Source organism: Glycine soja, chromosome 20, assembly GCF_004193775.1.
Source record: "Glycine soja cultivar W05 chromosome 20, ASM419377v2, whole genome shotgun sequence".
Lineage (NCBI taxonomy): Eukaryota > Viridiplantae > Streptophyta > Magnoliopsida > Fabales > Fabaceae > Glycine > Glycine soja.
Window position 1 is genome coordinate 28173901 of NC_041021.1, and position 72089 is coordinate 28245989.

Genomic DNA, 72089 nt, shown 5'->3' on the forward strand with positions numbered 1-72089 from the left:
AGTCATCCACAATGCTCAAGAAATACCTTGCTCCAGAATGCGAGGGAGTCTTGGTTGGACCCCAAAAATCAGCATGAACATAATCAAGAGTACCTTTTGTTCATTATTGTCCAGCATTGAATTTGGCTCTACAGGCTTTGCCATAGACACAATGTTCACAGAACTTTAATCTTTCCATTCTGTCCTTACATAACAGCTCCTGTTTTGCCAATTCAATCAATCCCTTCTCACTTACATGGCCCAACCTCATGTGCCATAACTCTATTTTTGATAAAAACTCTTCCGGTTGCAGTGGCTGCAGAGCCAATTACAACTTCACCATCAACAGAATAGAGGCCATTCCCTATAATTCCCCTCATGACAACCATGGAGTCTTTAACTACATTCAGTATTCCTTTTTCACCCTTGAACACATACCCTCTTTTATCAAATTCACCAAGAGAGATTAAATTTCTCTTCAACTCAGGTACATATCTGACCTCTGTGAGAATTCTTTCAGCCCCATCATGAAACTTGAACCTTATAGATCCAATTCCTTCAATTTTGCAAGGCTTGTTATCTCCAAGGAGTACTAACCCATCTGCTTGATCAGAAAATTGTTCAAACCATGATCTGTTTGGTGTCATATGCCATGAACACCCTGAATCCATTATCCATTTAGTTTCTGGATTCTTTTCAGAAACCATAAGTGTCTCTGCAGATTCATAGCCATCATCTTGAACAATTGCAGCATTTCCTGAGTCCTTCTTCCTATTGTTACTGCCACCATTTTTCTGCCTTTCAGGACAAACTTTCCTTGTATGACCCTCCTTTTTACAGTGATAACATCTGATTTTGAAGATGTTTCCTTCACCATTCTTCTGATTTTCTGGCTTTTGCTTCTTCTTATCAAATTTACTATCTTTCTTGAAGGTCTTGCCTCTTGCCGTCAGCCCTTCACCACTTGCAGAGGACTTCTTTTCCTTTCTTTCATTCCATTCCTTTGAATTCAGAGCAGCCTGCACTTCATCAAGAGAAACAGAATCTCTTCCAAACAATAAAGTCTCTTTGAAATGAGAGTAACTCTTAGGCAAAGAGCACAACAATAACAAAGCTTGATCCTCATCATCAATAGTGACATCAATATTTTCAAGATCTAGAATCAGTTTATTAAACAAATCCAATTGTTCTCCTACTGATCTATCTTCATGCATTTTAAACGAATACAAAGACTACATTAGGTAAAGACGATTAACTAAAGATTTGGTCATGTACAAACCTTTAAGCTTTGACCAAACCCCAGCAGCAGTTGTTTCCTTAGAGACTTGCCTCAGCACCTTGTCTCCGAGACTGAGGATAATTGCACTGTGTGCCTTCTGCAGTAGTGCTTTCTTATCCCCATCAGCCATCATCTTTTCAAGTTTGGCTTCTCCATCAAGTGCTTCCACCAGGCCCTGCTGAACAAGAAGAGCTCTCATCTTCATTCGCCATAGCCCAAAATCATTTTGCCTTGTGAATTTTTCAACCTCATACATGGCCGAGCCCATTTCTTGAATCGAACTCAAAATCGCTCCACGCTCACCGCACCAATTTGTTGTGCCAAGATCAGATTATAATTCACAAAAGAATGAGTTTCTTGTATGAACAAGAATAAGCAAAATGCAGGAAAAAGGATGAACAGAAAAACTGCACTGTGCTGGCTCGAGATAGAATCAGAAGGGAAATCAAACAACCTAAGAGGTATGGATATGTTGATCTAATAGCATTTGCTCTGGTAGCTGCTAGTGAAGTTTTGGAGGAAGATCCAAAAACTGTTAAAGTTGTCTTAGCTAGTAAGGAGAAATAAAAATGGCTAAGTGCCATGAATGAAGAGATTAAGTCTCATTAACAATAATTTTACCTAGTGAGAGTGACCTGACTTGCTAGTGTGTGATTTGTCTTGTCATGTACTGTTAGGCGCCCAATGAGATTTTTCACTAACATGGTACCACATTGTATATAGGATTGAGTCTTAATGTAGATGCTGCATAACGCTTGTATATTGATCGATATTGATTGACTTGGTGATATTGTGTTTTGACCCTTGAGTATGTGAATATTGTGAAAATGAATGAGATGTGTTGTGTTGGGATGTGATGTTGGGCGACAAAATGGTGAAATGATGTAAGTTATATTTAAGTAAGCTTTATTTTTTTTATATGATATTTATACCGACATGTTATCTTGTTTGTCTCCATTAGTTAGGAATGTGATAACTCACTCCCTGTGTATTGTTTGTGTTTGGATCCTGTGATGATCTTTGTGACACCCTGTACCCCATACATATATGTACTCATAATAAAATAAATAAGAAATCAAACTTAATTAAAAAAATTTAAAACACATTTGAATATAAGCATTTCAAGAGGGTAGAAGGCTCACATTCACCTTTCTAACATAATAATAAAAATTGTCCAAATAAATAATAAATTCACTTCTGCTCAAAACAAGATCGTCTAAAACTTCATACAATTAATATAGAACCTATACCCTAATGTCACATCCTCTCAGAGCATTGTGTTCCCGTGTCTTCTAGCATCAGGTTCTTCATAATCATCCACCTATTCATCTGCTCTCACGAACATAAGCTTCAAGATCATCACAGGATCCAAACACAAATAGCACACCGGGAGTGAGTTATCACATTCCTAACTAATGAAGAGTAACGAGACAACATGTAGGTATAAATATCATAAAAACAAAATAAAACTTACTTAAACATACCTCACATCATTTCACCACTTTGTCACCCAACATCACATCATAACACAACACGTCTCATTCATTTTCACAACATTCACAACTCAAGGATCAACACACAATATCACCAAGTCAATCAATATCGATCAATACACAAGCATTATGCAACATATACACTAAGACTCAATCCTATATGCAATGTGGTACCATATCAGTGAAAAACCTCGTCGGGCGCCTTGGAGTACATGACAAGACAAACCACACATTAGCAAGTCAGGTCACTCTCACTAGGTAAGATCATAGGGAGACCTGTCAGGGTCACAGTGTTTTGCGAGAATGCTCCAACCATATGGGATTAACATAGGCTTAAAGAAGCACTCAAACCGGGTGACCCCCAAGGCCTACACTCCGAAGATTCCATCAGGGCCTCTCCCTCCTGATTCAGGTCCAACCCAGAAAACATTTTAGCACACAGACTCTATCTATGAACTGTACAAAACACACAACTCCTCAGTTGTTCTCAAAATAGTTTTAACTCATCACCCTTTAAGGGTCTTAGCATTAACTCATCGCCCTTAAAGGGTCTTAGCATTAACTTTTCATTGTTGAGCATGCTTGAATTATTATTTGTGCTTTCTTTTGCATGAGCAAATGAGACTTGATAATAATGCTTGTATGTGTCTTGCATCCTTAATGTTTGTTATACCATAAATCCACTGTTGAGTCATGAGTTATAAGACTAGCCATCTCTATAATTCATGAAGTGCGGTAGGATGTCATGGGAAGCCGTTAGGTGATACAAGGGGTCTTGAAAACTTGATGTGTGTATTAACGTTGTCAAAAACCTTGAACTTGCAGGTGTGTTGCAAATGAGTGTGTTTAATCAATGTGTTAACATGTGTTGACTAATTCTTTTTTTTTTTCTTCTTTGTGTGTGACCATAAGCGTGATTGTTGAAGCTTGTGATTCCTTAAAATACACCCTTAGTGACTGTTCAATTCTTTATTCTTATGTGTATGTTATATACTTGTTATAGGAACCTTATAATTCTATGCATGCTTGTAGTATGGTGTTCTGCCTTAATTACATAGATAGTATGGTTGTTTGTGATTTCTTGTTCTTAGTGATGTTGATACTCTATATTTCGATGACTCATATCGAGATATATTTCATAAATAATAATTTTTTTTATCGTACCTTCTGATTCTAGTTCAACCTATTCTTTGTGTTGCATGCTTAAGTCAAGTAATTTGATTATACTTGCAAACTTGAGTATAATTCATTCTTTGTGTTATAAGCCTACATCAAACATTTGGATTATTGATGTTTCTATCACAATCAAGCGATTGTTGATTTCTCCATATGTGTGTACACTGTGATCATGTTTTCGTTTCTAGAATTCATTTGAAATGTATGTTGTTAATTCTGAATGAGTGGCCCTTCTTGATTTAAAAAAATTATCGTCTCCTAATCAATTGAGTGTTCATCTTGTTACGGGTTTCTCATCTTTCAATCATGTCTTGTTAAACTGCTTGATAATATGTCTTGTTGTTACTTATATTACTAATAGAGAGAGACTTTGCCCTTGTCAATCACGTTAAGATGTTTCGAGAGGAAATACTTGAGTAGGCATGATCCTTGTTACCTGTAGACGAAAGTCAAACTTAGTAAGTCATGTACTTGTGTTCCTTGAGGATATGCTTAGTTACCACTTATGGACGAGATTGAGAATCTTATATGTGTAATACCCATAAAAAATTGTAATCCTAGTTCCTAGGAGATGTCTAGTATAGAGTTGTTTAAGAATATAGAGTAGTTCAAAAAGTTGTGAAGAATAGTTAAGAGGTTTAGTGTGAAACCTTAAGAAGAGTGTAAGGTAGTTAGTAGGATTTTAATTGTTAAGCATGGAAGGGTTCGAGAGTGAGTGTTCTTGCGTAAGGTAGGTGACCTAAAGTATTAGTGATGATAGTTGTATGATTAGCGAGATAAATCTTAGTTCTCTTTACCTTAATATGGGAAAAGTTTGAGGATGCTCTGATAACTACCTAGTACCTATCGTGGCCTCTACATGTACCTGGCCATATCTTAACAAGATCAATGCCTGTGTGTTCGTGGAATGCGTGACAGGATCTCCCACCCTGAGTTAGCTCTTGTTGTGGTTTCGATGATTAGTGTTTAGTATGTTTCCAGCTAAGTTGAATTATGGGGTGTATCTTAAGGTTGTTATAGGCCCTTGGGAATCATGTTTCGTGCTAAGAGTTTTGTATGCATTTTAGTTAGATGATGATGACCCTTAGAGTATGCTATGTCTAAATGAGAGATAACTTTAAATCCTTTTTGGGCAAAAGTTGTTTTGAGATGAAAAAGAAACCTAAGATTAAGATGAGATGCCCTTAACTAGTAGTCGAACCAGAAAGTTATTTTAGGATTCCTTGAATTAACCTTAACCCTTGTAAATATGACTTGAGTAAGTTTAAGTTTTCTGGTGAAATTTCTGTAGGGAGTAGACCTTAAGTTTGAACAAGTTTACAGAAGTAAGAAGTGATCTGTTTTGCTTATTCAGTTAGCACCCAGTTAATATCAGGAGGAAACCTTAAAGTGGAATCGTTACAATTTCTTGAACCTAAGTGAGAGTTATGAGTCAAGTATACAAAAGTGAGGAAGATCGTGTTAAAGGAAGAGGCTTAGACCCGAGGTAGGCAAATCATGTATTCTCGATAGCCATTTGTGGACTAGGATTGGTAGAATGTTGAAGTCTTGAAACATATACTTTCTTTTTTTTAATCATCTCGTGTTTGAGAAAAAGTCTGTCTTGTGGTTAATCATGTTTCCTTGTATCTGTTAGTTCGTTTCAGATTATCATCAGTGTCTCTTATGATATTATCCTACTCCAAATAGTATGTCATTCACATTCTATTATTGTTGAGATGTCACTCTCGTGAAAATACCTAACTTATGAAATACTATCATTCAATAAATGAGGATCTTCGGATTTAGTTGCTAAGTGCATAGGAGTCTTGTGATCGAAGTCACGGTAATGGGCTTCAACTAGGCACATCGCTTGGTATTGAGGACCAGATGTGTAATCTCCTTCTTCTCGATCTTTTGGCAAAGTTTTGGGGACAAAACTTCTTTTAAGGGGGGTGGAATTGTAACATCCCATTTTTCATAAATTAATTTAAAAAGGATTGTTATTTGTAAATAAATAGAGTTTTAGAAAAATGATAAGTTTTTTTATAATCAAATAAATAAGGAGAAATAACTTTATTAATTAAAATAATGGTTTGAGAGAAAATAAAAAAGATATTTTATTTATTCATTTGATAGGGAATAAAATAGAGTTTGTTTTTATAAAATGATAAAAATAAATAAATAGAGTAAATGATAAGTTGTAGGTACCCTAGCTATAAATAGCATGCATTAGGTCAGTTTTCATACTGACGATGCCTCCTCTTTCTCTCAATTTCATTTTCTCATCTCCTTCTCTCAAAACCCTCTCATTTTCTCACATATCATCAAACTTGTTTCAGAAAAATGACGATCTCAGACTCATTCACCGTTAGATCTTCGTGAAATTTGAGCACCAAGTTCGCAACTCAATTCCAAACATTCTCACCGTTTGGAATTTTGAAAGTATTTCAGATTTGCCTATTTCATAAAAATGACGATCTCAGACTCATTCACTGTTGGATCGTCGTGAAATTTGAGCACCAAGTTCGCAACTCAATTCCAAACATTCTCATCGTTGAGAATTTTGAAAATATTTTAGATCTGCCTGTTTTAGAAGAATGATGATCTCAAACTCATTCACCGTTGGATCATCGTGAAATTTGAGCACCCGATTCACAACTCATTTCTGAACATTCACACCGTTGGGAATTTTGAAAATATTTCGAATCCTATAGAAAACCCCTTTTTATCGCAACTTTTTATTTTCCCGCAAAAACCCAAAATTGTCACAGTAAAACTACGAACCAGGACTCATTAATCGTTGGATTGTTGTGAAATTTTGATATGTAGTTCGCGATTCAATTTTGCACAGCTTCACCATTGGAATTTTCGAAATAATATTCAAGGAGAGAGAAAACAGAATCACACAAAGACAATACAAAATGGAGGCTTCAATCTCTTCTCCTTTTCTTTGACGTTTGGGAATCCTATTAGAGCATTCAGAGGAAAAATTGGAGGAATCTCAAGAAACCGCTAGAGATGCCGCTATTGCTGTCACAATGCACATGTGAGCTCGCTTAGAGGTTAGAGGTAAGGGATGAGCTTATCGCAATTGGGGTTAGAATGAACATGTGTAGGGATCCTTAGAGGATTAAATTGGGGTTTATTTTGGAATGTTTATTGAATTATAATTTTTCCTTTAAGATTATAAATACAATATTGTTATGTTTTACGTACCAATTGATGTTCTTATGAGAATTGAGTGATAAATTTGAGTGTTCTTGATGCTTTTATGTTTTGACCTATGATTTTGATATAATTGTGTGAAATTATTTGAAGGGTTTTACTCCCCATGTTGTGATAAACCATTTGTATGAATTATTATATTGATACTATGAAATTGTGATTCAAATTGTGAGTATGTGATAAATTGAACCTGTGATTAAAGGTAAAATACATGTGTGTTGAGTTGTGAGCTACGAACTGTGCAATCACAGAATTGTAAGACCCTTTAAGGGTGACGAGTATTGTGATGGGATAAATTATGGGAACCCGACGAGTTAAAATGATTCTGAAAACAATTGAGTTGTTATGTATATTGCATAGTTCATAGGTAAAGTGTATATAATTCATGAGGTGTAATAACCTATTAAATTGTGATTGAGATCGAGTGTATGTGATAAATTGAGTATGTATGCGATTGAGACATATGTGTACATTGAGTTGTGAACTATGAATTGTACAATCACACGACTATAAGACCCTTTTAAGGGTGACGAGTTAATACTAAGACCCTTTAAGGGCGACGAGTTAGTGCTAAGACCCTTAAAGGGCGACGAATTAAAACTATTTTGAGAACAACTGACAAGTCGTGTGTTTTGTACAGTTCAAAGATTGAGTTTGTGTGCAAAAATGTTTTCTAGGTTGGACCTGAATCAGGAGGGAGAGGCCCTGGCGGACTCTTCGGAGTGTAGGCCTTGGGGGTAAATACACCCGATTTGAGTGCTCCTTTAAGCCTATGTTGATCCCATATGATTGGAGTATTCTCGTAAAATAGCGTGACCCTGACTGGTCTCCCTATGATTTTACCTAGTGAGAGTGACCTGACTTGCTAGTGTGTGGTTTGTCTTGTCATGTACTGTTAGGCGCCCAACGAGATTTTTCACTAACATGGTATCACATTGCATATAGGATTGAGTCTTAGTGTAGATGTTGCATAACGCTTGTGTATTGATCTATATTGATTGACTTGGTGATATTGTGTTTTGACCCTTGAGTACGTGAATGTTGTGAAAATGAATGAGATGTGTTGTGTTGTGATGTGATGTTGGGCGACAAAATGGTGAAATGATGTGAGCTATATTTAAGTAAGTTTTTTTTTGTTTATATGATATTTATACCTACATGTTATCTTGTTTCTCTCCATTAGTTAGGAATATGATAACTCACTCCCTGTGTGTTGTTTGTGTTTGGATCTTGTGATGATCTTGAACTTTGTGTTTGGGGGAGCAGATGACTAGGTGAATTGCTTTAAGGAACCTTGTGCTAAAGGACGTCGGGACACAATGCTATGATAGGATGTGACATTGGGGTATAGGTTTCTATATTAATTGTATGAAGTCTTAGACGACCTTGTTTGTGCCGGGATGACTTTATTATTTATTTGAACAAGTTTGAATATGATGTAAAAGAAAGTGAATGTGAACCTTTTACCCTGTTGAAATGATTTTTTTAAAATGTTTTAAAATTTTTTAATTAATAATAATTTTCTTTTCCTTTTATTAGTACATATATGTATGAGGTAGAGGGTGTCATAGTGTCCAAAGAACATGACCGGTCATTGGAATTTTTTTATTCAATTCATGGATCCAAGAATGAAGAGTGCAAGTCAAAATATTTCCTTTTGATGTAATGCTTCGATAATTTTCACTTCTTAGATGAATCATAATTATAATGATAGTGTGTGATATGCATGTTGTAGCTAATTAAACACACTTTAAACATCAAAATAATGAGATAATCACAGCGTAAAACAAGAACAACATATCAAATCCACTCAAAAAACAAGATTAGTTCATCCAACAAGATTGAATCAAAATAATAAATAAAACAACAAAAAATACTTGAAACAGGTCGCATGCCACAATTTGAGGAACCACCGAAAAGGATGACCTTCTTCAGTGTATGACAATTTGAGTGGTTTCTTGCACTCAAGATCCATTTTTTGTCAAGATCCAACAGTAGAGAGAGTTAGGATCTCCACGATGGAACAATGGGTCTTGCACAAGAACCCTCAAGATCCCAAAAGATGTGACTTGCTTAACGGTAAGGTTGTCAAACTCACGATTCTACGTAAACTCGTGAAGGCCTCATAAACTCGACTCGTGGAATCGACTCATAAACTCATAAGAGTTTACTCAATATACACATGAGGTTAGATTTGAGTTTCCTCACAAAGATGCAACAATAGTATCTCCATGTTTCTATTATCTAAATCTGAATTTAATTCCGTCCAAAACCTGGAAGCCATACTCCAATACTAAAAGACATTTTGCCACTCAACAGCTTCCACATGGCATCATGGCATCACCCCACATGTCACGTGTTGATGGAGCCGTGGACATCTTATCCCATCTATCCTCGACACAAACAATCATTACCCCCACAATCCACAAAGAGAAAAAGGTGTGTGAGAAGCTCAATCATGATCGTAGATCAGGACACTCAACTAACCTTTTTCATTCATATTTAAAAACTTTTAGCCAAGGTATCCAACTCCAACAGTTTTTCTACTTTCATTTACGTCTACACTTCACTTTCTTTTTTTTTCTTTCTCTGCCACCCCATCTCACCAGAAACACAAACAAAACCCTTTCATTCATTACTCCATCTCCCTTCTAACAAAGAAACATAATAACTTTTTCAATTCATTTATTCTAATATTCTAATCCTTGCCTCTTCATTTCACAATTGACATAGTTGTTTTATTCATTTATTATTTACTTGACTTTATTTTTTACTTCTAATCCGGACACAAGCATAATCATTTTTATCTCACACGACGCCCTCGTTCCAATAGTGATCGCGACACTATGCTTAGCATGAAGCTTCACATAATCGGTGCCACCGTCATCCATCGTCGCTGGCATGCCACGTCATAGAACTAATTTTGCCACAATGATATAAATATATTCTTTCTCTTCTTCATGCATCCTTTTCTGTTGCATGTCCGCCATTTTCGACCAATCTCACTAGTGAAACCCTCGTTCACGGACTTCGCCGTGCCGCCTCTCCCAGCCGCCGTCGTGACATACTATTACGGTGTTGTCTATGGTGTGGAGTAGAATCGCCGACACAGTAACAAAACTATGATTGTAAAGAGTTTACTCCGAGCCTACCAAAAAAACGATTCTATGTGCGATTCAACTCATAAGGGATCTACAAGCTTGTAAAATTGTGTGATTTTACGATTTAAAACTATAGTTTGATAACCACACTTAACAGATTTGGGAGGGAAGCAACAAGAAAAAGATGCAAAAGAAGAATAAAGCACTAGAATGAATCAAAATAAAACAAGAACAACAGATCAAATCCACTCAAAAAACAAGATTAGTTCATCTAAAAAGATTGAATCAAAATAATAAATAAAACAACAGAAAAATACCCAAAACGGGTTGCATTCCATAATCTGAGGAACCACTAGAAAGGATGACCTTGTTCAGTATATGGATTCGTTGCATCGACGAAGGTGTGTCGATTTGGTAGCAATGTTGCATCATGCTTCACCCTGGGGAAGAGTAAGGGGAGGCACAAATGACGAGCAAAAGGAGAGAGGAAGGGAAGGGGAGGGAAGAGAAAAAAAAAGGAAAGGGAGAGGGGAAGAGGAATGGTCCGCAAAGAGAGGAAGAGAAAAAATAGAAAGGGAAGAGGGGAAGAGGAAAGGTCACCCCAAGAGGGGAAGAGAAAAAAGGGAAGGGGAGAGGGGAAGCCAACAGTCTGATTGGGGAAAAAGGTGAGGATAAGGGTGAAGAAAAAAAATTAAAAAGTAAAATTGAACGTTGAAATGAACGTTGGAGCACTGAGCATTAGGGTTCAAAAAAATTGTTGTTTCCTTTCAGTCTATTTACAATGGACTATATTTTAAAAAAATATATATTTTGCAACCTATAAATTGAGCACATGTTGTTCATATTGTGCACACCAATTCTCCTTATCATCCTTTATTTCTCAATCTCTTATTTGCAATCTCAATCTCTTGTTTTAGTTTCATTATTAATAGATCCAAATCAATATAATTTCCTCATTTGAACAAAAATTCTCAAAATCCTGCTTCATTTTTACCTTACTCGCCACCATCACCACCAATGAATTTTATGCAAAATAATGAAACCCCTTCCATTGAAAATTCTCAAAATCCTCCTCCATTTTTCCCCTACTTGTCATCACCACCACCAATGAATTTTATGCAAAATAACCAAACCCTTCCACTGAAAATTAAATTCCTCTCAAACTTTTCCTTCAATGCTACAAACACAATTCTTACATGTTTGTAAGCCTCTCAATAGTTCTAGTGGTACACAAACTCCTTCCAATGATGACAATGAAACACAATTTCCACAATTTTATACTCAAATTGGGCTAGAAAACATCACATTGGAATGAGGAGAGTATTCTACAAAAAAAAGTCACAAGTTTTCTTTTCTATTGAAGAGGATACACATCTTATTGGTTCATGACTTAATGTTTCAATGGATCCAATTGTTGGTGATGGTCAAGCAAGAAATCATTTTTGGATGAGAGTAACAAAAAATTACAACAACTTTCTAGGGGAACTACACGAAAGAGCAATGAATCAATTAAAATCACGATGGCAAAAAAATAATATGGGCGTGCAAAAGTTCAAGGGTCATTACAAGCAAGCAATATCATTGAAGAAAAGTGGTTACACGGATAATGATGTCATGCTTCATGCATATGCCATTTGGAAGGAAGACGAAGGAAGCAATTTTGGTTTGGAGCATGCTTGGAGACTTATGAAATATTGACTGAAATGGTTAGACCAGTTTACTAAAAATGACTCTAAAAGGACGAAGAATTCCACATCTGGGCATATTCATCGTCATCTAATCTAGAAACACTAGTAGAAGATTATGAAGATGACACATCGTTTCCAATTGTCCATCTAACGGGTCAAAAGACAACCAAAAGGAAGAGCAAGGGGAAAGGAGTAGGAACATCTACCAATCATGTGGACTTTACTGGTGTGGAGGAAGCAATGAGAGAAAGTAATGTTCTCAATGCTAGCCTAGCAATCTTAAGAGAGAAAGAATTGAAAAATGAGTACTACGAGATTCTAATGAAGGACACATCTACAATGTTTGAAAGTCAACTCCAAGACCATCATGCCTTTTGTAAAATAGTTAGGCGTAAACCAAGTATTTGGTATTAATTTATTAGGTAGTTTTAATTTGTTGTAATCATCTTTTAATTTTTATTTTTAAGAATCGTGTTTAATTTTTTTTTGATAAAAAATTTTAACCGTCTTTTTGTTTGTTCAACTTTAAAATTTTTAATTGTGTTATGAAACCAGTCGTTGCATAAGTAGTCGTTATAAAAATAGTTGTTGCAAAACTAATTGTTGGATAATTTGTTATTTAATTGTTTTATTTTCATTCATTCTTATATGTCTTCTTCAACAATTTTGTTCTTTCACTCGTTTATGCAATCAATCATTCATACAATGGATCCAAATAATGACTTAAAAAAAGTTTGAAAATAAATTGTTTATGAAACATTTGATGAAAATAGTGATGAACAAATCATGAGCTACTTACGTGCGATGCAACAACAAGGCAACAACAGTCAACAAAGAAGGCCTAGAAGAGTGATTAATCGCAATTGTGAAGATGAACATCTACGGTTGATGATTGACTACTTCTCAGAAAATTCGATATACACAGAGACTCAATTCCAATGTAGGTTTCGAATGTGGCGACAATTGTTCATTCGAATTTTCAACGCTCTTAGTAATCACGATGAGTATTTCCAAATGAGATCTATTGCTATTGGTAGAATGGGTCTCTCACCATTGCAAAAGTGCACTGCAGCTATTCGTATATTGGCATACAAATCACTTGTCGATTGTGTGGATGAGTACATTAGAATTGGTGAATGTACTACAACTCAATGCTTACAAAAATTTGTAAGAGGTGTCAATGAGATATTTGGTCTGAGTATTTGAGAAGGCCCAACAACAATGACATCAATCGCGTACTACAAATTGGAGATGCACGAGGGTTTCCAGGTATGTTAGGTTCTATTGATTGCATGCATTGAGAGTGGAAAAATTGTCTTGTTGCATTATGGGGTCAATATCATAGAGGTGATCATCACAAACTCACAATAATACTTGAAGTTGTTGCTTCACAAGACTTGTGGATTTGACATGCTTATTTTGGAATTGTAGGTTCAAACAGTGACATCAATGTGTTAAACCAATCACCTATGTTTGATGATGTTTTGCAAGGTCGAGCTCTTCCAGTACAATTTACAATTAATGGGACTCCATATAATATGTGGTACTATCTTGTATATGGTATTTATCCTGATTGGGCCATATTTGTGAAGAACAATCCAATGCCACAAGGTCCCAAAAGAAAATTATTTACAAAATGTCAAGAAGCATCGAGAAAGGATGTGAAACGAGTATTTGATGTGTTCAAATCTCAATTCGCAATTATATGTTATCCATCATATGCCTAAAACATGGATACAATAAAGGATTGAATGCTGGCATGCATTATGTTGCATAACATGATGTCAAAGAAGAACGCGATACATTTAATGGTAATGCTGATGTTGATTATGATCGCGTAAACAATAACATTTCAAATGTTAAAGTATCTCGTTATGTTCATCCCGATTTTGCTACATACTTACAAACAAGACACATTATACATACAAGAAAAATTCATCAACAACTTTAAGCAAACTTAGCGAAACATATTTGAGAACGTTATAGTCACAACAATAATGAAATTTATTTTTTCTTGGGCTCTAATGTGCTACACTTTTTTTATTATCAAATTTATGTATTTTTCATTTGTTTAATATTTTGTCATAAATAAAAATTAAATTTATGCTCATTTTTCTATTTCTTAATGTATATAATTTTTTTCTTACATGTTTTATTAATTAAATTTAATTACATAATTAAGTATATTTAATTTAATAAAAATTTAAATAAAATATTAAAAAGTGAGGTCCATGTAAGACCTACTAAAAGTTATCTAAGATCCTAAAACAAGATCTACCACTAAAGGAAAAATAAGAGATATCTTCAATCCTATATGACATTGTGAGATCCATCAAAAAATGGTCTAAAATCCTAATTTAAAATCTACCATTAAGATTGTTCTTAGGAACTCAATACAAACATAATATTTACTAATTTATCAAGGACCTAAAACATAATATCTATCAAGGACCGAAGGCAATATGCTGGCCATGTTTTTCATACTTCCGTGTTGCGCTTTTAAATTTTCAAACAAAAGGACATAAGTTTTTTAAATTTAAAGTCTAAGAACATAGAATACAAGTTCTTAATGTGAAATAAAATCAAAATCAGTAAAGATCAACATATTCATATAATCTTTAATCAAATGTACATGTGAGCCATGATTCCTTGTTAAAATAAACCTTCTCAAAATAATATCCACATAGCCATTGCTGGAAGACTTAACATAATCTAGCATGAATGTCCAGGTCAACTAACCACAATGCTATGTATTTTTCAGAAGCAAGTGCAAAACATGATCAAACTCCACTTAAAAACCGATTATTAGCAACTCAATAATGTGAAGATAGTCCGGTGCATTACTAGTAGTATATTTGTTTATTTATACTTGTATATTCTCTCAATAGGAGCCACAGTGCAGTCCAATTAAAGAGTCCAAATGTGTTCTAACATTTGAAAGAAACCACATGAACTGACATTTTTACCATGAGTGCTCGATCCTAGCAAGCTGTATTGGGGAATATCATTTTGAGTATGTTGGATGGGGAGGGGAGTCCACTTTAAGAATAGAACATAGAGCTTTTTTATTTGCAAGCTAATGAACAATCATTTGCACATTTACAGATGTAGACACAACGCAGCTGCAGCAACTAATTCTAACAAAAATGCTGCAGACGTTACTTCCTAAACTTCATTATCATCAATCAATATGCGCACGTGTGCGCATGAAGACAATTAAAGTCATTAAGCTGTACAAAACTGGACAAAAACAAAGTTAAGGTAGAAATCATCAATGTCTATTAACTAGTTATGCATACAGGTTGGAAGTGCCAAAATTCCTATGTTTACCATCAGCTGTATTGGTCAGTTGGAAGCCTCGACTAGAAAGCTGGTTGATGAGCAAAGATTCTAATTGGCATGCCAAGCTTTTTCCAGGGACAAGAAAATAAAGAAACGATGCATCATGCATTCCTTCCTTCAATCGATGTGCTCGGACACGACCCTCAAGATCATCAGTCTATTAATAGTTCATCCCAACAAGAAAGAGATCAATCAATTGACAATCATTCACAAACAAAGGACTGCATAAAATCATCATAGCATATAGGTTCCCATTATTGTGCTAAAAGGCATGACAAATAAAATGTTATGAAAAATCAAGATACAAGCACATCATGAAGAGGATAGAAAAATGTGGGTCCCATTTTATTTGATCATCCGTGTTTTTAAATGATCTCTCAAGTGAGATACTCATGTGAGAGAACCCAGATTTCATCCTAACAAGTAGAAATATGAAGCTAATTCATTGACACATGAATTACCATGGAGTATCTATTAAATACTGCTTTTAGGCCTAAAACAGTTACTTTTAGCCTTTAGGCGTCCCAACTTGGTGTTGAACCAATTATGTTATCTACCAAATTGATAGAATTGGAAACAAAATGCGTTGGCATTATTATTTATTCCTGTATTAATTAGGGATCTCTACCCCTTTGTCTTATTCAATAATCAACATTAAATATAAGTAAATTTTGTCTACGTTGTGTCATGTTTTTTTGTCTTGCTTTGTACTATCACTCCAATATAATGAAAGAAATAAAATTGTTGGAATTAGTGGTAGAATCCCTAATTAGTAACTGATTAGGCATAGAATCAGCAATTACATTTATGTGTATTTATTATAAATATATTATATATACAGATGTATGTAGATTAATTCAAATTATGAAAACATACTAAAAGTTGAGATTTACCTCTCCAACATAGAGTTTTTTATCTGGTCTGAACATCACATAGACACTTGAAGAACCTACAACTGACGGAGGTGGCTGCTCCCTTGTCCTGATTTGGAGACATTTTATCCCAGTAAGCTCTAATGCAATCTTTTTGCTTTTTTGTTCCATTATGTGGTCCTGGCATATCACAGTGACAGCACTCTCAACTTCCTCGCGTAAAACTTCCGTTTGATTAGCTCCTGATAAGAACCTCTTTGAAGGAAGATGTGTTCCATTCAAATTACTGACATTGATATAAGTAGAATACTTTTTTTCATTTGAGGATTTTTCTGCAGAAAGCAGTTCCTTTTCCTTAGCATAAACTGACTGATAAATATATTCAGCTCTTCTGATAATAAGCTCAGGAACTCCTTCTCTCCTGGCAGTTTCAAAAGCAAGACTTTCTCTACAAACTCCATCCGTTAGCTTCCAGGTAGGAATTGTTTGTCCATCAATGGATGTTGTGCCCATTGCTTTGTGCACAGTGTTGTTTATGTTTAGGTGTAAAGTAAATATTCCATGTAAGTGAGTGGATACGATACCCAAACACCCAATTCTATCAAGAGTTTCAATGATACTACCAGCAATACAAGTGCCCTTGGCTGTTTCTGTTCCTCGACAAATTTCATCAATAAGTACAAGGCTCTTTTTGGTGGTTCCACCAATGATGGATCGAAGTTCTGACATTTCCACCTGAAACAAATATTAAGAAGGATGAAATATTCAAGGCAATTAATAAAATTGTAATTTATAAAGCAATTGACAAATATTTAATTTTATGGACAATTATGTTAACTCCCCTACCTAGGGCTTGTTAATTCCATAAAGCCACAGGCAACTATTCTGATAGGTATCAGCAAAAATAATGTGACAAGAAACCAAGAGAGAAGGAAAGAAAAATTAATTTGTATTGCAGAAAGAAAGACCACCATGTCTTGGAAGTCACAAAGCAATCCTCTTTAAAATCTAAGTTCCCAAGTTCTATTGGGAAGAAGCTTTAGTTGTTGCATGCTTAATAAGCAGGTTACCCACTTGTGTACTTAATGGAATTAGTTTCGTTCAGGTTATGGCCCCGTTCTTTCCTTTTGTCCAAATTATGAACACTCTTTAGTGTCATGTGTTTGGGTGTAATCAATATTATATAATATCTCACTATGGATGAACATAATAGAAAAGAATGAACTAATAGGAAACCTGAAAGGAACTCTTTTTATCAGCTGGACTATCATATGAATTCATATGTAGCATGATGGAGTCAAAATAAGGAATATGGGCTGATTCGGCAGGAACCATGAGTCCACAAATTCCAAGTAGTGCAGCAGCACAAATTGACCGCAGTAAACTTGATTTCCCACCACCATTTGGTCCTGTCAAAAGAAATAATGATTGCATATCAACATCGTTACGCACAACACCTTCTGCTACGTGGAGCCAATAAGGTAATAAACCAACTATCTTCATCCCATGGATTTTGTTCAATGACTTCACATCCTGCAACAACAATTTAACATGTAGTCATCACATTATTGGAGATTCAAGTTTATTTACTACTCTAACACTAAGAGTCTAGCACTATCAAAGAGGCATTAAAAGATAAGAATCGAGTTCAAGCCATGAATAAGAACATAAGCATTGGAGAAGAATGGACATGGGAGGTTATTGAAATACTAGGTGGCAAAAGGTCAGTCATGTGTAGATGGATATACACTTGATATATCGGACTAATGGTACACTCGTTTGATATAAAGCCAGGCAAGGAGTTCCAACAATTTGATGTTTAAAATGCCTTCCTTCATGAGACTAGGAATATTGAACATGTTATTTCTTATTACACATATAATAATATGCTCCATAGTGTAATTGACAACAGATTCAATTATGCCTTGTTTTCTCTTCCTTTCAACAGTAACTACTTGCCCAGTTTAAGAGCTATAGGTAGGCAACGATCTGTCCTAATAAATTAAAATAACAGATTAGTACAAAATAAAAATGGAAATAATGAAACAATAGACAATAACTTCCAACATAAGCATTACTCGTTGATCAAAATATAAACAGCACTATTACGTTATTATATATTACCTCAAACCCAAGGGATTCTACAAGTGTGGGAAAGACCCATCTCCTTCTTCTCCCTTCACTGCAAGACATCAACAAACAAAATTAGTATAATACAACTTCCAAGACCGCAAGAGAACATAAATGATTTCATCATTTCAGTAAGATAAAACATTGATGTGACATTCTACAACCCCAAATTTCTCACTTGTTTACAAAAGTGTAGGTGAGACTTTTTATTGTAATATTTGTCAATTTGCAAAGCACCATCATGCAACATTTCTTCTTAGTAATAATAAGAGTCTTGAATCTTTTGACCTAGTTCATTAAGATGTGTGGGAACCAATTACTAGCTTTATATATGGCGCTTCCATCCTATGTGTCAATTGTGCACGCGTATGGACACAGTTTAATATTGTTTTCATCGCTTTGATCAGCACTTTGTGTCTAATCACTTCTATAAGTAGCAAGATGCAAACACAATCTCACCTCACTACTTCTAGTTACTTTACCTTGGCACTTTACTAGACCACCATTACCATCCTACGGTGTTTGTTCAACATATCATTCAACTACACCAGTCAATAGTGTGCCTCCACTGGCTTTCTTGGCAACTCAATATCCATCATCTAGATCTGGCCAACAATATCTAGCAGCATCATGGTCCTTTGACCCCACAACCATGGTTCCCTGACTCTGGTACTTTGCACCATACACTGCTGATCCTCACAATTTAGTCCAAAGAGTTCCTCTGAATGGTTCAGATTGCATGTTAATGGGAAACCACCAAGGTCTATCAATCGCATTTGTTGGTTCTTCACACTTGTCTTTACCTTTTGACTTTCACATTGTATTCACTTTCAATAATTTACTGCTAGTACTTTCAATCAACAAGAACCTTGTATCTGCTAAAAAATTAGGGAGGATAATGGTGTGTATTGAGTCTCACCCATCCGTTCACTAGCTTCCATAGATAGCTTATCCAAATCCCCAAACTTTAGGGATTGATTCTGCTGTCCATGTGTATATATATTATAAAAATCATGTAACACAATACATAATTCTCATTATTCTGATTCAAGTTTTCCAATAACTTAAAATCAATCACAAAACCATGTTTCAACCAAAGGCACTACAAAGCAAATAAGCGAATAGCCATTAAAAAATATCTAATCAAATTAAAATTTAATTGACAAATCGATGGCAAAGATAACAACTTGTAGCTTAAACAAAACCATACAAGGTAGTAAAAAAATCAATGAACCACAAAATAAATATCACTGCATTTTATCCATAAAAATAAACAATTACAGATGTTTACAAACCTTGCATGAGCAAATAAAGCTTTGGCAATAACAAGCAACGTGGAAGAAAAGACAAGGATGTTTATATTGTATTGCAATTCAGCAGCAAGTCCCCTTAAAATTTCCAAAACTCTTTCTTTTGCCTTGCCATTTGCTTCATGGTACCTGAAACAAATAAATTTATCAACATACATGAATAAGAAAAGAGAAAGACAAGTGTTTGACGAACAACGACAACATAGTATTGCACAGGTTTTATAAAAAACACACCTTGTTAATGCAGCCTCCACCTTTAGTGTGGTAAACCATTCCTCCCCTGCCTTTTTTCCTTTAGAATCTAAAGCATGGCTAAGCTGTTTAATTTGTTCCTCTCCAGGGCTACCAGCCCACAAATTCGGAGTAAAGCGTTTGCCTTTGAACCAAACTGCCTCATGCTCCCGAGCATAAGATATCTCTCCCTTAGGACCTCCAAGTGGGGATACAGTAGCCTTTATTCTAGAAAGAATAGGAACAAAATCTTCAGTGACCTGCAATGTTGGGACAGCATTAATGAAACATAAAGAAGTCTCTCTAAACATACTTCACATGCAAACAACTGTAGGCAAGGTTTGGATACAGAGACCTACTGCTATATGCAAGGCTTCAGCTGCTTTTTCCACAGCAGTAAATACATCATCTATGTGGATTCTTTTTATTCGGCCTTTCCATTTAGACTCTATATCCTCAAAAAATTCATGAGGAATAAGAGAGAAAGAGTTGATTTTCTGATCATTCCCACCATCCAGAGAGATTATATCACCAATCTTAGTAGATGCAACTTCACATCCAGCAACCTGAAAAATAAATAGCATTAAGGACATCTACAACCAAAAGAGAAATGACTGAAGCATTATTATTTCAATAGTGCCTGAAATTCTAAGGGAACTCCAGAAAAATGCAATATCAAAATACATTAAATCAACAGATTTAAAACTAACTGTAAATGTACTTTAAAAAAAACCCAAGGAGAATAAAAACTACAAGTTGTACAGACAAAGTTACAAAACATCATGTTACACGTTTACATTTGTGTTAGAAACTGGGCATAATTAGGACATGTAAAGTTAGCCAACTATATTTATATGATAGCAGTAAATTAGCTAGTGAATATCTATAAGAGATAGGTGCACAAGCCTAGACATTCTATTTCATTAGAATACTGCTTCATGATTTAACAGTCCTCGGAATGCATCAAGTTTAAGTGTGCATGCAGAAGGGCCAACTTGGCACTCACCAAGGTTTCAAAGTCAATTTCTAGCCCCGTTGCCACCCATGTGGGGTCAATTAAATGTTTTAATATGTCATTGAGCTCAGAGGTTTTGTTCATCAGCAAAATTTCATCAAGTACATTCTTTATTCTACAAAATTCCATATGATTGACCTCCCTCCATTCAAGTAGCTTTACAAGCTGCACAAATACAGTGAATAATCAGACAGGAAAATGCAAGTGCATAAGAAAACAACCAAATGATTAATGTCAAAAAAAGTCTAAAATGACAAAGATATTGAAAATATAGAGTAGAAAATTTTTGTCCCACTATGAATATTTGACTATATGTAAGAGATAGAAATAAGGATTAATTCAATAGGTGTACCACTGGTACTGGTTTTATTATTAATAATATATATTTTCAGCCTTCCAAAAAAAAAATTCAATAGGTGTACACTAATCTAGGACTAAAACTCGAGATATTCTATTAATTGGCAATGAACTAAAAAAAAGGAAAGAATACACGAAGGATCCTAAAATAATACTCCATCTTGTCCTTTTTATAAGAAACAAATGAGTCTATTACTTTGGTCTTAATAATAAGAAACATCGACCCATTTTAAGATGAATTACTTGCTAAATTTCTTTTAAACCCTTCATTTATTGTGAAAGATGTTCATTCATTCTCCATGCAAGTGGATGCATTTATTGACCTATTAACAAAACAAGCACATTCATAGGTGGAAAAAACATCACCCTTGGAATTATGAGTAGTGTCATTAAATATTACCCTACTTTCTATGGGTGTTTCTGGAATAAAAATTAAATTTATGATATTATTAATTAAATTAACTAACTTACCTACTTTTATTGGTCTTGATGAATTGGTTATTTGTTTCTTATACAAAGGACTAGCGGGAGTACAACAACAAAGCCTTATCCTACTAGGTGAGGTCGGCTACATGGTTCACACGCTACCATTTGGCACAGTTAAAAACCAAAGTCACTGAAATATTATTAAGTCTAAGATCTACCTTGATGATTTCCTCCAAAGTCCTTTTCGGTCTCCCCTTCTCCTTCTCCCCTAGATAAAAATCATGCAAACTACTCTTTTAATTGGTGCCTTTTGTGGCCTTCTTTGTACATGCACAAACCACCTTAACCGATTTTCTATCATTTTTTCCTTAGTTGGTGTGCTACACCAATCTTCTCTCGTATAACGTCATTTCGTATTCTATCTTTTCTTGTATGACCACGCATCCATCTTAACATTCTCATTTCTACTACTCCACTCTTCTCTCATGTTGTCCCTTTAAAGCACAACATTCACTACTATATAGTATAGTTAGGCATATAGTTGTACGATAAAACTTGCCTTTGAGTTTGGTAAACACTTTGCGATCACAAATAACTCCCAATGCTTTACTCCATTTAAGTCATCCCCCTTGTATCCTATGAGGGACATCCTCGTTAATTTCACCATCATCTTGTATGATTGATCTCTGGTATTTAAACTTAGAAACCTGTGGTATGACATCTTCTCTCAATTTTACTTCCAAGCCAAAATCCTCTTGTCTCTTGCTAAAAGTGCAGTGCATATACTCTATCTTACTCCTACTTAAGCGAAAACCCTTAGTTTCCAAAGTCTTCCTCCATAGTTCAAGCTTGTTAATTGCTTCCCTTGATTAAGACTATATCATCCGCAAAAAGCATGCAATATGGGATAATCTTTTGTATGTCCTTGATAAGTACATCCAAGACTAGGTGAAACAAGTAAGGACTTAAAGCTGAGCCTTGATGTAATCCAATCACAATTGGAAAGTCCTTATTTCACCTCAAGGAGTTCTCACATTAGTAGTCACCCCATCATACATGTCTTGTATAGCTCGGATATAAGCCATGTGTACGTCTTTTTTCTCCAAAGTCTTCCACAACGTATCTCTTGGGACACGATCATAAGCTTTTTCCAAGTCAAGAGAAACCATGCGTTAGGATATAAGTAGAAGGGAAAGTCAATTAGCATAGTTAGACTATTAATAAGTTAGTTACTACAGTTAGGATATTGATTAGTTGGTTAAGTGGTTAGTTAGTTAGATGGAGGGGTTTGTTAGATATAAATAGGGGAAGAAAGATAGGAGAATGGGAGATCTTATCATTGGTAGATTGAGCATTAGCTCTTTGTGAAAGGAGAAATTTTTTGTGAAGGGAAAACCCTTGGACAAGAGTTTGCTGTTATTTTCTATTTTTTTCTTACTAGTCAATAAAATCCTTTATTTTCTTTCTCATTTCAATTATTGGTTCCTGACAATTGGTCCGACCTGCCAAATCCGAGTTTCACAATGGAGAGCAAAGTGAGCTTTTTGGAGAAATTGGCCAGCAAGCATGGAAAGGCGATTATAGACCTATAAACAGGCATGGATCTCATACAAGAAATATTGTTGGACATGAGGCAAATCAAGGAATTACTTCTTGAATTCAAGAAAGGAAAGACGCCTTCAGATGGTGGGGAATACTCGATCAACAATGACAAGAAGCCGGAAGGGGAGAATAGTGACAATAACGGGTCTAGCGAGGACAATGAGAACGAGGAACCCAACTCTTGTGGGCTGCACCATCATTCTTAAAAAATCAGCATTTCAGAGTTGAAGCATGGACAACTAAAAAGTTCAGAAAACATTATTAAGGTTAAAAGGGAGGAAAACATGGAGGAGGAGGAGGAGCCCTCTAAAATCAAGATCAAGAAAACCATTGAGGAAATTAAAGAGATCAAGCAGATGCTACTATTGCTGATCTAGAAAAAGGGCATCAGGCTTGAGTTCGAAAAAGAGGACAAACAACCCATGCAGACAGTACTGTCTTTGCAATTGGGTGTGTGGGTAACAAAGTCACAGCAAGAATATGATTCAGCAAAAGCCCTTGAGGGTTCTTCCAATGAGAGAATTGGCACCCACTGTGGGGAGCAGCTTGGTGTCAAAGACAAAGACTTGAAAACCATTGATGTTGAGGTAGTGAAGGAGATCAGGGTGGAAGAGGCTGTGAATTTGCAGCAAAAAATGCAAGAACAAGAAGGGTTTTCTCAATTATCATCAAAGAATCTCAATCTTGGGTAGTAAATATCATAGAAATTGAGGGTGGTAATGGCTTCATTATGAAACCCACAACCATGGAAATTGGGATTGTATGGAGACTGATTGCACCTACACCAGCACCAAACCCGCCGGATGCAAGCTCACATATGACCCTTAATGGGTTGTCATCAGCAGAGCTACATCTTCTCAATGAGAGGTATGGGTCTTCTTTGTTGACAAAGCTAAGGAATCTTGGCATGTCAACCAAACCACTAGACACCAACCCACTTGCAACAACTAGTAAATCATCGTGTGAGATGCTAAGGGCAATAGAGTCACTACAAGGAAACTAAAACTACTTTGCAGTAGTTCACAATGAGAAGAGAAATCCAAAGCTAGACGCTACTCATTTGGAAAAGGCCAAAGAACTTTATACCAGAGTTCTGATTCAGCATTGTTCTAATTTATATGTTACCAATGGTAATGAGGTAGTCTTAGTGGAAAACGACCATTTTGATGTGCAAAGGAGATCGTTACACAGGTTCAAGAAGCTGCCAGTGGTAGTGTTTATGTCTAGATGCCTGATGTGAGGATAAATTTGGCGCATGTTTATTTTTCTCAGGGTAATTTTACTTTGGCTGTGAAAATATATCAAAACTGCTTGCAGAATTTTTATTATAACACAGACTCTCAAATACTTCTATATTTAGCTTGTACACATTATGATGTTGATCAGTGGCAAGATTGTATAAAAACTCTACTAAGAACCATCCATTTGGCACCCTCGAACTATACTTTAAGGTTTGATGCAGGGGTTGCAATGCAAAAGTTTTCAGCATCGACACTAAAAAAGGCAAAAAGGACTGCAGACGAGGTGAGAGCAACTGTTGCTGAGCTGCAAAATGTCGTTCGTGTATTTAGTGAATTGTTTGCTGCTTCCAACCTACATACTCATGTGTTTGATGAGAAGAAAATTGACACTCATGTTGGATACAGCAATCACTTACTTTCGGCTACTAAAGTTCATCTTGAAACAGCTTAGGTCGTCTCAGCTCAGCTCAGCTCAGCATGAAGAGCAGCAAGTACGACATTGAGAAGAACTTGTTCATCAAGTTGCATTGGCTGAGGATGCCCAGCGAAAGACTGAAAAGCAAAGGAAATTTCAGATGGAAAGGAGAAAACTTGAGGAAGTGTGTCATTTCAGTTTTCAAATTTCAACCTTGAGGACAAAGTTGAGTTTTAGGAGGGGTGTATTGTTAGGATACAAGGAGAAGGGAAAGTTAGTTAACATAATTAGACTATTAATAAGTTAGTTACTATAGTTAGGATATTATAGAGGGGTTTATTAGATATAAATAGGGGAAGAAGAAGGATAGGAGAGAGGGAGATCTTATCATTTGTAGATTGAGCATTAGTTCTTTGTGAAGGAGAAATCCTTCTTTGTGAAACCCTTGAAGGAGAGTTTTCTCTCCTATTTTTTGTTCTTTTCTTACTAGTCAATAAAATTCTTTCTTTTTTTTCTCATTTCAATTCTTGGTTCCTAACAATATGTAAGTCTCTTTTCTTACTTTTGTACTTTTCCATCAACTTCCATATAAAAAAAATGACTTCTGTCATAGACCTCCATGTCATAAAACCAAATTCGTTCTCGGCAATCGTTGTTTCTTCTCTTAATCTATGCTCTATCACCTTTTCCCATAACTTCATAGTGTGACTCATAAGTTTTATATCTTTGTAGTTAGCACAATTTTGGATATCTCCTTTGTTATTAAAAATTGGGACCAAAGTACCTTCCTCCACTCATCTGGCATCTTCTTAGATCTCAAAATCTCATTGAAAAGCATAGGGAGCCAAATGAAACCTTGTTCTCCCATCCACATCCAAACTTCAACAGGGATATCATCTAGACCAACAGCTTTACCCTAAAATAACAAAAACAAATATTCCCCTGGCTGTACAAATTACAATCAAATAGACTATTCTTTTTAGTGCTGTAAATCTGAATGAATCTCCTAAAATTAAGGTCTGAAACTCTAAATGAATCTCCTAAAATTAAGACTCAATCACTGACATATAGTATCATAAACAAGAATGGAAAATAGGATTTTTTACATCAAGTAGTGTTAGTCTCACTGCTATGTTGAAAGCAAAAATCAGTATCAGCCAGAATACGAAATAACAAACATGGCATACAACTTTTTTGTTGGAAACTGTTTCCATGTCAATTTCCACATTACTATCACCAATTTTGGGTGACTCTATCCTAAATTCCCTTGTGACTTTTATTTCTCACTCTACTGATCTCATCTCTTTCATCATCCAAAACCCAAAGAGTCCAAACAAATTAAGTTCACAACCATAGGTATACCTGGTAAGTATCCATCCATATTCTATTTTACCTATACAATCATACTAAACATATATTCAGTGTGGATAGAGTTGATCACTTGATTGTTGTTAAGACATACCACATTGACTAGGAATATCACCAAAATATTCCATATAAGACCACGCCAATCCTCCCTAATGAGAGACATTGTAACAGTCTCCCCAAAGACTTTGAATCTATTAGGAATCAAAACCTCACAAATCCCTACATTCCAATAATAGAGGTCACTGATCATTTGCTGAGTTTCCTTTTCAACAACCTCATTTGTAGCTAATTCCCAAACAACATGAGTCTATAACTTCTATCTCTAATTTGGTTACCAGGTTTGTGATATTGTAAATCTAAAAATATTACATGGGTGTGTGATTCTTATACATGGCTGTGTAAATTCCACATATTATGGGATTTACATGGGTGCTACTGATAACCAAACAACCAGTTATCTATCAGAACTTACGCTTGTTATAACTACCTTATTGACTCAGCATAACTATCACACTGATAGATTAGCAACTAACATGGTTGCAGCTGAGTTTAAACACCACAACACACATACTAAATAGAGTACATATTCTAACTAACATGGTGGTTATCATAATAGAGAGAGTAGAGGAAAGCCTTTACCCAAGTCGTAGACTCAGTTTGTGTGTGTAATCGGAAACATTAACCCCCTAATTAAAATAGAGAGAGAGAGATGAGAGAGAGAGCGAGAGAGAGTGGGTCACAGTGAGGACCAGAAGGAGAGGAAAACTGAGAGAAGAGTCAAGAGACAGAGCGGATCCCAGACAAAGCTATGGCGGAAATAGGCTTGGACAGCATCTCTGTTGGAGATATACTTTTGTAACTGCATAATATTTTCTTTTTCAATTTTTAAAATAGGATTTAGTAAATAAGTTGATTTCCTATATTTTAGGAATAAGTCAATTTTAATGGATTAGCCTAATCAATAAATGGTTCCTCTTATCTTTAAGGAGCAAGTTAGTTTTAATATTCTGTTTTGCTAATATCTTGTTATCTAATTAGTTTATCTTTTGCTATTTATTGTATCGCTGCTGAGAACAATTTGAATTAGAATAGAATAATTCTATTTCCTCTGCATACGCATTGTCTCTCTTCTTTCCTCTGTTTTTTATAATTTCCTCCAGAAAACCAACAATTGGTATCAGAGCCTTATTCTTACGGGACTTCTACCATGGAAGGTGAAGCAAGTTTTTCCCACATAACTCTTCCAATCTTTGATGGAGAGAATTATGATCTTTGGGAAGTGAAAATGCAATCCTACATGGAGTCTTTGGATTTATGGGATGCTGTGGAAGAGGATTATGAAATATATCCGCTGCCTGAAAATCCCACCACGGCCCAAATTAAAAATCACAAGGAAAGAAAGATGAAGAAGGCAAAGGCGAGATCATGTTTGTTCACTGGTGTTTCACAAATGATATTCATCAGAATCATGACTCTTAAATCACCCAAAGCAATTTGGGATTATCTGAAAGAGGAATACGCTGGAGATGATAGAATACGAAGCATGCAAGTGCTGAATTTAAGGAGGGAATTTGAGCTTCAAAGGATGCAAGAGTCAGAGACAATCAAAGAATACTCAAACAAATTATTGGGTATTGCCAACAAGATAAAGTTGTTGGGAAGTGATTTTGCTAATTCGAGAATTGTAGAGAAAATTTTGGTAACGGTGCCGGAGAGGTATGAAGCATCTATAGCTTCATTGGAGAACACAAAGGATCTGTCGAAAATCACATTGGTAGAAGTGCTACATGCCCTGCAAGCTCAAGAGCAGCGAAGGTTGATGAGGCAAGATCGTGTTGTCGAAGGTGCTTTGCCCGCCAAACATCATGAAGTTGATGAAAGCAAAAAGGATTTTTTCAAGAAGAATCAGCCAACAAGCAGCGAAAATAATGCAAACAACCAAAACAAAGATAAGGATAAAAAGAAAAATTATCCACCTTGTCAGCATTGTGGCAAAAAAGGTCATGCACCTTTCAGATGTTGGAGGAGACCAGATGCAAAATGTAACAAGTGCAACCAGATAGGACATGAAGCGGTGATCTGCCCCAACAAAAATCACCATGATGAGGGAGCTCAGATTGCTAATCAAGAAGAAGAGGACCAACTGTTTGTGGCCACATGCTTCTTGAGTAGTGAATCAAGTGAAAGTTGGTTGATTGATAGTGGTTGTACGAACCACATGACATATGATAAGACTCTATTCAAGGATTTGAAGCCAACTAATGTCTCAAAGGTCAGAATTGGGAATGGTGGCTATATTCCAGTAAAAGGAAAAGGAACTGTTGCAATTTCAACGTGTTCAGGTATCAAATTAATATCAGATGTTCTTTATGTACCTAACATTGACCAAAACTTGCTAAGTGTAGGTCAGTTGATTAAAAAGGGATTTAAAGTGTCCTTTGAACATCAACATTGTTTTATCTATGACAATTTTGGCCGGGAAGTTCTAAAGGATCAAATGAAAAGCTTTTTTCTATGGGAAGCAAGAGTCTCCAAATCAGATAGCTTCTGTTTCAAGTGCTGGATCTTGTTTGCTTTAATGTCCCCCCTGTCTTTGCTCCACTGTTTTATGGAATTTCTCAAGTTCCTCAGCTTATTTTTAAGGGCAATTCCACCCCACCCTCCCTACTGATCGGCAGTCCAAGCCTCTTTAACCATAGAATGATAGCCTTTTTGGTTCAGCCACCAATCCACAACCCGAAAAGGCTTAGGGCCCCAGTCCACCATTTTTGTCTTCAAGATGAGAGGGCAATGATCAGAGAAGTCTCTTTGAAGAACATGCTGAGAGGTATTAGGCCACATAGATTTTTTTTTTTTTTTTTGGAAGGCAGAAAATATATATATCATTAATAGGTAAAACAGTACCAGAGGTACCAAATAGTAGAAATACAAGGCACCAGAGTGCTACCCTCCAAAATAACACACATACTCAACAGAAAACATTCAGACCCAAACCCATCTAGGCAAGAAAAGTAGATATATTAGAAGACCAGTAATGGAAGTTAATACTGAAATCTTTATCATAAGCCTTATCATTAGGCCACATAGATAACCATTGATCAAACACCAGAAATCTATCAAGCCGGCTCTTGGCATTGCCATTGGGCCTAAACCAGGTAAAACTACTTCCAAGGCTTCTAATATCATGAAGCTCCATCTCAGATATCCAATCATTGAAAGCTGAGATATCTGAGGTGGCAGCTATCCTTTGAGATGAGCTGATTCTCTCATCCTGGTTCGTAATAGAGTTGAAATCTCCAAGTACACACCATAGGCCACTAGGATTAGAGACTTTTAAGTGTCTCAATTCATCCCACAATATCCTTTTCCCATCTTGGTCGCAGGGGGCATAAACATTGACAATATGCAGCCACTGATTTTCCTTTATCCACTTGCCTACCAACATTAGGAAATGCCTACCTTTGACCCTCCTTTCCACCTGGAAATCAGAATTATTCCACATGCACAGCAAGCCACCTGATGCTTGGGTTGATGGAACAAAATCCCAAGATACAAAGGAGTCCCCCCACATGGATTGACAAATATTCTTATCAAAAGAATCCTTTTTTGTCTCTTGAATATAGGCAAGGTCCACCTTATGTTTCATGTTGATCCTCCTAATGGCAGCCCACTTAATTCCCCTGCCCAAGCCTCTTGAATTGTAGGAGAGAATATTCATGGTTGGGCCTGTTTAATTCCCATCTCAACTGCCAACTTAGTGTCCCTTTTTTCCATGTCTGACATCATCTCTCGAAGCTTCATACTATCCTCCCCATGGGTCAAACCCATCTCTTCTTCTGAGGCACACTGTCTTTCCAGGATATTGGGGTTTGGTTGCCCGAAACAATTGTCCTGTTTTGTGCTATTTAATTCTAGGTGAGATGCTGTAGTGATGTGGGCTGTTTTCAAGGTTCCTTTGTTAAGAGGCGCCATTGTAGGAGGTGTTAGAGGTTCCACAGACAAGTCCTGGTTAATTTGGGCCTGTTCTCTATGCCCGTTAAGCATTTTTCTTCTAACATAGAATTTAGTCTCAGCAGAGCCAGGGATTGGGCCTGAGGGTCTAAGGCCCATATCCCCCTTGTCCATACTTCTCTCATTCTCAAAATCTAGCCTTCATAACAGGAAGTACTTGAATATTTCATGAACAATAATTATTTGTAAACAATCCTTGTGATACGGCCTAGTTATAACGTTAGGCACAAAAGAAGTATTAAGAGATTGTTATTAAGTAATAAAGATAATGAGTCAAGTAGGTTGTAGAAGTAGTTTGTTATAATTCTGTTAGAAGATATTTTGGATATTTGTCTTTATATTATGGCATATTCACGTTGAAGGGTATCAATGAGAATTAAGTCTATTTTCCCTTCTATGTTGTTCTTTCTATTGAGCTTCCCCTTGCTTGAAAAGGGTTCACAACACATTATGAGCACATTTAAATTGCAATTCATCATGTTGAAGTTTGTAAAGAAAGTACAACTAACTTTCCATTCCCTCTATTTGACAAAAGAAAAAAAGAACACTTAAGAGGAAATAGGGTAACATGCATCAAGTTTCATATGAAGCTCAATTAGAATTCACAAAAGTAACTTAATAAGAACCTTTGCTGAAGAAACACATGTGAATTCTGGAATTGAACATGTTACACTGCTCATAAGTTTGCATGTTGCTGCCAAATAAAAGCAGAAGAAAACGAGTCCAAAATTAAGTATAAAATGTTTATTATTGATGGTAAGATTATACTACTGTAAAGTACATAACTGAGATAAAATTTACATTGCAATAAAAAATGCGGAAAGAGGTTTTATTTTCCCTTTCATCTGTGAATGGTTCGTGTGAGGTATATATAGAATGCACATGACAGAAATAAGAGCAATAATCTAGTCTAAAATCAGAGGAATTGATCTTCCTATAAATGCAAATTCTAAATAAGGTAAAGACAGAAATGACAGCTGATAATTATGTACATAAAATCCTAATGAGCTGTACAAATAGAATTTGCGTGGATCTTCAACACTCCCCCTCAATCTTGATGGTAGATATCCATCATACCCAAGTTGGATTTGATCTTCTCATATACATTCCTTGGTAGGGCTTTTGTTAGAATATTTGTTGTTTACTGTCATGATGGAACATGATTGACACGTATAATCTTATGATCAATCTTCTCCTGAATGAAATGCCTATCAATCTCCACATGCTTTGTTCTATCATGATGAACCGGATTCTTCGCAATGCTTATAGCAGCCTTGTTATCACAAAATATCCTTAGAGTAGTTGGTAGCTGATTTCATTCAACATTTGCTTGAGCCATATTCCTTCACAAATATCGTGTGCCATAGCTTTGAATTCTGCTTCTGCACTAGTCCTAGCCACAACAGATTGTGTCTTGCTTCTCCAAGTTACCATGTTCCCCCATACAAATGTGCAATATCCTGTAGTTGAGTTCCTGTCAGATAGACATCCAGCCCAACCCGAATCAGTATAGACTTCAATACCTCTTTTTGAGTTCTTCTAGAAATAGAGCCCTCGGTCTGGTGTACCTTTAAGGTATTGGAGGATTCTATTCACATTTCTCATGTCAGTTTCAATTGGGTTTGACATAGAACGACTATACGACTATTCATGCTTACAGCGAAGCAATGTCTAGCCTAGTATGAGTAAGATAGATTAGTTTTCCAACTAGACTTTGATATCTATCTTTGTCAGCTGCTACACTCTCCTCTTCACTCCTTCTGGCGGGTTTTATGGGAGTATTGGCTGCTTTGCATCCAAGCATCCTCATTTCTTGAAGTAAATCCAGAGTGTACTTTGAGAAACAGAAATACCATTCTTTGTCCGAGTAATTTCCACCCCTAGAAAATACTTGAGCTGGCCTAGATCCTTAACTTCAAATTCTTTGGCTGGAACATTCTTTAGATGATTTATTTGATCATAATTGTCTCCTACAATTACGATATCATCCACATTGACAATAAACAAAGCTATCTTTCCATCCAGAGAATGCTTAACAAACATAGTATGGTCAGTTTGGCATTGAACAAAACCATCTTGCTTGACAACTTACCCTGTCAAACCACGCCCTTGGAGTTTGAGGCCATATAGAGATTTACGAAGCCTGCACACCATGTTTGAGGTGTTGGGTGATTCAAGTCCTGGAGGTATTTGCATATATACCTCCTCTTCTAACTCCCAATTTAGAAAAGCATTTTTTATGTCTAGTTGGTGTAAAGGCCAATCTATATTTACTGCTAGAGATAATAGGACCCAAACAAAATTGAATTTAGCAACAAGTGTGAATGTCTCTTCATAATCTACTCTATATGATTGTGTAAATCCCTTTGCAACCAACCGAGCCTTGTACCTGTTTATACTGCAATCAGCATTGCATTTAATTGTGAATATCCATTTGCATCCCACTGTTGTCTTTCCTTTTGGAATAGTGGTGACTTCCCATGTACCATTTTTCACAAGTGCTTGAACTTCTGTTACAGTTGCTGCCCATTCGGGTCTTTGTAGTGCCTCTTGAATATTTCTTGGAATTTCTAAACTGCCAACTGCTGCTACAAAGGACCTGTAATTTTGTGACAATTCTCCATAGGAGACATATCTCTCAATAGGGTGTTGAGTACAAGTTCTCACCCCTTTTCTCTTAGCAATAGGAATATCAGTATTTGCTGTATTTATATCAACAGGTTTAGGGTTAGGAAGAATATTACCTGTGGGAACTTCATTTTCTAAAGCCTGGTTGGATTCATGGTTTTGCATTAGAGTTGTGCTTGACTCTTCATCCATTCTCCTTTTTCTCTTATAAACCTTCCAATTATCTTCTCGTGTTTTTGGGCCATGGTTATGTTGAGATGTAGTTGAAACTTTAACTACATCCTATTCAGTTTCTGCTACAGGTTCTATCACAACCTCTGCTGTCCTTTCATCTAGTTTATGTACAGGTTCGGCTGTTTGAGTGTTATGGTTTTGGTCTAGTAAGGTTTGTGCCGAAGTAGTGCAGGTCCGGTTATCTCAAGAGCCAAAGATTGGTATTTTGAGTTTTCAGTTGGATAGGTGTTTGGTTGCTCCCCCTGAATGCCAACGTTGGGGTAATAGGGTTGATTTTCATAGAAGGTTACATCCATAGTGTGGTAAAAAATTTTAGTATGGGGAAAGTAACACCTGTATCCTTTTTGATGAGGAGAGTAACCAAAAAATATGCATTTGATGGATTTGGGGTCCAATTTGTTATGGTGAGGGTTTAGGTTGTGGACAAAAGTTGAACATCCAAAGATTTTTAATGGAATGGATGAAAATATTTTGTTGGTTAGGAAGAAGGTTTGAAATGTGGAAAAAGGGATCTTAAAGTCAAGGATACAGGAAGGCATTCTATTTATGAGGTAAGTTGTTGAAAGGATGGTTTCTCCCCAAAATTGTTTTGGAACATTGAAGGCTGGCATGATTGATCTAGTCACTTCCAAAAGGTGTCCATTCTTCCGTTCCGCAACCCTATTCTGTTGGGGATGTCCACACAAGAACTTTGGTGAACAATTCCAACCTTCTAAAGATAGGAATTTAGAGCAAGGTTGTAATACTCACGGCCATTGTTAGTTTTGAATACTTGAATCATGTTTTGAAATTGTGTTTGCACCATATTGTGAAAGATTTCAAATATCCTACCTACTTCTGATTTTTCCTTCATTAGAAACACCCAACTGATGCATGTGTGAACATCAATAAAAGTGACAAACCATCTTGAGCCAGTAATGTTGTGAACTTGTGATGGTTCCCATACATCACTATGAATTAGTGAGAAAGGTTTGGAGGGTTGAGGTGGATAATGGCTGCATGTATGTTTAGACAATTGGCAAATTTCACACTGAATACGTTTCTTGCTTCTATTATATAATGAGGGAAACATCTTTTCCAAGTACATGAAATTTGGGTGGCCTAATCTATAGTGCCACAATATAACATTCCATTTTTCGTAAACTAATTTAAAAAGGATTGTTATTTATAAATAAATAGAGCTTTAAAAAAATAATGAGGTTTTTATAATTAAATAAATAAGGAGAAATATCTTTATTAATTAAAATAATGGTTTGAGAGAAAATAAAAAATAAAAAATATTTTATTTATTCATTTGATAAGAAATAAAATAGAGTTCATTTTTATAAAATAATAAAAATAAATAAATAGAATAAATAATAAGTTGCAAGTACCCTAACTATAAATAGAGACGTGTTAGGTCAGTTTTCACACTGACAATGCCTCATCTTCCACTCAATTTCGTTTTTCCCCCTCCTCTTTCCAAAACCCTCTCTTTTTTTCGCATACCACCAAACCTATCTCAAAAAAATGACAATCTTGAACTCATTCACCGTTAGATCGTCGTGAAATTTGAGCATCAGGTTCGGAACTCATTTCCGAACATTCTCACCGTTGGAAATTTCGAAAACATGTCGTAGCTGAGAGAAATACCCTTTGCATCATAGATTTTTCTTTTCCTGCAGAAACCCAAAACTGTTTCAGTAAAACTATGATCCCGGACTTGTTAACCATTGGATTGTCGTGAAATTTTGATATATGGTTCGCGATTCAATTCCGCAGACCTTCACCGTTGGGATTTGCAAAATAATATTCATGGAGGGAGAAAACTGAATCGCACGAAAACAGTACAAAATGAAGGCTTCAATCCCTTCTCCTTCTCTCTAAGAAACTTGAGAAATCTCAGGAAACCGTTAGAGATGTCGCTATTGCTGTCACAATACACACGTAAGCCCGCTTAGAGGTAAGGGATAAGTTCATCGCAATTGGGATTAGAATGAACATGTGTAGGGATCCTTAGAGGATTAAGTTGAGGTTTATTTTGGAATGTTTATTGAATTATAATTTTTCCTTTACAATTATAAATACAATATTGTTGTGTTTTACGTACCAATTAATGTTCTGATGAGAATTGATTAATAAACTTGAGTGTTTTTTATGTTTTGTGTTTTGACCTATGATTTTGATATAATTGTGAGATTATTTGAGGGGTTTTACTCCCCATGTTGTGATAAAACTTTTGTATAAATTATTATGTGAAGATTCTGAAATGGTGATTCAAATTGTGAGTATGTGATAAATTGAACCTGTGATGAATGGTAAAATACATGTAGATTGAGATGAGATGTATGTATCGAGTTATGAGCTATGAACTATGCAATCACACAATGATAAGTCCCTTTAAGGGCGGCGAGTATTGTGATGGGATCGACTGTGGGAACCCGACAAGTTTAATCACAAGCGCAACGAGTTAAAATGATTTTGAAAACAATGGAAAAATTGTGTGTATTGCATAGTTCATAGGTAAAGTGTGTATGATTCATGAGATGTGATAACATGTTATTTTGGAATTATACCATTGTGATTGAGACCGAATATATGTGATAAATTGAGTATGTATTGACTCGTAATATATTAGTGCATTGAGATGTTGTGTGCATTGAGTTGTGAACTATGAATTGTACAATCACACGACCATAAGACCCTTCAAGGGCGACGAGTTAATGCGCAACGAGTATTGTGATGGGAACCATTGTGGGGACCCGACGAATTTAATCACAAGCGCGACGAGATAAAACTATTTTGAGAACAATTGAGGAGTCGTGTGTTTTGTACAATTCATAGATAAAGTCTATGTGCTAAAATATTTTTTGGATTGGACCTGAATCAAGTGGGAGAAGCCATGACGGACTCTTCGAAGTGTAGGTCTTGGAGATAAATACGCCCGATTTGAGTGCTCCTTTAAGTTTATGTTGATCCCATATAATTGGAGTATTCTCACAAAACAGCGTGACCCTAATTGGTCTCCCTATAATTTTATCTAGTGGGAGTGACCTGACTTGCTAGTGTGTGGTTTGTCTTGTCATGTACTCCTAAGCGTCTGACGAGGTTTTTCACTAACATGATACCACATTACATATAGGATTGATTTTTAGTGTATTTGTTGCATAACGCTTGTGTATTGTTCGATATTGATTGATTTAATGATATTGTGTTTTGATCATTGAGTACGTGAATGCTGTGAAAACGAATGAGGCATATGGTGTTGTAATGTGATGTTGTGCAACAAAGTGGTGAAATAACGTAAGCAATTCTTAAGTTGTATTTTGTTTATATGATATTTATACATATATATTGTCTTGTTTCTCTCTATTAGTTAGAAATGTGATAACTCACTCCATGTATGCTATTTGTGTTTGGATCTTGTGATGATCTCGAACCTTGTGTTTGTGGGAGCAGATGATTAGGTGGATGACTATGAAGAACCTCATGCTAGAGGACACGGGAACACAATGCTCTGATAGGATATGACATTGAGGTATAGGTTTCTACATTAATTGCATGAAGTCTTGGACGACCTTGTTTTGAGCCAAGATGATTTATTATTTATTTGGACAAGTTTTATTATGATATTAGAAAAGTGAATGTGGGTCTTTTACCCTTTTGAAAGACTTGTATTTAAACGTGTTTTAAAAACTTTTAATTAATTTTGATTTCTTACTTTTTTTTTTTTGGACAGCGAAAGTAGTTTTATTAGATAAAAGTACCAGAGGTACTAAAGATACATTATAGTTATAAATAGGCTACTGGATACAAGGATTCAGGCTATGTATCAATCTTATCAATCCAGAATTCCCAACAACAAGTACAACAGCTTGCCCCACAGGTTTTTGTTTCCTAATTACAAAAACCATCTATTAGGTTGCTAGACCACTGGTTATAGTGCATAGAAAAAATTTTCTCCATGGCTCTAATCCACATCCAGTGCAAAAACACAACATCCTCCAGCAACTTGATTCCATTGAACTGTGCATTCTGGAAGATGATCTGATTCCTATGCTTCCATATAGACCAAGTTAGGGCTATCCACCAAGTCTTCCATCTGTTATACCTCTTTGATCCTGGCGTCCCATGTACATGCTGTAAAAAGTGTTGTCTTGTGTTAATTGGAGATACCCCCAAGGATCGTACCCAAGTCTGAGATTCCCACCATAGAGGTCGTATTTTATTACATTCAAGAAATATGTGGGATGCGTCCTCCTCCCTAATTCTTACTTTTTTATTATTAGTATATATATGTGAGGGGTAGAGGACGTCACACACAACATGACAGAATTATCACTACGAGAAACTGGTGTTGCTACATAAGAATGGTTCTTGAGTTCTTTTGGTTTTTCAACTTGAAGGAGGTAGAGTCCAGCACACTCTTCAACATTGCCAATTGTCTTCCTCGACTCCAAAATCTGAAATTCACAGGTTTGGGAAGAATTTAGTAACACATTTCAAATCTCTTGTAATCTTGCTAATGGACAGCAAGTTACAATCAAGTTTTGGCACATACAGAACTGATTCAAGTGTAATATTTTGTGAAATAATGATGGATCTTTTACCCATGACCTTAGAATGAGTCCCATCAGCTATCCAAACAGTATAGTTATAGGGACCTGTAGAATAACTACTAAACAAAGTAAAATCTCCAGTCATGTGATCTGAAGCTCCTAAGTCAATGATCCATGACTTTGTTCTTTCTTTACTAGTGTTTAGGGCATGTAAAAAAGTACCTCTTTGAGCCACTACAGCAGTACCACCCTTTTCTACGGTTACCATAGACTGTTGAAGCAGTTTTTGAAGAGCCTTCATTTGTTCTCTGCTGAATGGAAATGAATTAGAATTTACCTCAGCTTGTAGATGGTTAAAGGCTATGTTGCCTCTGCCTTCCTTGCTTTTGAACTGCCTGGCTTCTGAAGGTTTTCCATGAATGATCCAACATGTTTCCTTGGTGTGGCCTGACCTCTTGCAATGATCACACCAGGGCCGATTTTTCTTTTGTGGTGGTCAACGCTAGTTTTCGCTTGCTGCCATTGCCGAGCTCTCAATGGATGGATGGAACTAAGATGGATGTTCCCAGCATGAGTTTCTCCTACTTTCTTTCCTTCTAACTTCTGAGAAGACTTCCCGAATTTTGGGAAGTGGTTGGGTTCCAAGGATCCTTCTATGAACTTTATCAAGATCCTTATTTAGTCCCAATAGGAACTTATAAATCCTCTCTTTTTCCACCAGCTCCTTATACTTCTTCTTATCTTCTGTAGAGCACCATGAAACTTCTTCATATATGTCCAGTTGCTGCCAATGTCTGTAGAGTATGTTAAAATACTCAATAACAGAGGACTAGAGGACTCTCCCTGTCGAAGGTCATGGACTATGCTTTTTATCTCAAAAACAGCAGATGTGTTGTCCATGTTTAAGAACAGTTCCTTCACTGCATCCCATGTATCTTTTGCAATGTCACAGAACATGAAATTTTCACCAATTTCATATGTCATGTAACCTTTCCTTCCTTTTCCTTGAAGAAAAATCTTGACCAGTGTTGTTAAATGGCGGCCATGGCGGCGCCATGGTGGATTTTCATGGCGGTTTTTCGAAAAAACGCCACCGAATAGCGGTGGCGTGGCGGGTTTGGGATGGCGGCGCCATGGCGGTCGTGGCGGTTATGGCGGGGTGGCGGAAAATGGCGTTTTTTTTTTTGCTTTTTGTCCGCGGTAGGAGTTGGGCTGACCCGACCCAACCCTACCCGGTTATTCATTCAGCTAAAAGACCCTCCAGCACAGCTCTGTGATTCAGAACAACCTTCCATCTAAGAGAGAACCCAACCGCGAGCCTCCCCTGCACCAGCCGCGTCCCTCCCGCACCCCACACGCGCACCGAGCCGCGACACCCGCAGCCGCACGCGCACGCAGCCGCGACGACCTCCGGCAGCGACGCACCGGCACAAACGGCGGCGACGAGCTCCGGCAGCGACGCACCTGTCACGAACGGCGGCCTGCAGCGAGAAGTTCTCGCGGAGAAGACGAAGCTGTCGCGAAGAAGAAGACGCAGGTTTTCTTAGTTTTATTTTTGCTGTTTGACACCCCCTGTTTTCTGTCTGCAGCTTTTTTTTTTCCTTTTGCTATTTGACACCCCTTTTTACTTTTAACAGTCCCATTTTTTTTTTCGTATTTGACACCACAATTTTTTTTTTTCTGTTCAGTCCTCTTTTAAATGGCTGAGTTTATTTGAACTCTTTAATGAGTTTATTTGGTGTTGGTACTTGATTATTGTATGAACTCATGAAACTTTTTTAGTTTATTTGAATGCAATCCTTTGTTTTTTTCAATTTCAATGAGTTTATATATATGTTTTTTTTTTTTTTTGGTCCGCCATGACATCCGCCATTTTCCGCTACGCCATCCGCCATATTTTTATGGCGGATTTTTTACTTTCCGCCATCCGCCATTAACAACATTGGACTGACCTTACCCATTGGGTATAGTTCTAACCATTCAATTTATGGCCAATGATGAAGTGAGTAAGCCCATCGTGTGAGCTGGTCGAAAATGATCCAGTATCCACTGTGAGCAATTCATCAGTCATGGCTTGGCGGCACTAGATTTAGGGATGGTTCAGATCGAGCTTTTATTTTCCCTTTAATACGTGAATGGTACAGGGAGATATATAGATAATGCACAACGCAAAGCTAAGAGCAATAATCTAGCCTAGAAATCAAGGGAATTGATCTCCCTATAAATGCAAATTCTAAATATGATAAAGACAAAAATGACAGCTAATAAATATGTACATAAAATCCTAATGAGCAGTACAAACAGAATTTGTTGATTCTGTGTTGATCTTCAACAAAAAAACATTAAAAGACACATCAAAATTATAACTATTGAAAATAACCTTGAATTTTGGATGCAATCTCATATGAAGGAGGATTCAAAAGAAGATCCCTTATATACCTGAGAACCACAATGACATAAATTAGGTATTCAATCTAGAATTCCTTGCTACAACACTACACTTAGCTACATTTAATTATTAAAACTAAAATAAAAGGCAAAAAGAAACAGAATAAAGGAAATAAACAATTTAAAATGAAAATTTTAGTACAACTAAGACTGAATTTTACAATAAAATGGTCCAAAACTACAAAATATAAACAAGTTTAAAAATTAAAAATCAATGCAGAAAGACAATATTCCCACATCCTACAACAAGGCTAAATTTGTGCTGCCTTAAATATACTTTAACAATTTTTCCTTACTTGTGCTTCATTCAGGAGTTAAGGGGAATGTAGAAGTTTTTGGTTGCAAAATAAAAAGGAAAAGGAAAACAAATAAACCATCTTGCACAAGAAAGAGTGCAATGCAAAATGCATCCATTAAAGTCTTTATACCCTACAAAAGAAAAAAGAAAATTCCTAGTAGTCATTCATTTATTTTTTTACTCGGTGAAAATAATATTGTACTATATGTTAATCAGTACAAGTTGTACTGTTGAAATTACACATTGGGTCAAATTTAGCAGGACTATGGTTCCCTAATACAGAATATCTAAATTGAATTAGGAAACCATAATTCTGACAGTTTGCTTGGCCCACAGCTACCCAAAATACATAGAGTCCCACCCTAATCACATAAATGTCTCCTTCATATTGTTGAACCAGTGATGAAACGACACGTCAAAGTCTTTATTCAGATTTTTTTGCCCATCATCTTTATGAGATGTTGCTGTTTGGAAATGAAGAAAAGTGTGGGGTATTTCAACTTAAATGGTACTCCATCCTCCATCCATCCATACTCCCAAAATTTAGTCTTTTCTCCACACCCCACTTTCCATTTTATCCCTTTATCGAAAACGCTGCCATCTGCACCTAAAGGATCTATGATATTTATATCCTTCCACCATGTTGATACTCTACTGCCCCTTGTTGCTTCCTCCAAATTTCTCCAATCGCCATATTTTGAGTCCAATATTCTAGCCCATAATTCTCCTTTGTTATGGAAAAAGCTTCATTTCCATATGGACATAGAAGCTGATTTTAGGCAGCCCTCAATCCATAATATCCATTTTTCACAAAAATTCATTCTCCTCAACATATATAGCAGAAAATCCCAAGAGACTGAATCGTAAGCCTTTTCAAAATCAGCTTTGAAAATCAAACACGACCTATTCCTTGACTTTGCTTCATGGATTACTTCATTTGCAATGAGGGTGTTGTGTAGCAAATGACGGCCTTCTGTGAATGTTGTTTGTCTCTCATCTATTAGTGCTGGCAACACCTCCTTCAACCTCCATGCTAACACCTTTAACACAATTTTGTATATGCTACCTATTAGAGAAATAGGCCTATGTTCATTTAAATTTTGTGGAACAAATACCTTGGGAATGAGCGCAATGAAGGAGGTATTGCAGCCCTTCGGGAGAGTTCCATGAACAAAAATTCATCCATGAATCAAAGCACATCAACCTTGATAATTTCCCAAAATTCCTTAATGAATTTGAAGTTAAGACCGTCTGGGCCAGGGGTCTTGTCACTCCCACACAACATCCTTAATTTCCTTTTCAATGAAAGGCTTCGATAGTCTGTCATTTTAATGTTGTCCAATGGCTTTAAAGCTGACCCCATCTAGTTTGGGTCTCACCCACTCTTCCTCCTGAAATCTTTTCTTGAAGAACAAACATGTCTCCTCCTTCACCCTTCTAGGTTCATCAATCCAAACACCATTTACAAACACTCCCCTCAAAGTGTTGGATCTGCGATTTAAGTTTACAACTCTATGGAAAAACTTTGAAATATAGTCCCCTTCTTTGATCCATCTTGTTTTTGCTTTCTGCCTCAATAGGGACTCGTGCGATTGTGCAATTGCCCATAGCTCGTCTTGAAAGCTTTTTGCTAACCAGCAACTCTTGGTCAAATAGCTGTCTATCATCACCTTCAAATTCAAGTTTGTTTAGCTCCTTCTCAATGGTTGCTACCTTCTGATGGGTATCTCCAAATTGCTCCTTATTCCAGATTTTCAGCCTAGCCTTGACTCCTTTTATCTTTTCTTTGAGCACAACCCCCCCCCCCCCCCCAAACCTCTTACAGTATTATTCAGCCAAGATTCTTGAACGACCCTTGGAAATTATTTATCATGGAACCAACAATTTAAAATCTTGAAAGGTCGGGGTCCCCAGTCAACAACTTCAGATTTCAGCACAACTGGGCAATGATCCGAGAAATTTCTTTCCAAAATAAATTGTGTTGTACCCTGCCATTTCCGAAGCCATTCAGCACTTACAATAAATCTGTCCAACCTGCTCTTTGTTGTCACATTAGGTTTGTACCATGTGAATTTCCTCTCCACACTAGGTACATCTTCAACTTGAAGGTCCTCTATCCATTCATTGAAATCTTCCATATTACTATCAATTTCCCCCCTTTGAGACAGCCCTACTCTCTCCTCTTGTCTCATGATACTGTTGAAATCCCCAAGTATGCACCACAACACTCCAGGGCTTAAATCTCGCAGCTGTCTGATTTGCTCCCACAAGTTTCTCTTCTGCGTCATGTCGCATGGTACATATACGTTGATAATAGACACCTTCTACCCATAAAGGACCCATATACCCTCTATATAAATAAAACCTTGACCACTTATCTTCCTGTCCAGTCGGAAAGAGTTTTCATTCCCCAAACATAGTAGTCCTCCTGCTCTATTGATGGTTGGTTGCAATTCCCACTTAACTTCTGTATCTCCCCACAGTGCATGACAGACATATTTATCTAGCTGCTCCTTAGTTTCTTGTATACATAACATGTCAACTCTTTCCTTTTGTACCATTCTTCTAATTGTTGCCCATTTTACCCCCCTTCCTAACTCCATTGTATTATATGTGATGATCTTCATTATCCAGCTCCCCTATTTCCCATCTTGTCGGCCTCCTCCTTACCCCTTTCCTCCATACACAGTAACTTTGTGAGTACTGATGTATATCCTTGCCCACTTGTAACTCCCAAATTCTGCACCATGTTCCATTGTGATTTTGCTTCCATTGTTTGATCACACATTTCCAGACTATTATTTTGTAGTGGATCCTGTGCTGGATGTTCCACTTTGTCCATTTCTTTCATCTCTGTCAATTTTTCCAGCCCACTGCCTTTCATTTCCAGTGAGTATTCATCACGTTTGTCAATTACGTTGCTGACCTCCTTGTGGGCCTTTATGTTTGATTTTTTTAGAAGCCCAACGGTGTACCCATGCTCCATTTGCTTTCTACACCTTCTGCTTCTGGAGTATACCTTCTCCACATGTTTTGGGTTTTTTTGTTCACATTTTACATTGCCTTCTGCACCTTCATTTTTGTCATGAAGGGTGTTTTTTGAGAGGCACATTAAGGGCCCATCACATCCAATATTATTTATCCCATCATGTGGCTCTGTGTTCAAATTCAAAATTTGCTTGCGTCATTGAGCCCACCTCTTTGTCTCTGTCCTCTCTGCTATTTTCCTGTTCCTGTGCATGCTCCTGCCAGATTTTGTATCTCCTTTATTGACTCCTCTTCTGACCTCTACTTGTTGCTTTTGGTCTCTTTTTCTTTTCGGTGGATGAGGTTGTGCTTAGGCTCAGTTGTTGTCCTTTGTGCCTATGTTTGTTCACTTTTATCAGGCCTATGGTTGCTTCGGTCAACTTGTTTTTGTCCGCTGCAGGTATCGAATGTGACCCATTCCTGAGCTCGTGTCAGTGACTCCTGGTTATTAACCTGTGGTTCTTTGTGGCGATTTTGACCTTCAGTCTGTCGCTCCTCCGTGTTTCGTTGACTCTGCTCGTCACCGTCAGTGCTCGGAGGAATGTCCTCCTCTGCCAACGGGTCTGTTCTAGCATTATACCTTCGATCGCCATTTGCGTCCCTATTTCACTCTCATTATCGTCAGAACTTATTTCCTCCAACGAGCCTATGAAGCTTCTTCCCAAATATTTGCATCTATCCAGATTGTAACATGTTTCTTCAGCTATATGCACAATGTATTCAACCCATTAATCCAAGCGGAAACCTTGTGCTGAATTAATGGCTGCCATGGTGTCTTCACTAATATCCGCGCCCTGTCCAGCCTATGGAGTTCATCCATTTCGTCATCCACCTCCACCACTTCTCCTATCGCCATCATAATCTGTCTAATATGCTCCATATCCCAGGCATTCAGAGGTATACCCCAGGACAGCAGCCAGACTAGGCGATAGCCAATTCTTAGCTGAGGGGTTCACTTTTCTAGTGAGTAGAACAAGGATGAGCCTTGCTAATTTGCTTCCTTAGCCATTTGTGTAGCTCTGGTCTTTGTAAGTCCCATTAGCAATATCATGTCATCACCAATATATTTTAGCGTGATGTCTTCACCTCCATTCCACATGAAATCGTCTACCATTCTATCAAACAGCGCAAGGTTCTTCAGTCTTCCCACCCATGTGTTTCTTAGCCATGTCTTTTCTTCCACATTTATGTTCAGCTGCACTGACGAGTGAGATACAGCACCAGTTAGGCTCGAGTTTCTAAGAAATCTTCCGGGTGTCGTGTTTCTTCCTTCCGTCATCAAGATCTTTGCATACGAGGTTGCCTCTTTCTTCTGTTGGAATTGTTTTGTCTTTGTATCTACATGGTTGCCTTCCGTCATCAAGATCTTTGCATACGAGGTTGCCTCTTTCTTCTGTTGGAATTGTTTTGTCTTTGTATCTACATGGTTGCCTTCCATCTTGTGCTTGTCTTTCCCGTTGGCTTCTTCCTGTCCTTTTTTCTCTCGTCCTCCCCGACTAACTTCTTCCAGTGTCACCCTCTCTCTTCCATGCTTTGACATATTGACATGCATTTTTAATACCCTTACTACCAGGCTATCCAGTTTTCTCTCCAACCTTGTTACATCTTTCACCCCCTTGAATCTCACGAAGCCATATCTCTTACCCCACCTATTACGGTTTCTTGCAATAAAAACCTCTCGGACATCCCCCCATTTTTTAAACTCATACCATAAGTCTGATTCATTCATCTCCTCAGGGAATCTTGTGAAAAAGAAGGAATGAATATCAGATGCATCCCTCCAATTTGTTTTTCGCCTTTCCACCTGCTGGCCATATCCATTTCCAGCATGGTTCCGCTGGGATCCTACTCTCACCCACTACCTTTTTCCTAGTAGTCATTCATAATAAAGAAAGCAATGCTAATTGCACAAAGCATAGAGTCGGGTAGAACGTGCGAGTTGATATACCATGATATGGATAAACACAAAATTTAAAGGGTTAATTGGTCAAATAATTAGCATGGGATAATTTCTAAATACACCATGTAACCAAAAATAAAAAGAATCCTTTACTCACAATGCTGGTAATCCATTGCAGTTTCGTGAAAGTAAGACCTTCAACAAAGAAGGTATTCCTTCAGTTGGAATGGCACCTAAAAATGCAAGAGAAGCAGATTTAGATAAAAAGAAAATGACAAGTGAACAATTGAGCATTCATCAATGTTGATGCACCAACCAATTTGAGTAGATGTTCCAAGAGTTAAAGGTCGAGCCCTATTCCCTGAATACACAGTTGCGTTCCGAAATGTAACCTCCTCATCAAGACTGTAAAGCTCCTTTACCTATGTTCAAAGTGAAATACCCACGTAACAACTTAAATGATTCATATATATTTATATGCAATACATACAAAATAAAATAAAAATGAAATAATTATATATATTTATTTTAAAATCATACCTTGGCCAAAAGATCAGAGATAGGGTTTCCATCAAACCATTCAAAATGTCTAGAAGAACATTCTCCCCACAAAAGTCCCCCCTCACCAAATTCTCCCCAGTCGCAGGTTCCTAGAAAAACAATATTTTATCAGCAAAAATAATATATATATATATATATATATATATATATATATATATATGTCGAAGTACCAGAGGTACAAAGATTACATAATTGAGATAGACCATACAATTGGTTCCGTAAATCAGACTTAGCACAGTCTCGATAGGAACCAAACGATGGCTGTGAAACAAGGTCTTTATCTACTGTTATCTTATGTTGCTGTCCTCAGCTAATAAACAAAACCATTCCTAAGATTACTTGACCATGGGTTAAAATGTATTGTAAAATTTTTCTCCAAACTTCAGAGCCAAGTCCAAAGTATGAATGCTGCATCTTCAAAGACTTTGTTGCCATTAAACATTGCATTGGAAAACAGTATGTTGTTCCTGTGCTGCCATATGGACCATATCAAAGCCAACCACCAGCACTGCCACCTATTGACCCTTATGCCCTCAGCCAAACCAGATGCATGTTGGAGAAAATGTTGCCTTGGGGTGTGCGGGAAAGCACCTTGTATATTCAGCCAAGACAGGGATTCCCACCAGATAGGTTGGATCTTGCTGCAGTGGATGAATAAGTGGGCTGCATCCTCCTCCATGCATCCGGAGAATGGACAAGACAAGTCATTGATCTGCACCTGCCGCCTTTGTAAGTTTGTTCTTGTTGGCAATCTGTCTCTAAGTAATCTCCAGGCAAAAACTGAAATTTTGCTTGGAATCTTTATTTTCCATAGCTCCTGAAAACATTCATTGTGACTTCCCGCAGCTGATTCTCCCCTTAACATATTGTAAGCACTTTGTACGGAATAGTTGCCACTTGGATCTGCCTTCCACACCCACTCATCACTTCTATGTTGCTGTATTGTCATGTCTTCAACCTCTCTTAGGAAACTAATAGCCGAAACAATCTCATTGTCAAAAAGGGGCCTCCTCCATGTGAACTCTCACTCCCATCCTGTTCCCTTGTGATCTCCCATCTGTCTAATGAGCTGATTTTGCTGGCAAGAAATTAGGTATAATCTAGGATATTTTGCGGATAATGTTTCCTCCCCACTAACCCGATTGTCCTCCCAACAATATTCAGATGCATAAGATGAAGAAAACAAATATTTATATCTAACAAGGATTTTTGTGCATACTCTTTTGCACAAAGACCATTTACAATTTACTTAAACAGCACAAATTATAATAACAATGGGAAAATTTCATTTTTATAGCACAAATTTTATAATAAATATTATTACGAACAAGGGAGAAATACAACTAAGGATAGCATCAACCAAAACAGAAAAGTCTAGTTACAACATGGAACATGAAAATCTAAAAGTATGATCTTCAACATGTGCTCCATATAAAGTCACCTTGGGCTCCAAAGTTAGGCCCAAATTTTTACCCAATTCATTCAATAAAAAAAATTAAAGAATGAGAAAGTACAAACCACTAGAATTCTGCCTTAAAGATGTATGCAGAAATAAGTGATGATATTGACAAGTACGAAGCTTTGTAACAACTGCTTCTTCTGTCAAACAATCTTCAGAAGAATAAGTCTTCATGGTCTCTAGCACCATATTGATGCAATAGCCCCTTGCAGAATGAGATATTCCTGCAATAAAAAGATATCACTCAAACTTATCATTCCAATGCAATAAAAAGATAGTGTTAATAGAGAATTGCAAATAACCATAAATGAGTATTGCGAAAATTGACCATTACTACAATATCCCCATAACTGCCAACATTTTTTTTTTATCAGCAAAGATAAATATATTATATTGAAATAAAGTACCAGAGGTACTAATTACAAAGATATGGAATATTATATGTAGTACATAAGTAGTCAAATAGATCTACTAGATCCCCATAACTGCCAACATGATAGTTATTATTACACATAAATTAAATAATACAAGACTGCTCATGATAGTTATTATCTAGTCCAACCACCTTTGCAATGACATTCAAATGAGAAATCCTTCCAAATTGCAACATGGATCAGTAATGGTTGACCTACTTTAATAAAAATGCCTTTATTTCACAACCCAAACTATGATCTGAACAAAGGCTTTAGAAAGAAATCCTCATTGATTTTCTGAAAAATACAGAATTTACATAATCGAGACTTAAGCTACTACAATCAGGGTTCTTTAGATAACACATTCTTCATTGCTCAAAGCGCTATCTAAAGTGTTTTAAGGAAGAAACATAATTTGCAAGGACTAAACACAAAAAAAAAATACTAGGACGAAAAGCAAAAAGGCACTAAATTGCAAGGACTAAAAAGGTATTTAAGTCAAAAAAAAAAAACAATACCTACTACAGGCATTGGTTCTGGAAAGTTAAGATCATGATCAACTGTAGCAAGTCCATATACATAGGGATTTCCAGGATGAGCATGCCTGAAAGTTAAAACATTAAATCAATCTCATGACAACTTGGAAAATACAAATATATTAAGTGATAAAAATTATATGGAAAAGAAAAAATTCATTTCCATGATTTCTATATGGTTATCAAAAAATACACTCACTATTATGCACAAGCATGCCAACAAGAGTTGGTTCAGCTAGTAAGGATCAAAACACAACAAATAGACCCCCAAAAAAAATTAAAATTGTTGAATGGAAGGATTAGGATGATTTCTTGGACTATCATGTGGCCAGCTCATAGTTCAAGTAGAGCAACAAGGTCAGGCTAATTTCTTTGGGAAAGCCATAGGGATAGATTCATCTCTAGGAAAGCATCAAAGGCAAGCTTATGTCTCTGGAGGAGCCACAGACCAGCCAATACTAAAATAAAGCCACAATGCCACTATGATTTCTTTGGGAAGGCTATGTTGCCAGGCTAATATCACTGAGAACGTATTGGGGCCAAACTAACAACTCTAATCTCACAGTACATGATTCAGACCAAAGAAGGTAGATCTAGTAAAATGATGACATGGCCGTGGTAGATTGATAATGGTGGCAAGAGACTCAAACACGCTATTGAGATTAATGGCAGGTTAGATTAGAATGGAGAGAAACATAGGTGCTAGCTAGGACACACTGTATATGTCACAGCAATGGTAGATTCGGAGATGGACGGAATAAAGTACACAACTAGGGATTATCAAAAGGAGGAGACAATAATAAGAAAACTGTCTGAAACACACACTACAGAAATACAAGATTGACTGGTGGAGGCTATGACGAAGGAGGCAAATGCAATGAAGAGCCTTCTTTATCCCCTACTAATTTGAGTCATCTCCTTCTCTTAGTCAGCCTTCTTTATCCCCTACTAATTTTAATTTCCCCTCCATTCCTATCATTGCTACTAATCGGCCACCTGTGTCTCCTCTGCACACACAAACCTCTGTTGGCAGTTCTTCCTCATCTCAGTCTGATCCTCCTGTTCAGTCAGACTTACCTCAGTCTGTTTCTGTTCAGTCCTCTAATCCTGAACAGACAGATCAACCTATTGTTTCTAATACTGTCATATCATCAAATTCAGAATCCTCATCTTCATCCAGTAACTCCTCTCCTCTCCTCCTCCTAGATCATCCAATATTCACCCTATGCAAACCAGATCTAAATCTGGTATGCACTTACCCAGGATTGATCCTTTACTTCTTTTGGCTCATTGTGAACCAAAGAGTGTGAAACAAGCTTTGACAGATCCCAATTGCTTTTCAGCCATGAAACAAGAATATGAAGCATTGATGAATAATCACACTAGGGATTTAGTGCCTCTTCCACCAAACAGAAAAGCAATTGGCTGTAAATGAGTTTTTAGAGTAAAAGAAAATGCAGATGGTTCTATTAAAAAATTCAAAGCTAGATTGGTTGCAAAAGGAATTAATCAAGTTTGTGGTTTTGATTTTTCTGCAACTTTCTCTCCTGTGGTGAAACCTGTTACTATTAGACTTATTCTTACATTGGCTCTCACCAATCAGTGGAAACTTACTCAGTTAGATGTAAACAATTCTTTTCTGGATGGACTGCTTAATGAGACTGTATATATGTCTCAACCACCTGGTTTTCAAAGCTCCAATTCTTCTATAGTGTGCAAAGTGAATAGAGCTTTGTATGGTCTCAAACAAGCTCTTCAACAGTGGTTTGAAAGACTTCAGTCTACCCTTATTCAGTTTGGTTTTGTTGCAAGTAAATGTGATCCTTCTTTGTTCATCTACAAGACTACCTCTCATACCGTTTATCTCCTAGTATACGTAGATGACATTATAATTACTGGTAGTTCTGATCAACTGATTCAGCATCTCACATCTCAGCTCAATTCAAAATTTTCTCTCAAACAACTTGGTCTACTGGACTACTTTCTTGGAATTGAAGTAAAAGCTCTTCCTGATAAGTCATTACTGCTTACTCAGAGCAAACAAAACTTAGTGAAAATTAATAAGTTAAAAGAATCCTAATTATATTTTTGATAGAAAAATAGAAAGGATCCAATTTGAGCAAGGTTCAGAAAAAATGGTTGGAATTTGTAAAACTGTTTTGATCAAAAGTGTAGCCGCAGGAATTAACCTTCTATTTGTATGATTCTTTCATAGAAAGAAAAAATGGTATGTTGCTGCCATTTTTTAAAAGATTTAAGATTCCCAAAGTAATGTCGTTGCAGAAAACAAATATTGCAAAAGCTCAATATATTTCTTCTCCTATGGCTTCAAGTTGCAAGCTTACTAAAATAGGTTCTAATTTGTTTTCTGATCCTACTATGTATAGGTCTGTAGTGGGTGCTTTGCAATATTTGACTATTACTAGACCTGAGATATGCTTTGCAGTGAACAAGGTTTGCCAATTCATGGCAAATCCTATGGATACTTCATGGTCTTCATCTTAAGACAGCTATTTGGGGCTTTGTGATGCAGACTGGGAATCTGATATAGATGACAGAAGGTCTACTTCAGGTGCAGCCATCTATTTTGGTCCTAATCTAATATCCTGGTGGTCTGGCAAGCAGCAAGTTGTTGCTAGATCAACCACAGAAGCAGAATATATAAGTTTAGCTCAGACTACTGCAGAAATATCCTGGATTCAGACCTTATTAACTGAATTAAGAGTCTCATTCAGCACTCCTATTATCTTCTGTGATAACCAAAGTGCAGTTGCCATTGCTCACAATCCAGTCCTTCATGCAAGAACAAAACATACGGAAATTGATGTCCTTTTTGTTTGTGAAAAAATCCTGACCAAGTAACTAATTGTCCACATGTTCCAGTCCTTGATCAGTGAGCAGATGCTCTCACCAAGCCTCTTTCTCCAAACAGATTTATTTTTCTAAGAGCCAAACTCAATGTGCTTGAGGCCTCTTCAAAGTCTCAACCACCTTGAGTTTGGGGGGGAATTATAGTATTGTAATAGAGTTGCAGTTATTCAACTGCACTCTTCGTTTACTCTAGTTAATACTAGTATGTTAGTTGGCTGAGTTAGAGAATTAGTTAGAGTTAGTTAATGACAGTTGTTGACAGCTGTCATAACTAACTGACTAGTCTATATAATCTAAACTGTAATCTTCAGTTCAGTGCCTAATAACATTTTCATCTTCTCTTTTCTCTCAAATATACTCTCTTTAGAATTCAGTTATATATATTGTAAGGTAGATAAGCTGACTCAATTACAGCTAAGCAATAACCATAGAAAGGTCTGAAGTAACTGGAACGAACTGTAGAAACTGTAGAGAAGCTATATAAACAAAACATTGTAGTTCAGAGTTGTAATTTGACAATTACTCCAATAACCATATTGCTTATTTTCAATTTCAAGTTGGATTTTTGTCTGTTAAGGATGATGCCTTAACTACTGTCCATATACCCCTTCCTTCTTTCTATCTATTAAATCCACAAATCATCACTTTTAACTCACAAATAAGACAAACACTAGCAAAAAAGACAAGTTTTTTTTCCTCACTGATAACCACAAAAAGCTCTATCAATAGATGACACACCCCCACACAGAGACCACTGACATATAGAGAATGTTGTACTTACCCAGATATAAAGCGACGTTTCCTGGATCGAGCTTGACTTGGGCCCTGAGCCTCCTCCACAATGCACTATTGAGACCAAAATTTATTAGCAGCATGTATTCATAGATAAGATGGCAAGCATTATAAGAATTTACAAACAACTAAATAGGGGTTAGTCACTTTGGGTTTCATTTTGAAGAATGCTACAATCAGATGCACAACAAAAGATAGCATAAGTTCAGTTATGGAGGGATAAAAATTTAAATCCTCCCTGTGATCCTTATTATAAGGCATAGATTAGAAGGAAATGATGGTCCTTTTTATAAGGCATTTTAGAATTCCTATGAAGCATTTAATCATTTTTTTCATTAGTTGCCCTTATTAAATACTCTAAATATTTGTGATTTTTTATTGATAGAGGTTCATATTACTCTAGGACTTCAATGTTTTCACATCACCCATAACAAGTCAATGATTATTAATAAGGGTAACATTGGTACATTAGTAATATTTTTTAAAAATTCAATAAAATCAACTGAATTAATTACTTTTATGGGTTTGTGTGATTTATGTCCAAAGTGTCTTATAATAAAGACAGGAGGGAGTAAAGTAAAAAAATGGTAGAGCATTGTTAAATTGTTATACTCACCACTGAATAACCATTTGTTGTCAGATCATCTAAAGTCTGTCGAAGATTCTTTGACCAAAGAAAAGAAGAAAGTAATTGTTATACATCTAGAAGTTCACTCACAATTTCCAATATAAAAATTAAATTTCATGAGAAAGGAAATAACCAAAACAAATCACAGCATCAATATAAAAGTTTGTCAACAAAAATAAAAATACCACGACAGGACAACCAGCTCTTGGGATACTATCTGATCGCAGACCACCAATGGGATTTAAACCCACATATTCAACAAGAATACAAGCATCTATTCCCCAAGCTTCATAGAATTCCCCAACCTGAGAAAAAAAAAATTTTAAAATGATACCAAGAAAAAGCTTACTTCATGAAAGGTAGAAATAGAATGTTAGTGAACCAGCTAATGAACAAACCAAATTGTATTGAGAATACGTAATCATGCTCTCTTCATACTAAATTGACAAATCTGTCTATGAATGATATAGCTATTACTTACTCTGCAAAGCAATACTTGACGTGGAAATTTTGACTTGAATTGCAACATTTCCCAGTTGAGTGTTCCTTCCTTCAGACTACACATATGAAAATTGATTCCTCCATCAACTTTCCATAATAATACCATCCCTTGAAATAGAGAATAAGGGATTTGAAGTATTTATGTGCAAGTTTATGGAACAATAGCCAATGTAAATGGTTAACAATAGAGGATTATCAATTATATCCGATCTTCAATCATAAATGGCATTCTTGTTGACATCGGCTCATTTGTTGTGAGTTTGTATTTGAACAAAAAAGAACTTACCTGTATTGCAACTTATGCAGGGGAAAATAAATGAGAATAGAATAAAAGTGCAAAATAAAGCATGCTAACAGTTTTGAATGTAAACTTGTACCCTATAAAGTCCTAATAAATCTGTAGGTAAAAAGAAACCACAATTAATGTTTTCATATTTTTTTGTTACAAAAATAAAGAGAACGCACATAAAGTAATAAACTAAATTTCATACAAACTCACCTTCCATTTTTCAAGTTGGAATTCAGGCCAAGCAAATTAGAAAATTCAAGTCTTTCAATTAGTTGGACAGTTGAAAGCTTTCGGCACATCTGCAACCTCTGTCATAATTTGAAAAGGAAACAAGAGCGAGAATGAAAAGTTTTCTATAAAGATCCCATGGTTTATAATCAAAACAACAAAAATCAATAACTAATTTTGCAATTTAACTAGAGGCAAAAAAATAGATGGACCTACCTCCTTCCACCACAATATGTGAGGAAGGTCTTTATCATCTAAACCATTATTATTTGGCACTTTGGGCTTCTTGGTGGCCTTAGTACTCCCCCTTGAAACCTTCTTTTCCGCATAACTTGTTACATTTTTAACATGTCCATTTATTCTGTTCATCAACAAGTTTCACAACTTAGATTAGATGACATACCGCAAAAGAATAGATACTTACATCATTAGGATTTCACCATGGCTAGAAAATATCAAATCAAACAAATTAGAGCTATTTTTTCTCAATTTGGAATGACAACTTCACAATCTGTTTAGCTTGACATCTAACACTATAATAATAGATATGCATCCAAGTACATCATTCACATTCAAGTTCAACCTATTTCAATACACACATGACAGACATATCTTAACTTCGTAATCATGATTCTTGCATATTGAATAAGTTAGCGAAGTTTCTAATTAGACACGATAATATAGCTGATTGCATTTTATCACAATAACAGGTAAAGCAAGCAAGATGTAGCTAGAATGAAATCAAGGTAAAATACTACTATTAGCATGAATAACTCATGCCGACTAACCAGATATTGTTGTTCAAGCACAAAAATCTCAGACAAGATGTCTATGATTCATACAATGTCTCTAAACCAGTGTTATCAATGGCGGACAGCAGAACATAGTGGAAGGCCAAAATATCCGCCATATAACTATTGTGGCCTATGGCACCACTATAGTGGGCCTCCCTTCACAAATTGCCTATGGCAGTTGGCAAAAAATCCACCATGTCATTCTGCCATGGCGCCACCATTTGACAACACTACTCCAAACTGAATTTCACCAAGACTATTTGCCTCATTTGTTCACATGCAAATGAAATTTAAATATGCAGATGGCATATGTTACCATGACCACTCACAAACAAATCTAACAAAATGCTAACTTGCTTCCCCAACAAATTAACATTTATAGGCTATGGAAGCATGCATATCTTAAAAAAAATTCAAACGTTCATCAATGCATTCAACATAGATCAGAATCAAATATTATTAACATATTTTTTCTCAATAAAGCCAAACAATATCTTTTTTAAGAAAAAAATGAAGCAATAAAAGCATCCCCTTACAAAAAATATTATAGCAAGCGGGCAATTCTAGCCATTGCACCTCAAAGCCAAACAAAAAGATTATGAAAAAAAAAGCATTAAAGATTATGGGTGATATTGATTACCGAAGGAAGCGAGAAGGAAGTGATGAAATGAGAAAGGGAAACGGAGGAGAAGGAGAGAAGCGAGCAAGGGAGCACCAACGGGGCAAGAAAAGGGCGACGTTTCTAGTGGCTAGCCTGAACATTGCGGTGAATGGAACTGTCAAATGGAGAGAGAGAAAGTAAAGTGAGTTCCCGCGCCTCCTTGTCTTCCTTCTCTTGTGTCTTCTATCTTCAAAGTACATTGATTTTTTAAAATTATTATATTATTCAAAATAATTTAGTTTAAAAAATGTATTTTAGTTATTATTATAGTTTAAAAATTAAAACTTAAAATTACATTTAATATTTAATTTAACTTCGCAAATGTCCATTTTAGGAAAATAAATATAATTAATAATTTAATCTTCACTAATATACCAAATGAAAGCTAAATAAGTATTAGAAAAATATATATGTGTAAGATCAAATTTGGGGATTTCCTAAACAAATCAAAATTGAATTTTTTGAGTACTAGGTTTTTTGCATGTATAGCTGTGACAACAATCAATTAATCATTATGTTAAAAGTGATAATTAAATAAATAAAATATACGTTAAGAATAAATTAATAATTATTTTTGCTGATAGAATAAAATAATATATATTAAGTTAAAAAATGGCAACCGGATAAAAAAAAACTGAATTAATTTAAATATACCAAATTTTTTTAAAAATAAATCTGCCTTTGTATTATTCTTTCTTCATTGTTGTATTTACACACTTTTTTTTTCTGACTACACACTTCTATTTTCCTTATCCTACTTTTGAAAGCCAAGATGCATAAAAAAATTGTCAATATCATTTCTTAAATATTTTTAAAATTGTTAATATCATATTTTAAAAAATATTTATTAATTTGTAAAATTATTACCAACATATTATTGGACTGAGTGAAACTAGCCTCGATCTTCTAAGGCAAGATTTCTTCTAGTCTAAGTTTTGTAAATGAAAAAAAAAACGTGATTGGGATGGGAGACCCACTAGTTAGGTTCTTCGTTGAAAATTGGTCATAAATAAAGCTATTGGATACTTCATAATATCATTCCTTAATTTTTTTTTAAAATGCTAATATCATATTTTTTAAAATATATATTCCTTTATGAAATCATAAACAATAAAGATGTCTGCAAACATATTGTTAGACTAAGTGGAGCTAGTCACGATCTTCTAAAGTAAAGTTTCGAATTCAAGTCTCATGGATGAAAAGACGTGATTCGGATAAAAGACCCCCATAGTAAGGCTATTTGCTGAAGATTAGTCATAAACAAAGTTATTTGATACTTTATATCAATGTTATGGTGACCTAAAAAACAAGGTGGTTTTTATGGAACATTCACATTTTAATGGGTTTTGGAACCCTGGTCTATGTAAACCAATATATTATAGCCACCTAAAATATCAATTCCACGTCATGATAAGTTAATAAATATGAAGCTTTTGCATTTTAGTCCCTCTTATAGTTAAATTCTATTTTAACTTAATTTAAAAAAAAATAAAGAAAATATGTTCTTCCTAGTTTACTGAACGGATAGAGACGCATAGCATCTACAGATCCTTTGTATTTCGTAGGATTTTGGATACCATTGGGTGCACTAAAATCTTCTTCTTCTTCGAGATGTTGGTTGGCAATTTTTGGATGATCAATGTTTGCGGAATTGTGATTCATCTTGTAGGGTCATTCGATTCTATGCACCAGGGAACCCTTTACATGTTGAATCAATGTTGTGATTGCTAGCTAGTGCAATTGGAAGATTGTTCGATTTTATGCCATAAAGTGTTTGCACGTGGGATCTACAATCCCGTTAGAGATCCATGGACAAGAGAAATCCAGGTCGGATCCCACATTCACCATTACCAAAAGCCATAACACTAAAAGCAACAACTTCCCTTTTTTTCTTTCTTCTCTCTTTTTATTCTCTTTTTATTCTTCTTAGCCAGAAAACAAAAATCAAAAGACTTTCTAGGAGAAAAGAAATTTTGAGTGGTTATCAAAAATACTTTTTAAAGAAAAATATACTAAAAATACTTTATGAATAATTCTCAATCATGTAATTCTCAAAACATGTAATTCTCAATCATCCTTGTTTTTCATTCTTGAGAGATGTTCTCATCACTTTCATAATCTTTGATTAGAAGATTAATCTCTTTTTCTGAACCATCGGATGAATCATTGTCATCCCATGCAATGTAGGCTTTCTTAGTTCTTCTTTCATCAAATCTTTTCTTTTCACTTTTCTCCGACCATTCTTCATTTGAAGGACAATTGGCCTTGATGTGACCAATTTGGTTGCATTTGTAACACCTAAGGACTTGAGAAACATCTTGTGATTTTCTTCCATTATTGAAATTCTAACGCCTGCCAATTCTTCTTTTCTTGATGAATTTCTGAAATTTCTTAACAAAGAAAGAAAAATCTTCTTCATCATCTGAATCTTCTTCTTTGTTTTCTTCTTGTATTGATGATGAGGCTTTAAGGGCTATACTTCTCTTCTTTTTGTCATTTTCTTCATTCTGATTAAGGCATTGAAGTTTCATCTCGTGTTCCTGCAATTTACCAAATAAAGTAGCAAGAGACATGGAAGATAGATCTTTACTTTCAGAAATAGCAGTTACCTTGGGCTGTCATTCCCTACTTAAACATCTTAAGACTTTATTAATTAAATCTTCATTAGGAAAGATTTTTCCTAAAGATGCAAGGTGATTTACTATTTGTATAAATCTTTTCTGCAAACTATGGATATTTTCATTAGGGTTCATCCTAAATAATTCATATTCATGGTTAAGGGTATTGATTCTAAACCTTTTTACATTTGTGGTTCCTTCATGGGTTAATTGGAGAGTATCCCACATCTCCTTAGTATTAGTACAATTTGACACTCTAAAGTACTCATCTATTCCTAGGGCTGAAGTGATGATGTTTTTGGCTTTGAGATCATACTGGATTCTTCTCCTATCTTCTTGTGTCCACTTATCTCTAGGTTTTTGGGTTGTAGTGCTTGTGCTTACATCTACTATAGTGGGTATGTGTGGTCCTATTTCTATTGCTTCCCAAATATTTAGATCTATGGCTTCAATGAATATCTGCATACGGGTTTTCCAATAATGGTAACCCTCACCATTGAAAATGGGTGGTCTGTGAATGGAATTTCCTTAAGGAAATAAGGGATTTGAAGAGGCCATGAATCTTGAAGTGGTTAGACTTTCTACAAGAAACCTGCTCTGATACCACTTGTTGGATCAAGTGGCCTCAGAATAATTAAGAAGGAGGGGTTGAATTAATTATTCCTAAACCTTTACTAATTAAAAAATTACTTTTCTAAGGCTTTTACTATGTTGTTAAGAGAATAAGGAGTAGAAGAGAAACTTAACCAAAAGTAAAAGCGGAAATTAAAATGCACGGCGGAAAGTAAAAGAGTAGGGAAGAAGGAGACAAACACACAAGAGTTTTTATACTGGTTCGGCAACAACCCGTGCCTACATCCAGTCCCCAAGCGACCTGCGGTCCTTGAGATTTCTTTCAACCTTGTAAAAATCCTTTTACAAGCAAAGATCCACAAGGGATGTACCCTCCCTTATTCTCTTTGAACCTAGTGGATGTACCCTCCACTAGAACTGATCCACAAGAGATGTACCCTCTCTTGTTCTCAATCAAACCCAAGTAGATGTACCCTCCAATGTGTTAAGACAAAGATCTCAGGCGGTTAAACCTTTGAAACTTTGTGAATGGGGATACAAAAGAATTCTCAGGCGGTTAGTCCTTTGAAGTCTTTTGTAAATGGAAAAGGGAAGAATCAAAAGAATTCTCAGACTGTGTCATTTTGAATTCTTTGACAAGGGAGAAGGGAGACACAAAAGAATTCAGGCAATTAGTCATTTGTTCTTTTGGAAAAGGGAGAAGAGAGACACAAAAATAATTCAGGCGGTTAGTCCTTGGCAAATTCTTTTTGGCAAAGGGAGAAGAGATGAAAAGAATGAATAGCACAAGTTTTCAAGGTTTATAAAACCAGAAAACTTTGGAAAGCTTTTGGCACAAAGAAGAAGAAGAAGTTCAAAGAGATTCAAGGCTTGTAAAGGATTGTAATGTAAAGGTTGTTCAAGATAATTTAAATGCAAAACAAAGCCTTGCTTTTATAGACTCTTCATGTTTGGTCAAGAGAACCATTAGAAGAGTTATAACTTTTAGAAAAAACTTAAAACCAATTTGAAAAAGTCAAAAACTATTTGAAGAGTTACATCTTTTGATTTGTTCAGAAACTATTACTGATAATCGATTACCAAATCAGTGTAATCGATTACACAAAGCTTTTATGTGAAAGGATGTGACTCTTCACATTTGAATTTGAATTTCAACGTTCAAAGGCACTGATAATCGATTACCAAAACATTGTAATCGATTACAGGTTTTTTGAAATCAATTGGAACGTTGTAAATTCATTTGAAAACTTTTTCAAATTCATTTTGCTACTGGTAATCGATTACAATAATTTGGTAATCGATTATCAGAGAGTAAAAACTCGTTGGTAAACATGTTTTGAGAAAATGCATGTGTTACTTAGTTTTTGAAAAAACCTTTTCATACTTATCTTGATTAAGTCTTCTCTTGATTCTTGAATCTTGAGTCTTGAATCTTGATCTTGATTCTTGGAAACTTGATCCTTGAATCTTGATTCTTGAAATCAACTTTCTTCTTGAATCTTGAAGTGTTCTTGATTCTATCTTGAACATCTTTTCTCTTTTTTATTTCTTCAAGAGTGAAAGTGGTGGGGTAACCATGGAAATTGTTAGAGTACAAGTGTAAGGTGAAGTCCCACATCGGGTGGAAGTGGAAAAGTTGAGCATCATATAAGTGAGGAGAAGACCCATAAAGTTGAGCCTTAAGGTTTTGGGTTAGAGTGTGGTGTCAAGTTTCCTTATATGGTATGATGAAGATTGATGATGGTTCATATAAATTATTTGTTTACCTTTTTGGTTTATGTTAGATGTTCTTCTTGAGGATTATGCTCAACAACCACCAATCCACTACAACTACAGATTCTTGAATTAAAATTATCTCTCCAGTCAAGGTAATATGTACCAGTTTTTCAACCCTCTAGCTATTCTTTTTTCTTTTCTTTAAAATGTGTTCTTCTTAATCTACTTGTAATTATAGTCCACTGAATGGTGCATTAGATATTCTAAACTTAGTCATTTCTTTTTCCATTAGGTGGGTGGGATTAGGGAACTATGGACATTTTTCATGAAGAGATTTTTGTGTCCAACTAGTGCACAGAAAGTTGCATATTACAAGACAACTACACACATGGTCACTTAAATATAATAAATTTGTGAGGAAGAAATTTGTATCTATATGTTAATTAGTTTAGTATACAAAAGTCATGTCAACCTAATTTGGTATGCTATTTGAACATATAAATAAAGGGAATTGGTTAGTCCTCAAATATGTACATTACATCATAAGAAAAATGTGAATATGTATGAACTTTGAAATAGCTTTAGAATTTCATATTTAATAATTAAGTATTGATTTTCATTGCTTCTAACTACTTTTTGGGATCAAAATGATTTCAATTATAGTTGGAAATTCAACACTCGAGCAAATTCAGTGGGTTTAGTGCAAGCATTGGATTATCAGGAGAAGCAGAAAAAGGATATAACCCTGTTGCAAACATCTTTGGTCATATAGGAACTAAAATTCTTACCTTGAGAGCTAATCTTGCCTATGACTTATCAGGAAGTTCATTAGCAAGGATAACTAACAATTTGAATGTTGGGTTAAGCCTAAACAATCCCTACCTTGTTGTTGCAACCTTGTGAGCTATCCAACAATAGAGTAATTTTATTAGAAAATGTAGACTAACATCAAATTTTTTATATGTGCAAAAGCTTAAGAATCTATTTATAAAATATAAAAGAACATAATTTGTGGTATTAACACATTAAATGTCCCATCACTTAAAGTTCAACATTCCATGTTGCCAGCCCAACTTTTTTTGCTTGTAGTTCAATATCAATTTCTATCCATTTTAATCTCTTCAATCTTCATAGTTCATGCTTTTAGTAACTTACATCAATAAAGAACAACTCTTACCACCTTTGAACTAACTTTGTATTCCTTCATCAAAATCTATTACAAAACAATAACAATGAAAATTTTTCAATTTATTCAATAATAGGAAATACAAAAATTATAGGTAGAAAGTTAATAAAAGGCTTGTGCAATATAGAGAACTACATCTAATTCTGTTTCTTTCTTCAAACTAAATGATTGTGTCATGTTGAAGTTTGGTACATGTTAATTATGCAGGCATGACAATTTTCAAACCTTGAAATGCCTTTAAGACCACATCGACAACAACAACAACATTGAAGACAAATATAACAAGATAAATTGCAATTAAAATTTAATTTCATAAAACAATTACGTATTAAAAAATTGACTAAATAAAATAAATAAATTAAACAAAAAATATTTTTGACAACATCGACGACAACAACAACAACAATAATAATAATTTGTTAACCAGAAAATAGTAAATTTTGCACAACCAAAAGACAAATTAAATTAAAGGCCTTTAAGACCATATTGGATGCTGTACAAAAATAGCTTAGTTTACGATACCACCATACAACCAAAAACATACATGAGAACGCCAAGCAATAGCATATCTAAACCATACAAACAACAAAACTAATTGAGGAATTAATAGACACAAAAGTTTCACTTTATAAACTTAAAAAGAGGGAAAATTTTCCCTTTGGTTCAAATGGAGTATCAATAAAGACAAAGTAATGAGAGCGGTCTTCCGTGTTTCTTTTAAATTTTCATGTTCATTCTTCACTAATAGGAAAAAAATGTGTTCTTCAATGATTTTTTAAAGCTGCATGTTCTGCAAGTTTTGTTCCAGGCAAATGTTGTGTGTTATTGTCATAGAAGAAAAAAAAAGGAAGGGCGTGCCTTTTGATATCCTCATAGAGAGTAGATAGGGCAAGTTAGGAAGTGATATTTCTTTCAAAAGCATAAAACAATTGAATCTTTTATAATAAATGAGGTTGACAAATGGCACTTGCTGAATGGATCGCTTTTTTATTCAGCTAAAACATATCAATTTCTCTAGCATTACTCAACATGGAAAGTTAACATTGCAAAGTTGTATTACTTAAAATATGAAACATGAAAAGTTATACAAATTAAAAGTCATTATCAATATGATAACTGAGAATACTTTGAAGAGATTTTGATGCATTCACATTTGCAGGATGATCTTTTAGAACCTCCCATAGCCTCGACTATTAGTCTATAAGTTCAAGTTTGATTGGTCAATTGTTATACTGGCATTAGTTGTGAAATGTTCCTTATGTAATGAACACAAGAAATATGTATGAAGATAAATAAAATGTAGGAGAGAGAAAGAGATGGATACAATTTCTAATTGGAACATGAGGAGTGTACAGTTAGAATACTTGGAGCACTTGTTCACATAATACTACATATTATTAATGTCAAGCAGTTATGGGACAAAGTAATACTTTTATCTGAGTTTTATCTTTATTTTTTAATCTTCATATCTTTATTAAGCTACAAATGCATGTATTTTATTTTTTTTAGTTAGGAATAATTTTTATTCATTGTATATATAATTACCATTCTATTGTATAAGAAGAAATCATCTATGTTAAAAAAAACAACTTCAATAATAATTAATAGTGGAAACTTTTATATTGTTTTTTAGTTATGCCATGACTTATAATGCTTAATTAATATATCATTTGAAAATATGTTTTAATTTTTAGACAATAATAATAATAATAATAATAATAATAATCTATTACAATATATAAAGGGGATATTCCTTTTTGGTGTACACATTTTTTTTGACGCTTATGCCCCTAAATTAATTAGAAAATTATCATCTATTATTCTTGCCTTGCAACCGCTCATGTAATAAGATATCATTGTCATTGGCTATGAAAGAAAAATATTGCATACCCCAATTTTATTAAAAAAATGAACCTCTACTCCCACCACTCACAACATGAATAACTTGATCCATAGTGTTGCAACCACTTTCACAGTTCTCTTTCTTCCTTTGCATTCCAAAAATGAAATGTTTTTCGATAGAATTTGGTGAACTAGGCCTCTATAGTTAGTTTGCACTTCAATCCAATTTCCTCTCATTTGCGGAAATAAATGGTTATTTTTAAAAACCATTTGCCATTTACAGATTTAAATAATGTCACAAGCACGCAAAATGATGTGAGTTGTAAACATGTTTCTATCAATGAAATATTTATTTATTTGCATAGGCATACTCTTCTACATGTTTTTTCTTTGAAAGATATATATTCTTCTACATTCAGGCGTTGCTTTCTCTACTCATGTACCATTGCTATATAGATTCAGTTTTCAAAGGCAATGTTCTTTATGAAATTAAGTAATCGCCCTTATCTTTTAAATGCATTACTTTTGATGAATGTTCAAGCATGTGTATTCTCAATTCCTTTGGTCACAAATTCCTTGAGTAGTATTTCATTTGGCAGGTTAGAATTGAAATGCAAAAGAAATAGATATTTCCACTAAAGAATACAACGAAATTGTGAACAATAAAAGGAAGACATTGTGCAACAAGTAACCACACTTATCTCTAAAAGTAAGCACCCTTATCTGTTAAACAAGTGGCCTCAATTATCTTAAGAATGATGGGGTTGAATTAAGATACAAAAACTATCCCCCAATTAATTTTTTTTAACAATTCAACCCTTATTATGAATTACTCTAAGAACAATTCAAAACAAACTTCTTTAAAGCGAAATATAAACAATAATAAATAAAAGAAGTTTAAGGGAAGAGAGAATGCAAACTTAGTTTTTATACTGGTTCGGTCACGCCCTGTGTCTACGTCCAGTCCTCAAGCAACCCGCTTGAGATTTCCATTATCTTATAAAAAGTCTTTTATAAAGTCTGAACCACACAAAGACAACCCTTTCCTTATGTTCAGATAACCTTACAACTTAAGAGACCCTCAGTCTCTTAAACATATCTCTTTGAATAAGAATAAGATGAAGAAAAATTCTCTCTTTAAGAGAAGAATATTACAATTGAAGATCGATCAAGATTCCTTATTGAATTTCCAATTGTTTTGGCCAAGGAATATTTTGAGAGTTATAAGACTATTTTGTTTTGAAAGGATAAGACAATGTTGTTCAAAAAAACTCTAAGGAATTTTGTGTCCCAAGTCACCTATTTATAGGTCTTTGATGGTCATTCAAAAACTTCTTGAATAGTTGTGATTCTTGGGAGTTATTTTCGAAAATTCCTTACTAGTAATTGATTATATAACTGTTGTAATCGATAATTTGAATTTTCATGTCTGGTAATCAATTATAGGCTTTAAAATTTAAATTCAAATTTCTAAAGGCTGTTATAAAACGTTTAAAACTTCTGGTAATCGATTACAAGCCTTGGGTAATCGATTATAGGCTTTAAATTTTAAATTCAAAATTTGCAAATTTATTTCAGAAATGAATTTGGTCACTGGTAATTGATTACATCCTCTCGTAATCAATTACTAGAAAGAAAATATCATATATTTGAAATCACAAAAAGCTTTTGTAAAATATCCTTTGGCTAAACCTATGCATCATCAATTAAGGAATCCTTTCTAAGATTCTAGGGACTAAGTTCATCATTTTTCTTAAATTTCTGAGTTCTTGACTTGGATTAAACTTGAGAAGCGCTTATCTTTGGCATCATCAAAACTTCATATAACATATGTTTCTACATTATCTATTAAACTAAATGTGCCTTTTTCTTTTGAAAAGGTGTTTACCAAGTTCATGTCTTTGCCTTCACAAAATAACCAAATTGTGCATTTGTTGTTGTTTATGTCTTTTGTTCAATTTTCTCTTTGATTAAATGCTATTAATTTTCTCTTTGAAATTGGTTCATGTTGTATGTAGTGTTTTTTTTTATGTAGGTTTAGCCCATTTTTTCTCTTTGAATTCTTGTACTATAGGGTACTAACTGTGTTTGAGAAATGGCTTTATTATATTTCAATGAGCTTATGCAACCTATCAACAATGAGTTACATGGTAGGAATCGATGAACTACTCAAGATCTATCGTGTCAAATCCAAGTTATGGTATGATATGGTATGCTTCTCTCTATTTGATTTCATTATATTTCAATGTTTGATAATTAGTATTTCATAATATTTCCCATTTCTAAAAAATTATGACCATTAACCATTAGACCATTGATAATTAGTATATCTTTCCATTGGCTTCAACGGGCATTGATCGAGAACTACAAGTCAGTACCATACCTCCATTCAAACATGTCTACCCATTTTTTCTTTTGTAGGTTTAAACTGTTTTACTTTCCAATTTTTGGAATGCTAAGAAGTTTTTTTATTTATTTATGGAATTAGTGTTAAAAAAATATTACATATTTTTTGCTTGCTAGCTAACAATTCTCGTAGGACATGAATTTAACTACCTTTTAATTATTACATAGTCTTAGTAATATTTTGAAGTTTCTCATCATGTTCACCTAGTGATGTGATGTCTTATTAGCATGATAAAAACTAACAACACAAGACTGATTCGTTGAATTGAATTTTTATTTTTTATGGATCTTAAAATAGGTGGTTGTTATATTTTTTTTACCAATGTTACTATAGTGCCTACATCCTTATTGATAGATCTTTTCTTAGTGTGTATGGTCTAATTCTCACATTTATTTCCATGCATACATTTTCAATATTTTCTCAAGATTTTCTTATATATCAACTTGTTATCCTTTGTTATTATTAATATGAAAATGTCCTTAATTAAATAACAAGGAATGGTGATCTTACACCGTGTGCATATTCTCACAAGTCTATTAGAAATGCATTATTTGTTGACCATGAATAAAAATACTATACTTCAATTTACTTATTATTTTAATTTATTGAAATTAAAAATTAAGTGTCCATTTTTAGAATTTTAAAAATCTACAAATTTTTATACTAAACTGCCCATTTATTTATTTTTTTTATTTTAAATAGTTGATTCCCTCATAGGTAATAAATTCTACTATTTCTGAATATGTAGCGCTTAATTTGTATAACATGATGGAATTTAAAAAATAATTTTGATTTATAATTTATGCTTTTTTTTTTAAATTTTGAATGGGATGGAAGCATAAGAAAAAGAAGAAGATAAAATTACAAAAAAAAGTGTTGGAAAAAACGAATAAAATAAAAGTTCTTTACATATGAGCAATGCAAAAATATATATTAAATTATCATATAACCATAAATAGTCATAAGTTAAAAAACACACACACACACACACACATACATATATATATGAAAAAAAATACAAACTAAAACTAATAATCACATTAATGCATAGTAAAATAAATTAATAATATATTAAATATATCACAATAGAAATGTGGACACACATACTCTACCAGTTATCAAAGTATAATGCATAAATAGTATTTTTACTTTGACTTTTAATTTATAATATTTCTAACTTTTTTTTCCTGTGTATATAATTAAAGTTTTCTATATTACTCATACACACACATCAATACATAGTAAGATAAATTGAAAAAAAAATCAATTTTAAAACTAAAAAAATGTGATAGCAAAATACTAGACATGGTAACGGGGCGAGGATGGGTATTTCCTCCCCAGTCCTCGACCTCGATACTCAACGGGTTAAAATTTGTTACCCCATCCCTATACATGTTGGGTATCCACCTCCCCATTCTGTCCCCGGTTTAGATTTGTAAAAAAAATATATTGAAAATCTGATTTAAAACAAAATTGAATGTTACACATTTATTTTTAACTACTTGTATTTGCAGATCATTTTTCTACAAAAATCATTGAGAAAAGAATCTTAAATTATGTAAAAATTATAAAAAAACTAACAAGTAATTAATAAAATTTTATAATTTCATCATCGGGACGGGTACAAGAATGAGTATGAGACAATCAGTGACATCCCCAACCTCGACCCTGAGTTAAAAAGTTGGATAATCCCCGAACCCGAACTTGTACCCAATCAACTCGGGTATTCTCCATCAAAATCGGGACAGGATTGGGCAGATACCCATGAGTACGGGTTTCATTGCCATGCCTACGAAATACAAACACACATCAATACATAGTAAGATAAATTGAAAAAAAAATCAATTTTAACGCCAAAAAATGTGAGAACGAAATACATATATAGACACACAAGTGCTACTATACCTTTCGCTATATTAGAAGAAAAAATATCTATAAGTATCACGCACTTAAATATTATTTTAAAATATTAATGCACTCTAATTTAATACATGCATATATTTAATTTTTAATTTTTTTAGTTTTAATAAATCTAACTTGAGAGTTTCTTCTCTATAGTAGGAGACTTGAAAATGCAATATCAAGTGATACATGTCATATTAACAACTTTCATGTAAAATAAAATGTCTTAATTCTTGAGGTTGTAGTTACTTCTTTAATTAAATATTTTTAAATTACATGAAATATCACCACCCAACATATACATGACATTGTGTGACCTATTTTGTACTTTTTCAAAAGGCAAAAAATTATGGATGATGTGTTCTACAAAGAATTAAGAAGAATCATTCAAAGGTAACTAATTATTCAAATTTAATATTATTGGTTCATTAATATGTTGTCTTATACGTTAACTAAAAATAATAATAAAATTGACATTTATTTTCATAAATTGCAAGGAATCTAAAGATCATCATGAAATGCATGCATTGTTTGGTTTACCAATTAAGGAAGATCTATGGTTACCAATTATTGTAGTATTGTACATTATTTTTTTTCTTTGACTTTATGAATGCAATATTTTTGTAACTTTTTTACCTTTGTATATAATTTAATTTATTTAGACTATTGTAACACACATCAATGCATAGTACAATAAATTGAAAAAAAAATTAATGCGAAAAATGCAACATCAAAATAGAAATGCGGACACACAGGCATAACAAAGCATGTGTTTTCGCTAGTAATAATAATAATCTATACTATTAAGATGTTTTGATGTCCACATTTCTTTTTTCATTTTATCCCTAAAATCACCTTTTTAAATTTCTTTTTTTATCCCTATAACTACTTTCTTCAACCAACTCACACCCACTCATCCTGAAAACTATCGAATATTATTTTATTTTTGAAAAAATTTAAAAGGCAAAGTGTTTTTTCCTCCTAGTATTAATAGTAATAATACCAAATATAAAATTAGATGAATTATAAAACATTTTTGATAATAAGTAATGATTAATAAACTGCATTTTTTTTTCTTTGCTCACAATAAAGTAATAAGTATTCTGAGGTCAATCATTCATATAGTTTAAATACAAATACTATATGAGTTATGCTAGAAACACTTTAGTAAATAAATTTATTCATGGTAAAAAAACAAATAAATAACTATATAAGTTAAATTCTACACTCATCTTTAGTATTATTCCATGTCATTATGAATGGTTGTTTTTGATAATAAATACGAAAATAATAATTAGGATAACTTACTATGATATACATAGTTGGAGACAATATAAACCTAAGGAATATTTTAGTTTATTTGAGTGAACAAAAATTGAAGATTTTGACAATTTGAGTATATAATAATTGGGTTTTGCTCATTGAAGTACACAAATCACACTTGTTATAATGACCTAGCGGGGAAGGTTTGCTATCATTTTGTGGTGTGAACATGGACTCTTGAGCCTTGACAAGACGTTTTCATGAAAATTGCTAAAATATATAAAACAAAAAGCATAATTATATTCTTCTCCAATAAATTTTGATATAATTTTTTTTAAATAAAAAAAATATTGAATACTATGTTAAACTTTGTCAAATGTAGAGGGAGAGAGAGAGAAAGACTACAATAGTGAGCTAGGAATTGAAAGTTATTATAAAAAGACGGGGCGTAAAAGGATTAGTTTTGTTGGTGATTTAGAAGGGGGGATAAGCCAAAAGAAAATGGACAAAGTGGTGCTATGATATTTTAAAACTATATATATATATATAAGTCTTTTAAAAAATGATTTTAAAAAGTGTTTTCACTAGATATATTTTACAACTGCCTTGTTTACTAAAAAACCTTATTTTAAAATATTTTTGTTTTTTGGTGCTTTATATTCTTTTTTTCTGCTTTAATCCAATTCAAATTTCAAAAAGCCACTAATTTATTTTTTAAATTCCCCAACATTGTACCTCAAAAAACTTTTTGTAACATTGAGCAAATCAAGTGCTACACAATTGCAAACATGCATACTTAAGTGTATTCTTGTGTGTTAGTTTGCCTACAAATTGAAGTTGCGAAGGGGTTTCTTTCAATGTTAAGATCTTACTTGGATTCTCTTTTTACTATAACATTCGTTCTCACACAATCACCACCCTACAATCCAATGACAATAAGGTTTGAATTTTAGTGTCACCAACAAATCAAGTTAGATAGTTTGATATTTATCTCAATTATTTTGTACCTCTCTAAAAATATTTGTTTTTACTGAGAATTGTAATTTAGAAGCAACTTAGACTTTGTCTTATTTATACCCGTAAAAAAGGATTAACTATATATTATGCGGTTATTCCTTATTATCCTATTATGGGATGGTTAATTTGTATGTCATACTCAAATCAGCTCATACTTATAATTCTTCCTTTGATCAAAGAAAGCTAAGCGAAATTGTTTTCAATAACCAAACTAATTTGCTAATAGTAGTTCTTTGTTGGTGATAATTTCAAGTTTAGTGATATGAGTGACCCAAGTCCTACAATATCTAGAGACAACTAGATAAGCTTAGGTGTATTACTTAGATAATGCATCTAATGCTCTACAATTATCTGTCACCTTTAGCCTCTTTTATCGATGCCTACATTTTCCTTATGCTCAAGTTAATTAAAACAAGATTATGTATAATATAAAAATTTGTAACTGAAAGGCATGAATTAAAGAAACACCTTCATTGGCTTGCGATGAATATAGCATTTATAGTAAATATGTGAAAGATGTTAGATGATGGTTTGTACCTTCAGGTATCATTGCTTCTAAAGGAGAACTTCATTGACTTGTTTCCATATCATGATCATCCTTTTATGAAGGTTTTTTTCTTCTTGAGCTTGCATCATACCTTGTACTAATTATACATGAAAAGTTTAGTCAAATTTTCTAGTAAAACTTCAAAATGATTAGAATTGAATTGCAAATTATCTCTGATTTCTGGTAATTCATTGTGGCATAATTTTCCTAAATCGAGTTAATATACATGCTTACTATATGATTGTTAAGAAGTTTTTTTTTTTAATTTCATATGCAATTAGAGCATTTGATACTAGTTTCTATAAATTATGTGTTTTAATACAAGGTTTTTTGCACAAATTGTATGTATAGAAGCAAGATTTGAGTTAAAGCTTTATTTATATATGGGACTATGTTTTCAGTATGTATGAATTCAAAATGGATAAATTTGATGATAAAGGTCTTAGTGATTATGAGGGTGTTAGATTTGATGACAATTAGAGTAAAGATGATAGTGATGTTGGCTGTGAAGTTAGAGTTGAAATGGGATAAAGGTTCTACATTGGGAAAATGAAGATAGTGCTTTTCAATTCCATACAAGATATGCTAGATGCCATGGGTTTGTTGTTAGGAAAGATGAGGAAGTTCAAGTTTTGAATGGGAATGTTATAAAACATCAATTTGTATGCAGCATATGAGGTTTGAGAAATAAGAAACACTTAATGAGGGTGGATAGATAAAGATACCATAGACTCATCACTCATACTAATTGTAAAGCCAAGCATCGTGTTTATTTAGATTATAAGACATAATGATGTAAAGTGGATTCACTCCATAAGACTCATAACCATGAACTGACTTCACCCACTAATATCTATCATATTCCCAAGTACCGTGTAATGACTGATTTGGATAAAAGTCAGGTGGAGAGTTTGCATAAATTTGGTGTTAGAACTTACCAAATAATTGGATATTTAAAGGCTCAACGATGGATATGATGGAGTTGGTTTTTCCAAAAAGGATTTATACAATCATTTTCATTAGAAACAACAAGATAAGATGAAGGTTTGAGATGTTTGTGTTGCATTAAGTTATTTGGAAAGCAAGTCTGCTGATGATCCCTTGTCATATTCAACATTTGTAACTATAGTTGATGGTAGATTGAAGTCTTTATTTTGGTTGGATGGATGCAGTAAAGTGGATTATGAATGCTTCAGTCATGCACTTGCCTTTGACACCACTTACAAGAAGACTAAATACAATAATCCACTTGTCATTTGTTTTGGATGCAATCATTATTCCTAGATCACTATCATAGGTGGTTATTTTGGCTAATGAGACCACTAAGACGTATAAATGGGTATTACAAACATTTTTTTTTAAAACAATGAACAACAAGTAACCTAAATCACTTGTGACTAATGGTGATGGAGCTTTGAGGGAGGTCATAAAAGAAATGTTTCCAAAAGCAATATATCATTTGTGTGGTTGGCATTTGTATAAGAATGCATTTGAGAATGTGAAGAAAAATGAATTTATAGATGCTTTCAGTAAAACAATCTATTTCAAGTTGACACTAAATCATTTTGAAGCTTATTGGAAGAAGATTGTTTCCAAATATGGCTTTTAAGGAAATAGATAGGTGTCTAAAACTTATGAGATTAAACACTTGTGGACTAATGTATACTTGTGCGAAAAGTTCTTTGCTCGTATAAGGATGATGTCTCAATGTGAAGCAACTGTTTCAATAATGAAGGTTATAAAGAATAGAAGTACCATAAGTGAGTTTATACAAGATTTTGATTGAGTAGTATGTGAATATAGAAATAATAAGAGTAAAGCAAACTTTGATTCTTCTTCTGGTAAACCTATTTTAACTACATCTTTGGAGAGTTTTGAAGGCTAGGCTTCCAAAATATACATCAGGGAGGTGTTCAAAAAAGTCAAAGAACAATTAATAGTTGTTGGGGGCATTAAATGTTGTTGAATG

General features: G+C 34.8%; 1 protein-coding gene and 1 pseudogene across 1 annotated transcript; one reads left to right on the plus strand and one right to left on the minus strand.

The window, feature by feature from the left end:
- Positions 1 to 12673: 12673 nt before the first annotated feature.
- On the plus strand, positions 12674 to 13650 carry LOC114401959 (annotated as a pseudogene).
- A 1313-nt stretch (positions 13651 to 14963) lies between these two features.
- On the minus strand, positions 14964 to 55218 carry LOC114401466 (DNA mismatch repair protein MSH1, mitochondrial-like). Its single transcript, XM_028363980.1, has 22 exons — positions 55029 to 55218; positions 53811 to 53955; positions 53577 to 53674; positions 53058 to 53133; positions 52762 to 52881; positions 52565 to 52612; positions 51938 to 52002; positions 48268 to 48353; positions 47396 to 47560; positions 45857 to 45966; positions 45633 to 45738; positions 45474 to 45549; positions 40024 to 40082; positions 30870 to 30937; positions 20815 to 20988; positions 20168 to 20374; positions 19812 to 20068; positions 19563 to 19706; positions 18262 to 18319; positions 17374 to 17670; positions 16159 to 16872; positions 14964 to 15422 (listed from the first exon to the last, which is right to left on the minus strand). Exons 1-22 carry the CDS (start codon positions 55148 to 55150, stop codon positions 15213 to 15215), a joined length of 3405 nt encoding a protein of 1134 aa, XP_028219781.1. The 5' UTR covers positions 55151 to 55218; the 3' UTR covers positions 14964 to 15212.
- Between the last annotated feature and the right edge of the window lie 16871 nt (positions 55219 to 72089).

What these genes read in the sequence shown, in the direction of transcription:
- LOC114401466 (XM_028363980.1), bottom strand. Translation starts at nt 55,150, where the DNA reads ATGTTCAGGCTAGCCACTAGAAACGTCGCCCTTTTCTTGCCCCGTTGG. An exon ending in TCCAACTTGAAAAATGGAAG is followed by an intron (nt 53,134 to 53,576) that starts GTGAGTTTGTAT and finishes TCATATGTGTAG; the next exon opens with TCTGAAGGAAGGAACACTCA. An exon ending in GAGCTGGTTGTCCTGTCGTG is followed by an intron (nt 52,613 to 52,761) that starts GTATTTTTATTT and finishes CTTTGGTCAAAG; the next exon opens with AATCTTCGACAGACTTTAGA.